The sequence below is a fragment of the Conger conger genome, chromosome 4, assembly GCF_963514075.1.
Source record: "Conger conger chromosome 4, fConCon1.1, whole genome shotgun sequence".
NCBI classification, from domain to species: domain Eukaryota; kingdom Metazoa; phylum Chordata; class Actinopteri; order Anguilliformes; family Congridae; genus Conger; species Conger conger.
In genome coordinates, this window is record NC_083763.1 from 26,667,052 (window position 1) to 26,739,140 (window position 72,089).

General features: G+C 40.9%; 1 protein-coding gene across 1 annotated transcript; it reads right to left on the bottom strand.

Annotated features, from left to right (window-relative positions):
* Window positions 1-14,991: 14,991 nt before the first annotated feature.
* Window positions 14,992-53,311, bottom strand: jcada (junctional cadherin 5 associated a). The gene is made up of 4 exons (XM_061237225.1): window positions 53,256-53,311; window positions 34,327-34,723; window positions 19,581-23,686; window positions 14,992-17,371 (listed from the first exon to the last, which is right to left on the bottom strand). Exons 2-4 carry the CDS (start codon window positions 34,626-34,628, stop codon window positions 17,337-17,339), a joined length of 4,443 nt encoding a protein of 1,480 aa, XP_061093209.1. The 5' UTR covers window positions 34,629-34,723; window positions 53,256-53,311; the 3' UTR covers window positions 14,992-17,336.
* Between the last annotated feature and the right edge of the window lie 18,778 nt (window positions 53,312-72,089).

The window sequence follows — 72,089 nt, forward strand, 5'->3', positions numbered from 1 at the left end:
AGCGCCAGGGGGTTTAAATAGACCGCCCTGATATGTGAATGGACTGTGATAGGCGATCATCACTAGCTGATTCACCTGGAGCAGCTTGACTCTCATAGCCTGCCAGAACTGTGCTATGCTCTATTTGTTTGTAACTTCAATGTCACCTGTCTTGTTTTCTGTCAGGTCCCCTTGCAAAAGAGATCCTGATCTCTATGGGCCTTCCCTTGCCTCTGAATTATTTAAAATCTGTGAATAGAATGAAATGATGAATATCTGCAAACTGAAATGAATGGCAATGACTTAAATTCAGTCACTGCTGAGTTTCTCGGATGCAATGCAACCTTAAGAATTTCAATATTACAGCCATGAACCCCAAGTCATGAACCCAGCTGTGAAATTGAGAAAAATAGTCAGCTGAATTCAATTGGTCTTCAAAACAACACTTTTACATTCAGCAAAAGCAAGAATTGGTTACAAATTGATTTGACATTTTGGACACGCATTTGACGTAATACTGCACACAAGCTTCACATGTACTGTACTACTCAAGAAATATAATCTGCTGTCTCTCTGCTACAGGCTCTGGACAGCCATTAATCACCTTGTTTTGACACGGGTAAGATGCAGAACTAAGGTTCCGTACTATGATTTGGTCCCAGTTGAAAATGTACCATTGAGAAATTTCACATACGTACATATGTCTGTGTTTGGATGATAACTGTTGTCCTTTGGATTCTTTTTTTCTGTGAGTGGGACTACGCTTGTTATGTAAAGAGGGTGAGAGGAAGCAATCGAAAGAGAGAGAAATGCCACCATAAGCAAGCTCAAATATGGTTTTTGAAATCTGTCTGTTATTAAGTATTAGTTGTCTTTGTCTACAACTATTGACTCCAGATGATAGTCCACGGTCATGTCGGGAGTTGCTCATAAAGTCAGTAAATACACCACGCTATATTAAAAGGCACAGCCAGCCCCATGCAGCCTTTCAGCTGTTGATGTCATGCTTCATTTCATGAGTATTTAAAGATGTGAATGAGGTGGGCTTCATGACAGATTAGATGTCTGTAGTCCCAGAGTGTGATGTCATCTGATCACTATGTCTTATTAGAGAGCAGACCTGAATAGCCCCAGGTCTTCACACTCTGCTTCAGAAGATGCATCACAACTGACACATCAGACTACAAATTAAATCTGCCGATGTCCTTGGAGATGCATCTGTTTTCTATGAGTAGCTGTTTCCAGGGATAAATCATCAAAGTATTTGTGCTCATACGTCTAGTCTAGTGACATCTTACTTTATTTTCTATCATTATTTTTGTTAATATTGTTTATGTATTTATTTATACAGATATAAAACTTTGGATCATAAAGAACATGACTGGTGATATGATGATCTGAAAACAATGGGCTTTTAGAACACAAAGGCATTTGCAACTGTAAAAAATGCTCTTGTCGCACAGCAATGGATACTTCTGCCATTTATACAGGCTTTGCATTCACACACGACACAAAAAAGATACAATTCAAGGGGATCATTAGTACTGGGCTGGCATTCTTGGCATGGGTTCTAGTCCAGAACTGTATTGGGGAGAACTCCTCCTCCCTTTTCAGCCTCCACACTGCTATAATGAGGTCAGGCCAGTAGCGCTGGTTTATGCTAACAAGACCTCTTTCATTCAAATGTTTGTGAAAACAATGTCATGCAGGGAGAACTGTGGTGGGTTCTTCGCCTCATGTTGCAGTTTCAGAGTGGATATTCTTTCAGATTAAAAGGACACACCACTGTGATTTATTAGATGCATACAAACTGTAAATACAAAAAGATATGTTATTTCATGTACAGAAGATAATATCATTCTATTCAATTTCAAATGTAATAGTTTTCAGGTGGGTCTTGTACTGTACAATTAAAATGAATCTGTATAGAAAAAACAAAGCTATTTTTTAAGAAAGACTTTTTTTTTTCTTTAGTTTTGCTCCAGGAAATAACAAACCATCGGATTTTAATGAAGCTGGTTATTAGCAGGTGCATGAAACTGTTCTATTGAAATGAAACTGTTAAAATCCACTATTAAAAACATGTTGCCCACTCACTGGTTCATTTTAAATCAGAAATGAACAATGGACAGGGAACAACAGGGAAAATTAACATTAAGCAGGATTTTTTATAATTACATAAGCTTAAAATAGTGAAATTACTAGCTTTACTAGTCAATAAGGTACTGTAATAACTGTAATTTGGAGCAGCATCAGTTTTGATTATAGAGTCATTGAATAAGAACTTTATCCTTTTTGTGGAGAATAATTTTTTATCCTCAAAAAAGCAAAACAACCACCTCATTTTTATTATTTTAATGGCATAAGTTGCAATGTTTGAGATATGAATATTTTATTTTAAAAATGTATGTTAATAAAAAATAACCCTTCTTTTACTCTACAATGGCACTGATTTGATTTTAACTTAACCCAAGCTCTGTGTGGTGTTCTAGCCATGTGAAATTTCCCTTTGCTAAGTTGCTTTAGGCAAAAGCATCGACTATACACCCAGTCACATACACATGCATGCACATGCAGACGCGCACACACACACACACACACACACACACAGGCAAACACACTGAAAAAAGCACAAAAAGGCTACATCAAAGAGACAACACAGGTGAAATGGTCAAATAAAGTTCAAATGCCAGTAGTGTTATCATAGTGACCGGAAAGTGCACAAAGTACCGAAAACAGGATGTGAATAATTTTGACATCTGTCTTTTTGGGAAATAAATATACAGTACAGTAACTTCTGCAAGGAAATGTTTGTCCTTTGTTTCTGATCAATTGCATATACTGCAAGGTGACAGTTACATAGCTCATAGTTTTATTTAATACAGCCTTCTTGCTCATCTTTATCAAAGATGCCACTAACTTTGGAGGGCACAGTACGAAGACTATACACATGTGTTTGTGTACGCTTACCATATAAAACAATCTGCTGCCCCTTAAACCTTTTCTGTGGCCAGGAAAACCACTGAGGCCATTGAAACTGCCAATGACAATGAGTAATTTCCTGGATGCAAGATGTAGGTATGCATGTAAGGCTACTAAGTACGACTAAGTATTTACACCATTGTTTAAGATTCAAGATTAACTTTATTGTCCCAAAGTGGAAAATTTGGCTTGGGCTTTCCCCCCATGCAGCAGCCGTAAAATACAAATATTCCACATACAAAAAACATACAAAGAAGTCAGGGAATAAAAACATACATCAAGCTCCTAAAAGCACCTATATACAAAAAAACCCCCAGAATAATATGAGTAGCTACTGACAAATAGTGTGAGTATGCATCTAGGTGCAGTTAATTTGTCACATTTCCTAGCATTTGATGGAATACCCTGGACAGGGTACATCCACAACAATTCCAACAGTGTAAGAAGGTTGAATTAAAAAGGCGCTAAGTGCAAAGCTAAAGTATCATGCTCACAAGAATGTGTTTTCACAAGAAAACAATTCTACAGTGTATATTAGAGCTGCATTACAATGAAATATAGCCAGAGTTTTAAACTATAACAGCAGCTGTCACCAAGTTGCATGCAGTCCATTATTGTCCAGGGTGAGATAACTACAGCTCAGTTTGATTCCAATCTGTGGTAAGACATTAAAATATCTGCAGCCTCCCCTGTGGAACAGGGACTGGGTAGGTGAGTTTACTGGGACTCCAAAGCCAAGATCAGGAGCCCAGAGACAAGGCCATTTAAGAGCAATCAATGACACATCAGCACATATCTCTTTCTCATATAACCAATAATGGAGCCAGCCTCTTTTTTGCTTTCCCTGGAGGAATCATCTAGAAATACACTCAGTGAGAACTTTATTAGGTAGACCTGTACACCAGCTTATTAATGCACACATTTCATCAGCCAATCATGTGGCAGCAACTAAATGCATACAAGCATGCAGACATGATCAGTGGGCTCAGCTGTTTTTCAGACCAAATGTCAGAAGGGGGTCAAATTGTGATCTAAGTGACCATGGAATAATTGTTGGTGCCAGACAGGATGATTTGAGTATCTCAGAAACTGATAATCTCCTGGGTTTTTCCTGCACAACAGTCTCTAGAGTTTGCAAAGAATGGTGTGAAAAACCAAAAACATCCAGTGAGCAGCATTTCTGCGGGAAAAAATGTGCTAATGACAGAGGTCAGAGGAGGAGAGCCAGACTGGTCAAAGCTGACAGTACCGCAAATAACCACGCATTACAACAGTGGTTTGCAGAAGAGCATCTCTGAACACACAATGTGTCAAACCTCGAGGTGGATAGGCTACAGCAGCAGAACCCCAATAAGTAAAAAAAAGAAAAGTCTAATAAATACCTAATAAAGTGCTCACCGAGTATATGTCTCTATGGCCTTTATAATTGAACAAAGAGCAGAAAATGTGATTCTTTAATCAGCGTGTTAGATCTGTTTAGTATACAGTACATACGGTAAGAAAGACAAAGTTGGAAAGAGGCAGAAGGAACATGTTATGAATGCGGCAGGAGAAAAGGCATCTGCTTTTTGGCATGTCTCTGTGATTCCTGGGTGGACTGCTTTAGCAGAATCCCTGTCACACACACAGACACTTTACAGAAAAACCGGAAATATAAGAAAGGCAGGATTGAGCCTAAACCCCCAAAAATCCAGCAATTGAGGTACAAAGTAAGAGTGATTCCATAAGTATTTTATTATTCATTATTATAATTATTATATGCATGCTGCCACTTACAAATGTGAAAAGGCCCATGTTGATGGTTACACTTTTTTAATGTACAGTATAACAAGTAATAACTTCATGAACCTGTTAATTTGGCTAAGTGATTAAACTGCTGAAGGTGACACATACATGGAAATAATGCACAACAATTATGTGCAAGGCATTCAATGAATTATAAATAATGCATGGGAGTTCTACAATAGTATTGTGTTACTGTCAACAAGATAATCTGGGCCCGGAGCTAAACAAAGTTCAAGTCAGTCTATTAAAGCCTCAGTTTCAATGTTCAGGGATTCACCGCCAAAACTACAGTTAACTATCAGAGTTTATATCAAAAAGTGCTTTTAATTATAATAATATTCCAAGCTCTACCACGGGGAATGTTGAAGTCAGCAATCTGAAACCGGTGCAGGGTGTTTCTTAGCAGTGATTGTGAACCAGGTAATTGGCACAAGAACAATAGCATTGAAAAAGATATTTGCACCCTGCCAATAGGGCATAATTAATTGATATTTAAAAAATCACTCCTGGTCTAAATTGAGTATTTTTAGAATTTAAATTCAAAATGGAATTTAGTCTAAGCTGAACATGTGTCAGTGAAGCTGGGCCAGGAAGTTAATGTTAGGCATGGTGGTGCAGTAGATAGCACTGTCGCCTTACAGCAAGACGTTCCTCAGTTTGAATCACAGTCAGGCCCTTTCTGTGTGGAGTTTGCATGTCCCTGTGTCTGAGTATCTGTGCTCAGTCAACCTACCTGGAATAAACAGTGGTTAATGAATGAATAATATTCACACAGCTTGAATCACAAGCTTATGGATTCGTTTTTCTCTCAGCATGCTTTTCCAACAGGCCACAGAAAGTACAGGATGATTTAGGTTACATTTGTTTCCAGTTACTTATTTTGTGAAAGGTTTATTGCTTTGGAATATGCACTACTGTATGAAGGTGGTCGGTTTTCTATGAATGGAATTTAAAAAATCTGCTTTGTACGTAGTTCAGTCGTCCTCTTATTGTTCAATGCAGAATTTCTGCTGTTAAGAGCTTCATATTTTTCAGGCCATTTTCAGCTTTATTGGACAGTATATAGAGACAGGAAGAATGGGGGCGAGAGAGAGCGAAAGACATGCGACAAATTCTCAGATGGTCGGATTCGAACCGTTGACGTCACGACTCACAATGAGCATGCGGTCAGTGCGAGGCAGGCTGCGCCACCGAGACACCCCAGAGCTTCATATTTTTAAATGAACATCAATATGTTCAATAAAATACATTGAATTAAACCCATGTTATTTTCCTTAAATTAACTTTAAACTGGGTTGGAAAAAGTTTACAGCTAAAAAGTTCCATACAGCAAAAATATCCAGTGATTTTATGTAGAACATATATACTACACTTTCCAACAAATGTCCTAATGACTTTAGTTTTTCTGAACACATTGTTTCAGCTGTTGCCAACAGGGAGAAAGTGAGTGATATTATCCTTGTGTGCTTCACAAAGTTGGCCAAAAAACCCACCTCAAAACTTCAGCCCATTCAACCATTTCCAAAACCTTTCTTTCTGGGCTGATGTCAATATGCATGAAACATTGAAATAAACACGTTCCTTTCTTGGCTCAAATTTAACTGGCTGATATTCTGAACATGGCTGAATATGAATCCAGTTTGAAGGGAATGGGAGAGAAAATGCAGACATTTTAAAAGTTGCCCATAAATTCCAGAACTGCATCCATTCCTTGCACTGAAGTTCAGGGCCATTCAATGATGTGTTGTGTTGCCATTTAGTCTCATTTTCTTTGACATCTGCTGATCATGGTGACGTACTGTACATGTTACAACTTTCAGAATACCACTGTGGTCAGTTGTCACTTATGCCTGATTATGATAAAACTGCAAGCGAGCTGTTGACCATTGTGGCTAGTGGGACCTATAGTGAGGTATTATATACCTCCCTAGTTTTAATTCCACACCATAGATGAGCTAAGCCAAGCATCCAACTCTGATCATGTTGAAACTTTAAAGTGGATCCCTGCTCACATTAAGGTTATATTCTTAAACCACAGTTAAATGTTAGATGTAAAATCAACCACTGTAATACTTTATTTTAAGCCATTTGCAAGTGTGTGATAATGTATACAAATAGTTTAATTAATACCAACAGTATCATCAACTGATATACACTTGCACAGTATGCATTTTTGTATAATTTTGCTCTCATACTGTTTTTACAATTATATGTTTGTGGACTCATGCATGGTACAGTAATAATATACAGTAATAGCCATATGTTGTATTATACATCAAATTGCTCATTTTGTAGGAGTGTGTCAAAACCAGTCCAAGGAGCAGTTCTGAATCCCCATAATCCTGTGTTCAGACCAGCAAGCTGCTAACAAATATCCTAAAGTGTCACAGATCACTGGTGCAGATGTGGCCTGCTCATCACACTGGTATAACTGTTATGTTTTCTTCAAGAGGCTTCAGAGAGTTATTTATTTCCCCTCATCAGCATCATCATTTCATCTTTCCCAACTCCATTTCCTCTCATAGCTCTGTTATAATCTCCCTCCTCTGTACATGGCCGCTTTCATTTCCTGAAGGCTGCCCTAGATACAAAACAAATTCACACCCCTTGTTTCTTGTCTGGCAGATCACTGCTTATTGCATTATTCATGTACCTGCTCATTTTTGCAGTGGTGCTGCATATTCCATCATATCCCCCCCATATATAATTACATGTTGTTAAAGATGCAGTTCACCCATAAAATAAAATATTTCCACTCACCTGGAGTGCTATCCATCTAGATAGTTTCACTGAGATTTGATGAGTTTTCAAGAGGTCTGCTGCAGCTCATCCTGATACAACAGACCTCAATAGTGTCCATGTTTGTGGTGCTCAAAGCATTTTAAAATATTAAAAACTCAACAGCTTTCCGATTACAGTGAAACAATTCATGAATATCCACAGACCTTGTTGTGTACAGTTTCATCAAAAACTACTTTCTACTGAAGTACACCAACTGTATATATCCAACCAAAGCATACCAGTATTCTGTGGCACAATGTCAACATTGTTTTAACACACTTTGAACTACTTAGGTCTGTTGTATCAGGGTGGAAATATTGCTTGATTTTATTTTTTGTCCCTTAATTCTTTTTCATTCTATTCTATCAGTACAGATGGCTGAAAATGGCTGATCATTAACTGATTAATTTGAAGCAATTCTAACTGGAGATTGGCATATACCTTATAGAGAACTAGTTTACAGATTCCAACTCTGTGTGAGGCAACTAGTCAGTTAAAGTAAATAAAAGGCATACTATGCAGGATTTTCACTGAAAATATTATAAAACAAACAAACAATCATTACTATGTATGATACACTGGTTACCTGTGTCTGTGTTCACTGCTCAATACCGTGCTTGTCAACTTGTATTTGTTATTCTAAAAACTCCTTGTGCCACTTGTGTATGGATTCGCTATTACAGTGGTGAGCTGGCTTTGAAAGAGATTAGCTTTGGTGGCTAACCATTAAGCAACATTGCAGTAGGTAGCTGCTGTTATTAGCTAACTAAATTCAGTTTTGTACGTCACCTGGTGGGCCATGATAGCTGGGTCCCACTGCACAGTATTACTGCTTATAATTTTGGGAAATTCTAGCAGCTTATTTTCTCTCCTGGGCAGGGAGCGCATGCCTAGCCTACCAGAGCATCAGAAGTCTTGATATGTCTGATCACACCATAGTCTGCAATGGCCAGCATCATGTTGGGGGTGTCAGTGCTGGGCATGGTTGACAATAGGGGCGTAGATGTTTTTTGTATGTAAACAAAGGGCCACATCAAGGCTTAAAATTCTGCATAGTCTTTACATCACTTTGCAGATTTATAGTTATATAAATAAGGCTATTTATAGTTCCAGCTTCTCGCTATCTGTTCCTCGAACTGCCTCTGTTTGGTAGAGCACAAACAAGCTCATGCTTCCTCCAAAGTGTATCCTGTTAACATCACCATTTTTCACTCGACTGTCCTGAGTCATTGGGTTCGTGTGGAGCTGGTGCAGGTAGGGCAAAGATCCCTGATCAAAAAGAAAAATGCACTTGACTGGTACAAGGACAACTCTGCTGACTGAAACCCTTCTGATCCTGGGCCATGCTACTTCCCTGAGGGACTGGCAGTCATGGTTACAGTAGATCTCTGTATTGGGTCTGGATGAAGTCATTGTTTTTTTGCTTTTTTCCCTCTCTCATACGACCACCTCTGTATACCACAGGGACTTTATTACCGAGCCTATTTCTACCATTTTACACAGCTGCAAACGTTTACTGCTGATATTGTTCCCAAATATGTTACACTATAAAACTTTTCAAGAAGGAAATCAGTTTTGAACTTTTCAACCTCTGATATTCTCTATTCAACAAAAACTCTTATTTTACCAGCTGGTCCAGATTCGTATTCCTACAGCACAAGGCAACTGCGTACACACTGAGTTTGCATGCTCGTATTTCATTTTTCCGGTTTGCCTTCTTCAGAATTTCATCCCAAGACCCCAAACTAAATATCAGTACAAACTGATTAAAATTCACAAGCATAGAGCTTAAGTAGCTTTTTATCAATGAATACAAAAAACAACTAATGAACAGTATTTAAATATTGTTAAATATTGTTGTTCACCATTGGAAAGCACATGCAGTATAAAGCAGTTTTAATATAATACATGAAAGCGATTTATTTAAAAGTTTTATTTAAATGCAGGTCATATTAATCGTAATATAAATGCAACTGATCAAAGCAAAGAAGAATATTTAACTGGTAACAAAGAGAATAACAAGATTGGGTTTCATGCGGGGGGGCCCAAGATGAAGTAAAAAGTAGTTCATATTACATTACATTGCTACAAATTACTTCAATGTCTTTTAGTGTGCCAGGGACCTTTGTGAGGTCTTTCTGAAGAGATTGATTTCAAGTGTTACAAAACAGCATAAATTTATGGCTTATGGAAAAAAACAAAACTGATGTTTTGTTAAATAGAAGATGCATTTTCAGGTGCCCTTCAATGCCAGCAACATGGTGTAATGAAGAAACACTTTAATAAAATCTTAACCCACTCATAAATGTTGTTCCTACGTAAGAAATGAGAGAACATTTGTGAATGCGCCAAGTTCTGTTAAATTGCTGATTTGAAAGAGATATAAGCTATTTGAAACCAAATCTGTTTGTATGCATGGTTCTTGCATGAGACGCAATGTTTGTAGTTACATATGGTGCCTGGTGGAGACGCTTAAACAGCTGCCTGGACTAGAGAGAGGCTAGTGACTCAACCATGGTTTGTGACCTCAGAATGATTCTGGATTTAATTCCATGTTATTATAACAACTACGATTACTAGGAAACAAACACAGTTATGTGTTTTGCTTTTCCCCAGACAGGGTGTGGTTTGCCAGAGGTTATTTAATTGTTCAAAGACACCAGAATTGTCTGCCCTGTACCTGACCTTTCAATGTATAGTTTGATATGAACAGAAGGTGTCTTTCCAAGATTATACATACATATTTCTGAAGGCCAGGCATCCCTGAGCCAAATGGAAATGTGAAGGGCATGTGGGATACCAATGAAAAGCATGTAAGAGAGGGGGCTGTACCATTCTCTATAATTAAATAAAATGAAATCACAGTGCTAGTTTGCTTCACCTTAATATGAACCATCTCATCTGATAATCTCATCTCATCATTTCCACCACGGTTAAATAGGAGGGGTTGGTGATCCTGATTGAAAGCCCCCGGAGAAGCTTCCTGTTTCTTGGCTAATTGCAAGACCACATGGCCTTTCACAGCATTTTTATTGCCTAGTTGGTGGTCAGTTTGAAAATGGCACTGGCGCAAACTGTTAAGGCAACAATCATTTTTCAATATGACCTTTTACCACACAAACCCAGACAAAAAAAACCACCCACCCATGCGGTTAGAATGGCAACAATTAACCACAGATAGTGTTGAAAAGCACCTTTAAACTTGCAGCTTGAAATTTATGCTGTCGACCTTTCTATTCCAAAGTATTCCCTTCAGTATGTGTGTGTGAAACGGGAAGCTCTGAAACCTGACTTTGATGCATGCGCTCTCTCTCTCTTCTCTCTCTCTCTCTCTCTCTCTCTCACTTGCTCTCTCTCATCTACTTTTGAAATGACTGATGAAGTACCGCTCCAAAGAACAATTTTTATTTGTCCAATTCTGATTTTATTGTGATAAATATATCTCAGGGATAGTGCATATGCCTTCACTCCAGTCACACACACACACACACACACACACACATACACACACACACAATGCATGGTGTTACCCCGGTGCTTTGGATTTTCTGCCTTCTAAACACACATAATAGTCTGGAATCAATTTCATTTGTCCTTAACTTTGACTCAGAATTACATGTGTGTTTTACAAACTTAGCTGTCAGCAACTCACTGTGCTGTGTTTGTGATGAAATGCAATACGTGAAAATCAAAGTTTGTGGGATTTTGATTGAACCCAGGCTATGACTTATCATTGCTGCCATACTCATGTGAATCTGAAAATTATGTTGTAGTGAAGAGTGCTATGGTGTTTATGCTGCAGAGCCACTCTTGTCCATGTTATCTGACAGCTGTGAGAGACAGAAAGGCTATTGCTATGACACTCATAGCAGAGTTGGCCTGGGTCCTGTGAACACAACTTCCTTCTGGGAGGAAACAGGAAGAGCTCCTTCCAGCTCTATCCCTACGGAACCTCAAAAACATTATCGAATGTGCTGTATATATTGGCAGTCACTACATCTGAAACATTATCGGTGTTGCTTTTTTCCCTTGACTACCCTTGAACGAAACAGCCCTCCTGTGTCTTTTGTTTCCTTCACTTGGTTTTCATTCCCTTGTTGTTCTTCACTGCCATCATCAAGCAATTTTTCATCATGTTCTGGTCAAATCTGGTACTCATCCAGTTCCCAGAAACACCTCCCACCCTGCACCAGTACCCACGCATAATGGTAATTCATTCCAAATGACCTGCCTAACAAAGGGCTGTTGAGCGTGCAGGGCATGGGGAGGAGGCGGCCCATCGCTGTTGAAGTTTGAACAAAACCCGACAGCCTACAGTGTGCTCTTGCATGCCTCTCGTGATTTCACATGGTTAACTATGTAATTCCTCTGAATCTGCGGAAAGGACATCTGTTTCCTTTCAGGTCCTGAGCTGAGCATATCAGGATAAAGTCAGGCCACGAAATGGGGAGATCCCGATGGTCAATCGGCCGTAAACAAACAGGAGGTGTCATGATCCATTATTAGATTTTCTCCCTGTCCTTAGCACTCTGTTGCTGCTCTCCCAGCATAGCTAAATTAGGCTTTGGGTCCAAGTTTTATCAGTATTCTGCTATCATGTTTAAAGTGGTGGAGAGAGTTTGAAATGTCTAAGACAGTAAAAATAAACAAGCCTTACAACTGGCTTGAATCTGGGATGAAAAATGATACAAGTACAGTTATTTGGTGATGACATGCTTGTGACTGCTAAATGTAAATATTCTGTGATGACTTTTCATGGAAAAGTTAGTCTGTGGTTATGGGGAAATCATTATTAATATTCCCATCCCAGTTTTCAACCCACCCCCTGTCACCACAGGGGGTGCACCACATTTAATTGGAAATCCCACAGGTTTCATTGACATTGTTTGAACATGAATGCAGCTAGTGAACAGAGGTTGCGTTCATCCCAGCCGGTTTGTGAAATGCCTGTAGGGGATGGGGCTGTCCGTGACACAGACTGGCAGAGAAGCGGTCCTGCTCTGAAGGCTGAACGGCCAGTTTCACTGACACCAACAGGACAGAATGAACACTGCAATAAAGTCTGTCTGATCAAGTTATTCTGTGGTGTAATGAGACTTCATTTCTTTTCTCAAGTAGAATATATTAGCTTGTTATAAGTTACCGCTTCCTTGGCAAATTACATTTTCATGCCCCATTGGAAAATCTTGAAGTGAGTCAAAACTATCTCACCTCATTGGCAATATTTTTGGCTTAGCAAAAAAGTAATAGAAAAAGATTTTTAGTCTAAATATATGACTAACATACTTGGGAATGGTGTCTTTTTTGGTTTTTGCAGTGAAGGCCTCTCCAAACAGCTGGCCTGCAGGGAAAGGCAGACGTCCACTCGCACGTATTCATTTAGAAGTTTACAGACCACAAAACATTCCACTGGAGATACGCTTTCCCTCGAGACCCGAGAAACAAGATATACCCTCGCTCCATATGATAGCTGTTATATCCATCTTACCTCATCAATTTTTTGTATTTATTTTTGGCCAGGTTCTCTCTGCAGATTTCTGGAGAAAACTTTCTTTCAAATCTCCTTTTGGCTCCCTCCTCACTTCAGGTTCTTGTAAGCAGATGACAACCAGATGGCTCAGATGATCTGAGAGAGAAAAATACACCAGCTAACGATTAAAATGAAACGGAAAGTGAACTGAAGAAGATCCACACAAATCTGTACGTGGCACACTTCTTTCAGTCATCAATAGTTTACAAATCCTTTTCAGTACCCCCCAACAACCAGATCCAAAATCAGTTTATGCAGCCCTAATCCTAACCCCATAAGTACAACTACAACCGTTTGGTTTAGAACAGTACAAAGGATAGGTGTCAGAAAGCTTTACATAGGGGAACAACAAAGATCACTTACAGATGTGTGGGCCTGTGGTTATACTGCCTCACCCAGGAAAATGAGAACAGACTTCTTACATGAGGCAGGCACGTTATTCAACAAGGAATGTTCACCATAATGAATGAATACGTTCAGCACTGTACAAGGGTCCAGAAACAATGTTGTAGGCATTCTATCCCACTGCAAGTCATTGCCCCAACCAAATATCATATATAAAACCTGCACCCATGAGGGGAGAATTTGTACCTCAATCATAAATGTATGTAAAACTGCTTGTACCATCCAAATTAACCCCGAAAGTACAATAATGTTCTCCAGGTAGTAATAAGTACCTTTTACAATCAAAACATTACAAATGAACCCAGGGCTAGGAATACGATTTTATGTGACTATCGGGGACTACCCAGTGTTGTACCATTTTAGATATTTTTGTACCTTTTACTGTGATGCGCTTCCAGGTTAGTTACAATATGTATAAATGTATGCTAATTTGTACATACATTCAGTAACACCTACATTCTGACATTTCAGGAAAAGGCCCATCTCAAATGGCACCGAGATCCAAAAACTGAGAAGCTTTCACCTACTTGTAATCTTATTTGCAAACAGACTTTAAAAGATGAGCAATTTTGTGACAAAAAGATTTGATTTTTGCAAATAACTTCTCAATTTGAACACGCCAATTCTACATATTTTTTGCTGAAGCTTAAGGACCTTCTGCTAATGACTGAAGCTCAGGAGGCACCAACCAAAAGAAAAATTAGATTTACTTAATTAGAAATAATTCTGTCTGACAGAAAAATCTAATCAGGGATCTTTGCTCATGAGTAACCATGGAGAGTCCCGACTTGAAAGAATTCAGCATTGATTAAGGGGGTAACATTGACAGTGTTATGACTGAACTTTTATCACATTAAAGCATCCTGCAATTAGAAAGAGGAAGAAATGGTTCCCTCTCCACAATATCCTGTCTTCTGGAAATAGTCACTGGCATAGGTTTCTTATAGCAATGTGAGGACTCCACTCTGTGTTTCTGGATCAAACCAGAATAAAATACTGGAGAAATCCCACTGGGTTCAGGGTGATAAACTCAGACAGCTGTTCCCTTCTTCCAGAACAGCCCGCCCTGTGTGTGAGACACCTGGCTGAGTGGTGAGAGTACATCACAGTGGAAGGGGTGGGTGATGCCACCCCAAAACCTGTGAGACTGTGAGGTAATGTTCTGCCTCTCTCTGCATGTTGGGCAAGCCCTTTGATCTGACAAACAGTGGTCTATCAAAATCAGCAACAGGAAAACACAGAAACGCAGACACAGGCACACACACTCGAACATGAATACTCATACCCAGACACTCTCATGAACACACACACTCGTACAAGCATATTCATAAACAAATCATACAGACGACATACCCACACACGAACAAATATACAGCTTTATAGGCAATCCACGCAACTATACTGGAGAATTAATGACATCAATTTTTACACACGTGGTGTAGACCGAAGGTTTAAATGAGAACTACAGACACGTGAACTCATATTACAAGGTGGTTTTCATTTTGAGGAACAAATAACACAAATGAAACTTTCATGCAATTGGTTTATTTATGAACTGTCAGAAGAATTATACAACAGCAGCACACTGATATGAATGTATTTTATGGTCAATTTCATATCCATAAATACAAAGATATTGATGTGCTTCCCTTTAAAATACTCTAAAAATAGCTTGTTTTCATTTAAATACTTGGCATAGTTTTGAAAATAAAAATATGCTACATGAAATATAATGGTTGAATATTGTGTAGAGTACCAAATGCAGTTATATGCAAAAACCTTTATTTTTCCTCCACCCATCTCTCATATCATGCAAGGAGGAAACAAATGCCTGTTTACAAAAAACATTTAAAGTCCATATGAAAATAGAAAATATTACATCAGCATTGTGCAGAATTATTCATGTTGCACATAAAACCACATAAAACCAATACAAAAGAGTCGGATGCCTAGTTACAATCCTCTAGGCATATGCTAAGCCGAGAGAGGCAATGTGCGTCAATGTGTCATCCTCTATAACACTTGGAAAACATGTCAGCAAAGTAATCTCAGCCACACGTAAGGACCGTCAATACCCTTCACCACCTTTTTCTGACAAATCGCTTTAGTGCCTTAAATTGATCGTGACTTGCTGGACACAACTCCAGAACATTCTATTGATTGATCGCACTACTGTACGGAGCTGGTAAATGTGACAATATATATATTTTTTATCACTACAGGATAGAAAAGTTTGTAGAAACAGTACGAGCAAGAGCAAAGAAATATCACTTTCATTAGACAACCTTCAGATATAGGTATAAAAAAAAAGAAAAGAATCCATGAACCAATATTTGACATTGTAATCACACGCTTGCATATAGTATAATGTAATGAATGCAATTAGTTTTACCCCAAATATAAGTATGAATCTATACCGAGATGGCAATAGCAATGTGCAGAGCAGTCAAGTAAATTCAAAATAGAAAAATCAATTATACTGCTTTTGTTCCAGCTTATATATGTATATATAAAACTTATAGTAAATTATAGTAAATTGAATAACAACAAAACACAAACCAGAGCAGCCCCTTCATTGCTAATGTGTCTTGTCTAATTATTGTCTTTGAAACATACTATTATTGCCAAGTCTGCTTTCATACACAAAATATTATTTATATTCTTATTTTATAAAAATGTATTATTTAATGACTAATCTAAACTTTCAGATACAACAAACCTTGTCCTTCATAGACAAAATAGTGTGTTCTAAGCACACCACATTCATTCACTTCATACACTGAAGTCGAACTTCAATATATTCATTCTTTGACACCATTTTTTAAAAATAAAAAATATTCTTGTGGCAATATACAGATATAATGCACAAAGCGGGAAAATAAAATAGAATGGTTAAATACAAAATATCTCTTAAAATAGTTAAAATATACTTTTGTACATGATGTAGATTGATTAGCATGTCAATAAAAATAACAAAAATAAATATTTTGTGAAATCTATTCTTTGCAATGCAAATTATGCATGCTTTGACAGAAACAAATCAGGCTTATTTGTCATATGTTTGTCATGATGGACCTCTATTAAAGCCAGGATCTGTTAAAGACTGATTCCTGTTCACCACCATCAACCGCCTTTGAAGAATCGCAAACAAAGAGCCTACAAATATATTTCTCTACTAGAATGACCAAAAGGTCCTTTGCGTGGCCCCACGTGATCAACTGAAGCTGACCCCCATTGTACATCTAAGAGCTTTATATACTGGTAATAACGCAAAACATAACTGTTAGTGAGATCAATGGCTAAAGATTTGTGTAAAAAAAAAATCCTTGTCGCTAGACAACAAAGTCTTCTCCAGTAAGACCCAAACAATACTGAATGGTGAAAATTTAGTGCTAGTAACAAACAGAACAGATCTATGTCACTATTAGACTCTGTCTGTCCATTTTGTAACATACAAACACTTACATTCAAACATTCAACAGCTGTACCCTTAAGATAACCCTAGGCAGTTGTGTGATCAATTATAGCCTGGTTTGGTTACAGATTAGGCTTAGTCTGAAAGGCGGTAACGCAATGCAGAATTGCATAACATCCATACGATGAAAGCCAAAGCCAGGGCAAGAGGAAGATGAGGGGGTGATGAAGACCAGAGGGAGGAGAGCTGAACCCTAGAGGAGGGAGGAGAGCAGAACCCCAGAGGAGGGAAGAGAGCGGAACAGCGCTTTCAGCACGACTGCGGTCATCCACGTAAACAATGCTTGCGATGAAGTAGAAGGCCGTTTCAGTGTGGCTTGGGATGAGATGAAGGTCTGTAGTGGGAGGCCAGGGTCACAGTGCAGCAACCTGATTCTCAGATGGAGATGAAGTTCGTGCTCTACACTCTTTCGACTCGACTGGGGTCGTAGGAATCTGGGAGGGAGGGAAAAGAGAAAAATGAAAAACTTTGTATATGTGGCAGTAAGGAATACATTTTAAGCTCTCTCTTTCTTTCTATCTCTCTCTCATTGCTGGAAGTGACGCCTTCACACACACACACACACACACATACACATTCACAGAAATTAAGGGCCAATCAACTATCTAAAGAACAAGTGCGTGGTGTTCACTCCAAGTTCCAGCTGTTTTTCTCCTTGAGGGGTGTGGATTACTGGTTGCAGCCAAGGTTGTAGCACCTAGGGGCCAGACTGACAGGGAATGGTTTCAGGCAAATCACAAAAAGCTTTCATGAAAACAGTCTCTAGACAGAGCACTTGAGTACTCATCCTGAACATCCTGAGCAAATTTTTTATTATCGATCAGATATAGTATTCTCGCTGAGCACTTTATTAGCAACACCTTTTTATTAATGCGATCATCTAATCAGCCAATTGTGTGGCAGCAGTGCAATGCGCAAAATTCTGCAGATACGGGTCAGGAGCTTCAGTTAATGTTCGCATCAACCATCAGAATGGGGAAAATGTGCTTTCAATGACTTTGAACGGGGCATGATTCTCAGTGCCAGACGGGCTGGTTTGAGTATTTCTGTAACTGCAGATCTCATAGGATTTTCACTCACAACAGCCTCTAGAGTTTATTCAGAATGGTGTGGAAAACAAAAAAACATCCAGTGAGCGGCAGTTCTGTAAACGGAAACGCCTGATAATGCATGATAATTCACCATGTTACAGAGCAAAAGTTGTCTCGAACTAGTTTCATGAACATGACAATGAGTTCAATGTTCTTCAGTAGCCTTCCCAGTTGGATGCATTCCCGGATCTGAATCCAATAAAACACCATTGGGATGTGGTAGAACGAATGTGCAGCTGACAAATCTGCAGAAATTGCGTGATGCAATCATGTCAAAATGGAACAGAATCTCAATGGAATGTTTTCAACATTTTGTTGAATCCATGCCACAAAGAATTGAGGCTGCTTTGAGAGCAAAGGGAGGCCCTATCCAGTATTTAATGTAGTGGTCCTAATAAAGCACTGAATGAGTGTAAATGTAATCCTTGCCACAACCCTGGATCATTTTCACATTTCTGAAGCAAGAGCTCCCCCTTGTGGTAAACAAGTTTCCTTACAGCAAAGAAATGCTTAGGAAAACTCTTCTGATGGTATACTGGGACTGTTCCTCAAATATTATAAATGTAATGAGTGTTTTATTGTAAAATGTTAATTGTATTTGGCCTCCTATAGTTACAAGATTCCGTTGAAGGAGTTTATTATAACACACATACACATAAACTGGCTGATCTTACCTAAGTATATACTGTATAGATGCCATGTCAAACTGTAGATGGAATGTCATCGCAATATATAAAGGCTTCAGAAAGCCTTCACTTGTATTGATCATTTTGCCAATCAATCTACACTCAATAACCCCTAATTAGAAATAAATGTTTTCAGAAAATTAAATTCTAAAAAATATAAAACTGAAATCTCTCACTTGCATAAGTATTCAGACCAAATTGTGGTCAGGTACATCTTGTTTGTATTAATTATCCATGAACTTCACATGGGAAAGGGAGACTGGTCAGATTTGAGTGAATGCAGCCAAATATTGGAGAGGTCCTTGAAGAAAACCTGCTCCAGGGTGCATGCGACCTCAGACTGGGGCGACGGTTCACCTTTCAGCACAACAATAACAAAAAGCATACAGCGAACACAACACTGGAGTGGCTTCGGGGCAAGTCTCTGACAGTGATTGAGTGGCTCAGCGAAGCCCAGACTTAAACCCCATAGAACATCTGTGGAGAAACCTGAATATGGCAGTTCACAGACGCTTCCCATCCAATTTGACAGAGCTTGAGAGGATCTGCCAGGAAGAATGGGATAAGCTGCCCAAATTCAAAGCTTGTAGAGACTTACCCAAGCAGACAGGAAGCTGTAATTGCTGCTAGAGGAACTTCAACAAAGTACTGAATTAAGGCTCTGAATCCTAATATAAATAAGAGGTTTCTGTTCTAGATGGCATTTTAAAATGAAATCTACAACACAATAAAGTGTGCAGAAAGTGAAGGGTCAGAATACTTTCTGAAGCCAATGTACATTTACACACACCACTTACACAAAACATATAAAATATAACTATTTGTACTACATCCGTCCATAATTCTTGGTTCCCTTATTCACTGACCTGAGAAATGTAGCATCTCCTCCTCCACTTCTTCATCCAGGTACTCTACATCATGAGAGTACTCACTGAGGTCCAGGGGCAGTGTGATCTCCCTCTTAGCCACAGTGGCATTGCGAGGCTGTGTGGGCACCGTGGAATGAAGGCTGTCATTTGGACCAAACTGTGGTGTGGAGTTCCCCTTGCTCTGCATATTCCACTCCTCCTCATCATTGCTCTCCCCTGATTCTAGGCTCCTGGTGGTAAGGTCCTCCATGTGGGATAAGGAGCTCCACTCCTTTGGCTGGACAATAAGGTTCTCCATTGCCTCTTGACAAAGCAAATTAGCCATCCCATCCCGTCGGACCCCGGCCTGCAGGGCCCCAAGCTCCCAGGCCTCAGGCTCTAGGACCTCTATCTCCAAGGTCTCCCCCTCAGGGACTTCAGGCTCCAGAGCTTCTAACTCCAAGGCTACTGCCTCCAAGGACTCCTCATCTGGGATTTCAGGCTCCAGAGCCTCAAGCTCCAGGACCTCTGCCTCCAGTTCCTTAATTTCTACAGCTATAGCCTCCAGGGCTGCAGCTTCCATGACCTCAGCATCCAGGGTTACGGCCTCTGGGGCCTCAGGCTCTGGGGAACCGCCACATCCCTGCAAGTCACCACTCACGCTCAGAGACAACCTGCCATCGCTGCTGCTGATAGCCACTGGCATGAGCAGACTTTCCAATATCCCGCTCAGATGGGCACCCTCTCCAGGTCCTGCCACCTCTTCCTCCTCCTGCCCAAGTCCGTTTGGATCCATGGGCTCTTCACTTACTTCTTCATACTGACTTTGCACTTGCAATAGCTTTCCATTAGCATTACTTTCCCAAGGTTCCTGTGTCATCACAGGCTCTGGTTCTATTGTGACTACGGGCTCTGTAGTGCCTGTTCCAGGCTTGTGGTCCCCCACAGCAAGCGACTCTGCAGGGACTTTTATTCCCAGTATTCTAGCTGCCCGTTCCTCAATTGACTCCTTCTCAGGAATCCCCTCTGCACACTGCACTTCATATAGATTGCTCAGGTCCTCCTTTGGCAGGCTGTTAGCCTTTTCATTAATAAGCAGCTCCTCTAGGTGCTTCTCCGCTAATGAGAGCTCCTTCGGCCAATCAAAATTATCTGAAGCCTCCTCGTCTGACACTGATGCCACTTCTTCATTAGTTCTTCTGTGTGCAGCAGGCTTGGACCTGGCAAAATCAGGCTGTTCCCATTGGCAATAAATCTTGTCAGCTTGACCTTTATCCTCAGGGATCTTCTCCCCACTAAATCCAGACACCAAGTTCTTTTTCTTTACCTTTCTCTCTGTCTCAGCTCTGGAGACAGAGACTTCCTGTTGTACCGATTCCATCCCGAGTCCGAAGGTCCTGAAGGAACTCTGGGGTGTCACGTCCATGTTCCTTGCATTGCACTCTGTTGCTGCTGCACTCTCGCGGGACAGCAGTAAAGTTTGATATACATCCTCATAGTCAGGGGGGCTGGTGAGTATGGAGACATCCTGTGTGAGCTCCCTGGGCCCCTCCGGCACTTCAGTGTATACCGTCAAGCCCACATCTCTAAGCAGGGAGTCCTTCAGGACAGGGATGTCAGACCTTGGGACCCTGCAGTCGTCTGCCACATTCAGTGGGATGTGCGAGAGCAGACCACAGTCTCCGAAGCTGGATTCCTTTGGTAGTTTTTGGAAGCTTACAGTCTTTGCCGGTGGTCTGGAAAAAGCACTCCTCACCTTCCCATGCTTGGGGTCGCCAGTGGTGCCCCGATTTTCAAAGCCATGCTGGATCTTGTTAGGCTGTCTTTGGGGCTCTTCTTTCATAGGGTTGCAATCTGAGTTTTGTGCTTTACCATTTTCATAGTTGTCACTGGTCGTGCTCAGCTCTAGAATGTCCCTGTAGGCCTGATCCAGGTCGTCAATGCACTGGTCCATGCTGGGCCTCTTGCACATTTGCAACTCCAGCTCCTTGTTGAAGGACTCCAGCTCCTCGATGGCATCCCAGGGACGTCTGCTGACAGGCTTCAGTAGGAACTGGCCAAAGGCCTCCTGACCGTTGCCAGACAATGATTTTTCCACAATCCTCTGAGCCAGCGGGCTGCCCGGTGCTGGTGGCTGCTCTTTGGGCTTACAAAGCTTACTGGGGAAGTTAGCAGTCCTGGAGAAAGCACTGTTGCTGGATGGGTTCAGGCTCTTCTGCCCCTTAATGGGGTATCCAAATGCACTGCAGTCACCACCCACACCGTTATCTGCTATAGGGTCAGTGGCAGAAGGGCCCTGTACTTGTCCTTGCTTGTGCAGAAGGGCCTGAGGATCCCCCTTTGGGGCTGCGGGGCAGCTGGTCTGAGTCTCCTGATCTCGATACTGGTCCCCAGGCCAGGATCCAGAGTACAACTCCTTGTGGTTATTTGAATATAGGGGTTGTGGGTCTTTCCCAGACGGGGGCCTTTTCGGATCCTGGTCTCTCATCCTGTTTTCAGTGAGTGTCTGCAGCTCAAGTTCGGCTAAGGATGTGCTCAGCTGGCTCTGGCTATGCAGCTCATCTCTGCTCTGAGTGGAGCTCCCGTGATCGGGATTCAACTGATCCGGTTTCTGATTGTTATTCTGATCGCAGCTTTCTCTGTTTGGCTGCAGGTGTAAGGGAACTGACACCAGGCAGAATATAGTCTCATTGAGCCTTCTCTTTGAGTTCTGCTTTTTCTCCCCTTCCATTCCAGGTTCAATTTTTTTCACCTGCGTAACAGTTTCGAGGAGCGCCTTGTCTAGATTTGCGCACTGCCCTGACGATCTAGTCAGAACTGCCTGGTCTTTTTGATACTCGTTACAGCTTTGGTTGGAAGCTATGGAGTTGCCACTCTCTTTGTGCAAACCACTGTACAATCTATGGCCATTGTTATGCTCATTAAGAGACTTTTCATCAGTTTCAGTACTGACATATTGTCCCTGTGTAGCGGGAAAGGCACTGTGGTGTGTCGATTGTTCTAACACTTTAGCACTTGGAAGGTCTTTTTTGCTGTGTCTGACTTTGTCAGCATCGGCCAGAGCACTCTCACAGGGCCCTCCTGAGATGTGTCTCACTCGCGGGTCATCAAACGGTAGGTACTGGACCCACCCCACATTGTTTGGCGAGAGACCTGGGTGGACCTGTTTCCTGCAGGGTGCACTCCTCTCCCTTGGCTGTTCCAACCAAGAGCCTCCCGCTGGTCTAGAAACCCACCTCCCCGACTCCATGCTATGAGGTGCCTGCTGAAACGGTGCCCCTTTTAGCCTGAAGTCTGACATATCACTGTAGTTCTGTTGCGTTCCCCTGTGCAGCAGAGGCCTCTCATATGATGGTGGAGGTATGTACACGGGAGGCTCCATGCCAGGCCCGACAGGCTCAGATGCAAAAGAGTCCTGCCTGGGGACAAAGGACCCTTTTGGGTGGGGCCCCTGGTCTCCAGCGAGCATCTCTGAACTGCCCCGTGTCTGTTGGTGAGCCTCGTAGGATGGAGGCCTGAGGGGCCTGCTGAACCTGGGCTTTGGTAATGCTGCTCCATGGCTGCCAGGCCAGTGCCCATTCTCAGCAAACCAATCCCTGCCATGGTGGTTGTGTGGAGGCCTGTGAGAAAGACTGCCATTGAGCCGCTGAGGACCATAGGTGCTTTGGCTATAGGCAGACATGTCCACATACTGCAAGCTCTCTGGAAATAGCACACGTGGAAGGGACAGGGACTTCCCCTTGGTTCTAGCGTCAACACCTACATCCGATGTTGCGATTCGCAACTGACCCTGGGTCCACTGCTCACCCTGGCTCAGCTGCCGTCCCGCTGCTGGCCTCCAATCCTCCATTCCCAGGCTCTGGCATTTCCTGTCTCCTGTTGCCCTCCATTGGTCCCTCCCTGCCTCCCGCTCTACCTCTTCCCAGCGCTGCCTCTCGTGCCCACGTTCATCCCCCAAGGATATCCACGCTCCCTCTGTAGGCCTGGTGAACCCACTGCCCCTGAGCTCTCTGTAGTCTGCATAATCCAGCAAGACACTGAAGTCCTGGCCCCGCCTCCTCCAGTAGGACACGTCCCTGTCACCTCTGGGCTGGGGCTGTATTCCCCTGGTTCTGTCATATAATCTGCAACACAAAAATGCAGCAATAAAGACACAAATACATAAGAAATGAAAGCAATAATTGCTTTAATGACCCTTCCTTCTCCAATTTTGCTGAAGTGTAGTAGCGGTTGTATTAGCATAAAATCAGTACTATGGTGGTGGTGAGGCCATTTCTCCCCACCCCTTCACTATAACGCATCTTCAGTTCTGGATGCGAAAAGCAATATGAATACAGGCGAACAATTGTCAATGGCCGCGTTTCCCGATAGCGAACGTTCTTAAGGACGTTTGGCTAAGAAGGATCCTTAAGTTACAAGTGTTTCCCGAACACCTTCTTAGTGGCGTTCTTAAGACTGCGCCTAAGAAGGGTTGAAAGAACGTTCTTAATGGGAGCTGTCCACCCCCTCAGTGCAGGATTCAAAACAATCGATGTCAGGCTAATCGATTGTTCCACATAATTACATGCTCCCAGATGAAGTTCTGATGTAACAAGTGGCGTCCTACAATAAAACAACACTGAGAATAACGCGCGGGGAAATGAGGCGCCAGAACACGATTATAATACTAATTGCGGGCTGAATCCACACTTTTCTTTTCTAATTTGCCATGCGTAGGCTATGTAACAGGGTAGGAATTTCCTCATTTTCGGGGCAAAAAGGCCTTTGAGTGAAATAAGAGGATGTGGAGAATAAATTACTTGACTTTAAAGTTTTGATTTTAGTATGAATCAGGGGTGAAAGTGGATTGAAATTCTTGCCGGTACTACTACCCCAACCATGGGGCACTTTGGCAAAGACAGACCCTATGAGACAGACAGCAGAAAATTGGCTTGAAACCGGCTACGGTTTGCAAGCCTACGGCCTGGTCGCAAGAGTGCAAGAACCGGGAGAACAGCTGACATCCCGCAGGAGCCTGCGAGTGAGGCTGAGGGAGGGAGGCGGAGCCTGGAACGGGACTCTTAGCTCGCTGGATTTGACATGGACTCTTTTAACACTGAGACATTTTAATCTGTTCTTACACTCCACACCCGTAACATTTCTAAATTCGTACGTTTATTTTGTGTGCGAATCATGGCCAATTACACAAATATAACAATAATAATAAATGTTTAAACCGGAAATAAGGTGTTAAATAACTGTGGAAAGGGTGGAGGTCTGATTTGAACCTGAGGCTTCCACACGAAAAACGGCAACATTAACCACTACACCATCTACTGCCTGCCGACTCACGGAGGATTTACGCCATAAATACACTAATCATTTGGGTGTGCCAGCTACAATTTTGGGTGGCACCGGCACACCCGGGCAGTGCTGGCTTCACAAGCCAAGCCAGCACTGCCCGGGTGTGCCGGGCAGTGGGCAATAAGGCCACACATGTGTAGCCTTATTTTATATTTAATTGGTGGTTAAACTCCTGGATGTTTAGTTTAGGATTAGGTTTACACCTTATTTTTTAGAGGCTAGTTGCCTACAGCCATAGCCTACTTTGGCCATTATAATTTAGCATGGCTGTGATTATTGTTTCCTAATAGGCTATATACATATTTTCCTAATTACGAACGTTAAGAACGTAACGTTACTGCGCACGAGTATCTAACTTTAGCCCTCACAATAAATAAAATACGTTTGCTTGATAACGGATCTCAGTTTTGTTTATTTGACTCTTATTTGCACTGCAGATGCTGGTTGAGAAACGGTGTCTCATTCTCAGGCAAATGCACAGTGATAATGGAATCTTTACTCTTTAATCTTTAATCTGCCGTGCTCAATTTCATGTGTCAGTTGCCTGATGCGGCTGGATCTGCAAGCGTTTGGTCGGTACGAAGCCTGTTAAGTTGGCCGGGTTTCCCGATAAAGAACGTTCTTAAGAGATAAGAAGGCTCTTAAGAACGCTCCGGACCCTTCTTACAAAGCCTTCTGATGAAAGATCATCTTAGGCTAAGAAGGTGTTTCGGGAAACGCGTTTGCTTCTTTCGGGAGGCCTAAGAAGGTCCTTAAGAACTTTCTTAGCTTAAGAACGTTCTTAACGCGTTCGGGAAACGCGGCCAATATCAGTCACACTGTATAGGTGCATGCAATTTCACATAAAAGTTTTACATACACTTTTCCCTTCTAAGTCAGTGCCACTACTATGGTTTTAATAGGTTCAAATGAGATATCCATATGTTTGTCTATGTCACAGTGTGACAGCTGGTAAAATAGCTGAGAGAATGATAGCTTGTGATGTTTGAGCCATGAGCTGGCAAATCCAAATAATTATGGAAATTGTTTAGTGACATCACAGATCCTATCCTTGTAAGAGGCCTCAAAAGCCACTCCATCATTCCCTTAAGGGTCTTCCAAATCAAAGACTTCCAAATCAAAATAATAGACAGCCCATGAGAGAAATGAATTCCAATTCCTTCAAAGTAATGTATGTGGCATTTGGACGTTTGAACAGTATGTGAAAAACAATTTTTCATCCATTATTTAGAATGAAAAGAAAAAAAGCTAACGGCTAAGTGGTTAGCCCACCTGTGATGACCCCTTTCACTGGACACAGAGCTGCCTTTCCCATGTGTAAACTGTCAGGGTACTATGTCACAGATTTCCCATTTCCCTAATACAAACTGGATCTTTGGAAGAATGTGTGCGTTTTCTCTTCATGCCAAGTGCCAAGACAGTTCTGTGAAGCACACACCCCCACCATCCCTCTCCCATAGAGAGGCTCCCCACATCTATAGCTCTGTCCAAGACAAACTGGCAGCTACTTACACAGGCTGACTGTCAAGTTCAAGAGCAAATAAACTACTTAATTTCCTGAAGGGGAATGATACATCAAGACGTATGTTATTTTAGAAAAGCAAGCAAAAAACTGATTGGAAAAAAAATATGGCTAAAAAAACAACATATGGTCAAGAATGAACACCATAATGTGTCTTTAGTACTATGTCATCTTACAGTTGTTTTTGTACACGCCAACACGAATAGTGAAGAATTAGTGATGTAATAGTTCTGGCTGAGTATTATAAGAGGAGAGAAAAGGCCTTTGGCTTATTCATGCATGTAATTCAATTTTAAAGTGAGTCCAGCCTTGCTCAGAATATAGTCTTGCCTTTAAAAACCCTCCAACTCACAGTTATTTCCTTTAATTTTATTTCCTGTTATTAAATGAATAAAATCACTTGATTTGGTTCAATTTCAACAAATGAAACATGTAGGGTATTGCCAAAATGAAACAAAACAAAATTATAAAGCTATGTTGCAGAGTATTTGATCAATTTCTAAGAAGCCAGTCCAATTCATATGGTTCAAAAAGGTGTAAAACTAGGCTAGAATTTCTGTAATTGTTGTAATTGTAATTGACTGTTTATGCAGTTAAAGCAAATTGATGAAGATACATATTTGCATGTCTAGTCGTTGAGAATACCTGGCAATACAACAAATTAACTAACACTGTGTGAAATTGATACAAACTTAATTCAAAATTTTCTATTTTGTTCTCCTGGTCTGGCATCTACTTGAGGCAACATTACTTGACCCATCTTCAATGAAAACGTACAAAAACAGTATGTTTTACGTGAAATGTTTGCATTTGCTGAAAGCCTCAAAAGACAGGAAATGAAACTGATCAGCCATAACGCTAATATCAGCCAGCTCTCCATCTCTGACAACTGCTACAGCCATGTATAATGCCTACTGTATGTCAAATAACTCACCAATGGGCAGATTGTGGATTCCTTGAGAGGTTTTAATCTTAAACAATCTAAGACTAGTGCACTCTAAAGTGTACTGGCAATTTTGCATATTAAAGTTTGAGGCAATATACAGTCAGGTCCATAAATATTGGGACATCAACACAATTCCCTGATCACTCCCTACTCCCCAGCTAGACCACTCCGGTCTGCCACCTCTGGTCGCCTTACGGTTCCCTCTCTACGGGCACCTGGCGGTCGAGCTGCACGTTCACGCCTGTTTTCCGTTCTGGTTCCTCAGTGGTGGAATGACCTGCCTACCACTGTCAGAACAACAGAATCCCTCCCCCTATTTCGACGCAGACTCAAAACCCACCTTTTCAAACTCTACCTTAGTCCTCCCTCCTGACTTCCCCCCCCCAAAAAAAATAAAAATAAAAAAAACTTCTGATGACAACTATGTTTAGAACAGCATTTCCTGTGTATTTTGCTAGTTTCTGGATGTGATGCTCTGACTTATGGTAGAACCTATGCACTTGTAAATCGCTTTGGAATAAAAAAGCAATTCTCATCTTTTTGCTTTTTGGCTCTATACACCACCACAATGGATTTGAAATGAAACGAACAAGATATGCTTTAACTGCAGACTTTCAGATTTAATTTGAGGGTATTTACATCAGGTGAACGGTGTAGGAATTACAACAGTTTGTATATGTGCCTCCCACTTTTTAAGGGACCAAAAGTAATGGGACAAACTAACAATCATAAATCAAACTTTCACTTTTTAATACTTGGTTGCAAATCCTTTGCAGTCAATTACAGACTGAAGTCTGGAATGCATAGACATCACCAGACGCTGGGTTTCATCCCTGGTGATGCTCTGCCAGGCCTCTACTGTAACTGTCTTCAGTTCCGGCTTGTTCTTGGGGCATTTTCCCTTCAGTTTTATCTTCAGCAAGTGAAATGCATGTTCAATCGGATTCAGGTCAGATGATTGACTTGGCCATTGCATAACATTCCACTTCTTTGCCTTAAAAAACTCTTTGGTTGCTTTCGCAGTATGCTTCGGGTCATTGTCCATCTGCACTGAAGCGCCGTCCAAAGAGTTCTGAAGCATTTGGCTGAATATGAGCACATAATATTGCCCGAAACACTTCAGAATTCATCCTGCTGCTTCTGTCAGCAGTCACATCATCAATTAATACAAGGGAACCAGTTCCATTGGCAGCCATACATGCCCACGCCATGACACTACCACCACCATACTTCACTGATGAGGTGGTATGTTTTGGATCATGAGCAGTTCCTTTCCTTCTCCATACTCTTCTCTTCCCATCATTCTGGTACAAGTTGATCTTTGTCTTATCTGTCCATAGGATGTTGTTCTAGAACTGTAAAGGCTTTTTTAGATGTTGTTTGGCAAACTCTAATCTGGTCTTCCTGTTTTTGAGGCTCACCAATGGTTTACATCTTGTGGTGAACCCTCTGTATTCACTCTGGTGAAGTCTTCCCTTGATTGTTGACTTGTTCACATACACCTACCTCCTGGAGAGTGTTCTTGATCTGGCCAACTGTTGTGAAGGGGTTTTTCTTCACCAGGGAAAGAATTCTTCTGTCATCCACCACAGTTGTTTTCCGGGGTCTTCCGGGTCTTTTGGTGTTGCTGAGCTCACCGGTGCGTTCTTTCTTTTTAAGAATGTTCCAAACAGTTGATTTGGCCACACCTAATGTATTTGCTATCTCTCTGATGGGTTTGTTTTGATTTTTCAGCCTAATGATGGCTTGCTTCACTGATAGTGACAGCTCTTTGGATCTCATATTGAGAGTTGACAGCAACAGATTCCAAATGCAAATAGCACACCTGAAATTATCTCTAGACCTTTTATCTGCTCCTTGTAAATGAGATAATGAGGGAATAACACACACCTGGCCATGGAACAGCTGAGCAGCCAATTGTCCCATTACTTTTGGTCCCTTAAAAAGTGGGAGGCACATATAGAAACTGTTGTAATTCCTACACCGTTCACCTGATTTGGATGTAAATATCCTCAAATTAAAGCTGAAAGTCTGCAGTTAAAGTATATCTTGTTTAATTTCAAATCCATTGTGGTGGTGTATAGAGCCAAAAAGAGGAGAATTGTGTCGATGTCCCAATATTTATGGACCTGACTGTATTTATTTAGCACCTTCCTAAAGCATGCTTTATTTCCAACATGTCTATGTGTCCTATTTGAGACCACATATTTTGTATTTCAACATAGCTTGCCCACAAAATGCATTGGTACATAGCATACCATTTCTAAACTAGTGTGATTAATGGATACATCCTGCATTAAAGTGTATATTGTAGAGTATAGAGAGTATATTGCTATGATCTCATTCATATATGCCTACTGTATGTCATTCTGGATAAAAGTGTAGAAGCAGATATAGAGCCTACAGTATATCTGTATATGGGCCTATAAATAATGATTAATATTAGACTGAAAGTAATTGAGCAATTAAACAGTCATGTGCATGTTGTATATAATATATACAATTTATTTTATATCTGTTTAATTTGTCAAAATAATAAGATGTTACCATGTTAATTCTATGCATATAATTGGGTATAAATGAGAGTCTTGTTTTGCACAAACTGAATATAAGCGACAGAGCTAGAGCATGTTGTCAAAGATCTGTACTGATACCTTGATGGAGAGCAGGCTAATGTTAATGTTAGTTTTAATTTAATTTCCTTGTCCTTTGCTTTCAGCAAATGAAAACATTTCACTTAAAACGTATGCATAATGATGCATGATTTAACCGTGCTCGCATTTGGCTAGAGTGTTAGGCTAAGTTAGATCTAAGTTAAACACCATACATTTAGGTAACTTAGCTTGCTAGCTTAGCTAATATAGGTAGAATGGCTGTTGTTAGATCTAATAGTTACTTACGAGGTACACTGCTGTTACTCACATTGATATTAGCTAGTTTGGCAAGTTGAACAAAACAGACCAATTTATAATAGTACTAGCTACCAGGCTAACACAATTTGGATAACACAAACTAATTATGAAAGGGAACATTAGACTATGTTGAGCTTCATTGTACTGGCCATATCACATTATAGCTAGTTATCTAATCTAGCTAGACTTGAGTTAGCCACAAAGGTCCTGCTGAAAAGATAACTGTAGTCAGCCAAGATCAGACCCAATATAACAGTTAGCTAACGTTAGAGCTAGTGGTTACTACCACACTCAATATGATAAAAAATTTAAATGGTAAATACAGTACTGTCCTTAAGTGTTTGGACAGTGGTACAATTGCTGCTCTTTTGGCTCTGTACTCCAGCACATGGAGTGGATTGAAAGGAAACAATAAATATGAGGTTAAAGTACAGACAGTTACCTTTAATTTGAGGGTATACATCTATATTTGGTGATCCTTGTGGGATCCTTTTTATACATAGTCCCATATTTTAGTACCTGGACAGTTGGCTTCTCAGCTGTTTCTAATTAGTCGGTATCTAGTCTCTATATAGGCAGTTTTCTCTATACTGTATACTGTAGGCTGCAGCTCATAAAATGGTAAAATGGACTTCAATGGATCCCTAGATTTTGTTGTGTCAAAGGGCCAGAAATGTACAACTTTACAGCAAAACTATCTAGATGGATAGACACTAATTTGCCGCTTTAAACTTGCATTGTGAGTGTCTGCATGTGTTGTAATAAAGAAAAAAGCATATTTGTATGAAAACGCAACATTACAATGTTATTGTGCCAAAAGGCTTTACCCATTATTCATACAAAAACTGCACAGCTGTAATCAATTGTGTTACCAATTCAATTTTGTGTTCCTTTTATATTTCCATTCCCGTGTTAAATGTGGATAACCAAAATGTCCCACTTTTAAGACCACTAGAAGTTTAACTCCATTAATGCATTGCTCAGAATCATTCTCTAAAAATAAATAAAATAAAAATATAACTGTAAGCAGTAATTATAGGGTTCTAAGCACACTTTGCAAAAGCTGACCTAGAAAACATTCTGGAACATAGACAAGAAAGACAGACAGACAAGTAAGCAAACATTAAGGTTTCATGCGAACAGGCAATTGGTAAGTTAATTTTATATAAGGCCATGAACTTTCAGCATGTTTATGAATCAAGAACATTAAAAATCAACTTTATTGACAGCAACTTTTCCATGGGATGGTAGTTAATGTGACTAAAGTGAATTTCAATTTGTCATAAATCTTCCAGATTGCACTGACTGCTTCTTGTTAGCTGACTGCTCATGTTTTTTAACCGACAACCCTGATCCTCATCCACTTGGCCACTCCCAGTAAGGGGAGTGTCACAACAGACCAAGCTATATTGACAGAGTCAGAAAGCATATTCTAATTGTATTAAGGACTTCAATCATCCATCCATCCATCCATCCATTATCTGAACCCGCTTATCCTGATCAGGGTCGCAGGGGGGCTGGAGCCTATCCCAGCATACATTGGGCGAAAGGCAGGAATACACCCTGGACAGGTCGCCAGTCCATCGCAGGGCACACGCACCATTCACTCACACACTCATGCCTACGGGCAATTTAGACTCTCCAATCGGCCTAACCTGCATGTCTTTGGACTGTGGGAGGAAACCGGAGTACCCGGAGGAAACCCACGCAGACACGGGGAGAACATGCAAACTCCGCACAGAGAGGCCCCGGCCGACGGGGATTCGAACCCAGGACCTCCTTGCTGTGAGGCGGCAGTGCTACCCACTGCACCATCCGTGCCGCCGGACTTCAATCAGTCAATTTAAAAAAGAGTCCAGACGTAGTTAGTTAGTATGTAGTTTGAAGAAAATTGATCAAATTACATTTAAAGTTTGACTAATTGCATTTTGATCTAATGTATGCCCAGTTTTCCATATATCATTATACTTTGTTGTATAGTATGAGCTAATCAACATATGACCTGACCTGTTCCGAATATTGTAACTCTCTAGGCCAAAGTTGTCATAGCAGATTTCAGAATTTATATCTTTTTTTCCATTTTGAGTTTGGAAGGTGATTATAACGCCATCCTTTGGCCAATCATGATTGCATGAAATTATCTGGTCTTGAGACATTCCTTTAAATGGTACCCCTACCCAAAAAAAGTATACGCCTACATCTGTTCAATATATCATAATAAATAAGTCACGCATAACATATTTTAATTATTTTATCGGACTACGTTGGTCCCGTACCACTTCAGTGGGCAGACATATTGCCGAATACTTGACGGAGGCGTGACATCAACTCGTTGTGAGCCAGGAGCCAATGCGTTTATGCGATCCTTGCGAGCTAGCGATTATGCTGGACGACCCATAATGTCATCATCTGAATCGTCGCTTTCTCCACCTGTGCATACTAAATGGGGATAATCCCTCTTCAGTGGTTCATACAGATAACCAGTAGAAGTTTTGGAATAGTTTTCCCCACTCATAATGATGCCTAGATAAAAAAAACAAATGATTTTGCGTAGATACCCTACTGTGTTTACATTTGATGTAGCACTTTCCGGTTTGAGCTGTCAACGACTGCATTTGTGTGTGCGTGTGTGTGTGTATGTCTGTGAGCATTTAGAACGGTGAAAGATGAATGGGTCTCTAATATAATGGTTGTGCCATGGGCCTGTGTGGTAGGGTACTCTATGGTGTGCACATTCTGATGCCTCGGTCTGCAGGTCAGTCCTGGTTCCAGCTCTCCTTCCCCCTGTCTATGATACGGCCGGGCAGGCACCATTCTCTCAAGAGCCTCACTGTTTGTTTATCTTCCACCGGCCTGTGTGAGATGACGTGGTCATATGAATGTATGCTCATTATGACTGCCTCACTGCTGGTTCTCTGAGCAAACCAGAATTCATTAAGCATGGACTGTCAAAGATTAACAGAATAAAATGTTAAGCCATTATTAATGTCACAGCAATATTAGTTTGCATGTAATCTTTATGATGGTCTAAAATATAGGTAAAGTACCATATGTAGCAAGTAGCACCACCTAGTGGATAAGGTTTGCACAAACCTAAACATGACAAGTTTACTAAATAATATAAGGTTACTGAAATCAGAAAAATACTCTAAGCATTGGTGCAGCTAACTAACCCACTCCCTACCACACTGTTGTGTACATATCCTCTGTATCTTCCACTGTAACACTTCAGTGATACTATAGATTTCCATTATTACCGAAACGAAGAAATGCCTCTACAGACAATTACTAAAATACAAGAGCATGCACATATTGTTTGCAGTACTGGTTGATGTAGAAAACCTAAACTGAAAACAGTAAGTAAGTCTTAGATTCACAGCATTACTAAAGGCAGTGCATACAACGCAATGTAAGGACCGCTGTTACAGGACAGTCATCATTACATAATCCTGCCAGGCTATACGTTGAGAGGTGTGCTGCTGCATTGAAATGGGAAGGCTCCTTCAGCGACAAAGTACAGGCGCGTAATTATATATTGAAATGAATTTTGCAAGGTTGATAGGTTGCATGAGGCTATGATTTTAACAGAGAGGTAGAGGCACCGCGAGTGGAGTCTTGAGCGTACAGTTTGGACGCCCTGCTCCGCTGTTCACAACGTGCGGCACGCGTCTAAATCCTCCGGCTCGTGCCTTTTCTTGGTGGGGATGTGGGGCACAGAGGGGGTCCAAGAGAACCCGAGCTCCACCGTCGCGTCACGGCGCAGCTGCTTGCTAACTGCTGCGTGGCTCAAGAGCTTTACTGTCAGCTCCCTGTTCCAGGCAGAGTCAGGGCCAGCACCCTGCAGCTGGAAAGGGTACCCCTCTCTCCCAGCTGGAGAGAGAGGGGGGGTCATGTCTGAATGGCGTGCTAGGTATGTGTGTGTGTGTGGGAGGGGAGGAGGGTTAGATAAAAGCATATGGAAAACAAAAAACTAAATAAAATCCAACAAAAAAAAGATCCAACAAAAATCCAAAAAAGAAAAAATACACGAAGCAAACTCACCCGCTATCCCTGGTAAGAAAATCACCCGGGGGCTGCGTGTCACCTTGGTTACCATTGCCAGCTTTTCTCCTTTGGTTTCTGTCCTTGCGCTCATTCTCGTCGGAGTAGCCTTTCACCGCCGGCTGCCTGCTGCAGACGTAGGCCCCCGCATCGGTCTCGTGCCCGTTCGCCGTTCCGTGACCGGACCCCTTCTCGGCCGATTCGCGCCGGCAATCGCCGTAGCGTGCCGCCTCGCAGGGCGAGAGGGCATTTTTGGGCGGCTTGTATCCGTGAGAAATCAGGAGGTCCTCCACGCTGTACATGTCGCGCTTTCTTCCGGAGTGAGGGGGGGCGAGGCGGCGTTTTCCCACGCGCTAGGAGCCGGAGCGAATCTGAGAGGCGGCGGCGGAGGCCATCACTGGGAAAACACAAGTGGACGGAAGAAGGTGGCATTAAACACCATTATCCCCTCCTGCCCCTTTCTCCAGAGGAACCAGAGCGGGGCTGGGGCGAAAAAATAAGAGAACAAAAAAAAAGGGGGAAAATAAAGCCCCCCATTTTTAAGCCCGGCGCCGGCTCAAGCGCTCAGCCTGCCTGCCGCTGTCTCCCCTCTTTTCAGACCCATGACGGCACGCTTCTGTTTCCGCCGATGGACCGGCGATGCCCAACGCCTCCCAAATGCTGGCTAAAAGAAGACTAAACAAAATAATAAATGTAATTATTTTTTTTAAAAAGAGTTCTCTCAGAGGCGAACTCCCGCGCCTCTTCCAGCCCACAGGCAGCTGAGAGGAGCTGGCTGGCTGACTGGCGGGGTTTTGGCACCACTGGTTGGGATTTTGGGAGGACGGTTAGCTTCTAGATGTTTAACACGCGGTTCTTAGCGCTGCCCTGTGTCTGTGAGCGAGCTTGTTTCCTGCCACGCCCCCCTCCCCACCCCTCCCTCTCTCCATCCACATCGCAAGCCTAATCTCCTGCTTATAGAAAAATTTATACGAGATCAGAGAACAAGGTGGAGTAAATGCCTGAGCTTGGTGTGTGGATTACACCCCGTCCATACTGTAATGAGTCTGGTAAAGGGGTGTTTACAGCAGCAGGCTCCCATACACACACACACACACACACACACACACGCGCGCACACACACACACAACCTTTATTAACAAACTACTCTGCTGCCTGTCTCATTATAGAAGAGGCTGAACGATGCAGCAGCGGTCAGAATGGAGAATGCCTCTTAAGTGTATGGGTACAAAACAAAGGGATGAGTTTTTACTTTCACACACAAGTTCAGTGATCTGTAGCTCCTACAAAAACATAGAAGGTCCTAACAGCTGTGCTCTGCTGGATGCCAAAAAAATGGTTGTTCAAGATTACTATGACAAAGGATGACTTTGACAATCTTGCATTATTATGGCATAGGAAGTGAAGGGAAGCAGAGACATGAGCACTCTGTGTGAAGTAAGGAGAAAATGTCTTCTGACTGAAGAATGTGCAGCCTTGATATTAAAAAAATATATGCTTTCTTACCATGAGACGCATTTAAAAATGTTTCAAAGCCTCTGATAGCCTAAAGCCTGAGTGGCTGAAGCCTGCGATACAGAGGCGATTAAGCAGCTCTGAGGTGGAATTCTCCCCTCTGTCAGATGAGGCCTCTAATGAGATTATCTTTTTCATTTAAGACTTCTAAACCTGTTAGTTTTGGAGGATTTTCTCTTGGCTTTGATTCACGCACTTTTTCATGTTTTGTTGTTTTAGCCTTACACCTGAATTTGTTCCAAAAACAAATAGACCTATTTTATATTAGTAGTATTTTTATAGACTTTAAATAGACTTTTATGTTTCATGCATTTTAGGTATTAAATGTGTTATGTGGTGTCCACACACCCAGATGCTCTGTGCAAATGGATTTGAAAAATATAACTTTAGAATTCAGACCTGCATCTGGGGCAGTGAAGGGTCAGCTTTCCAGACTTAGCCTGAAAACATTTAAATTGTGTAAGCTTTTTCCCAAAGAACAAAGTGAAATGTTTACAAACTCAGAACAAATCAACGTGCAACTGATTAGTTTACTTGCCTGTGGGAAGCACCACTACGAAACAACAAGTCCTTCACTTTTGTCCCCGGTAAGGCTGTATTTTCCATAACACAACAATCTCCTTATTTTCCTCCTTTGATATTTATCAAAAATGACTTGGGTCAACACAGAAGCATTTGCCTCAAAGTGGTTGTCACACCCTTTCCTTCCTCAGACATTTTTTTATCCGTGCTTCAGCTGTCTGGCGACATATTTAGCCGCTTATCGGTTTATCCCTGGTGTTTTAACATGGCCAAAGCAGTGTTTAAGCTCAAACTCCTCACCCATATGCTGATGCGGCCTTGTTGCTTTCACTGCGATCACCACCGCTCAACCGCTGACTGCAAAGTCACATAATTTCCACTGGTCATGACCCCCGTAGCTAATATAGACCAAAACATGCCCCATTTAAATATCCTTATAAACCCCTTATGCAACAAATTACCTTTGGAAAAAAAAAAAAACACTCTGAGAAAATGTCTGCAACAATGCTTGACTTGTGATCCACATCCACAATGCTTGACTTGTGAGCCACAAATAGGACCCCTGTTTATATTTTCCTGTGTGTTAAGCCTAAATCTGAAAATGCAGCCATTTTAATTAGAGCAATGAACTGAAATATTCAGGAAAGCACAGCTCTGATACTGCTACATGTGGCAAATGAAAGAAGTATTTTTTCATGATTTGACATATTTTTTCGGATATGAATGACCCTGGATTTGGGTTCACATATGCAGCTTCGTATGCTAATCATAAGTAAAAACACATGCAGGCCAGAAATGTACATATGGTACAGATACCGTGAAATATACAAGATATCTCCATCTATTGTTTGCAGAGAATGGTGCAAAAAACGAAAACCATCCAAGGAGCAGCAGTTTTGTGGGCAGAAATGTGTTGTTATTGAGAGAAGTCAGAGGAGAAGGCCAGACTGGTCGAAGCTGACAGGAAGGTGACAGTAACGCAAATAACCACACATTACAACAGCATCTCTGTGTATATCTTAAACATCTTAGAGAAAATTCATCAAATGGGCATGTAACCTAGAACCTAGAATTTTAAAAAATTTAGTGGAAATTTACTTCTAGATTTTGGTGGGATGTTTTTATTGCTCAAGTGCAGAGTGTTTTCAAGTGCAGAGTCGTATGTTCAACTTCTTCAACTTCTGATTCTTTGATTATTGAGAACATCACCTTTTATGGGACCTCATGTGAGACACAAATAGCAATCTTAAAAAAACATACCCTTATATTCATTGTAATCCAGAGACAACTTAATCCTATTTAGACTACAAAAGATTCCAGAATTGTAACAAATAAAAATATAGACCTCACACCAAGTTAACACAAAATGACAAATGAATAAAAAAAAAAATCTAATGTAATCTAAAAAAGACATCAAACTAAACAGCAAAATATAAATAGGGTGATTCTGTTCCATGTACAGTCTGTGCCCTTTTGTGTTCCATCTTTATTACTCACAATAAACACTATACAGGCGTGTGAAATGGAGAAAGTCTAAGCAAGCCATATTGAATGAATTGTTTAAAATTGTGTAAAACTGTTTTCATTTTCTCCTGACTCATTTAGTCTAGCAATGTGGTTTCCTGCAATTTTGTTCAAAAGCCCTGCTGAGCCGCTAAAAACAACACAAAATAAATAAATATAGCCTATCTATGGGCCCTAACACCAGCAGTAAGTTGCAGGGTATCCAGCGGGGTTTTGCCCTGATTAGAATAGACACCTTGTTTATAAATAGATAATGGGGGAAAAATACACTTTATATAGCCACATAAGGTATCAGGCCCTATGAGTGGCCACACCACCAGAAGGTCGGGAGATGTCGTCAGATTCAAGGTCGACAGTTTGGTGTCATCAACTAGTTCACGGCCTGCATGAGGCCTAAAATAATCTCTCAGGCTTGGGACGAGTGGCATGTGAATCTGTGCGTAGGCAGAGTAAAAAATATGCCAAATATTTTTATACAAAACCATTTTGAACAATATTATCCAGTCATGCAGCAAACCGCTATTTTTCGCTGTGCCACGATGTCCTATATTCCCACACTGACGATTAAAATCGACACTTTAAATACATTAAAATAACTATGGACCCACTGACCCTTCAGTTAATGCATATACCTGCTGATTAAACAGACTGCAATGCCATATGCATGTGTTAAGATTGCTAAGCAGTGAGAGGATGACTTCTCTGAGACGTTGTGCTAAGCATTGCCCTTTCCCAGAACCTTTTAAACATTTTTAAACGGGGCCATATTATCTTCGTGAAGGTGCAAACCATCATAAAAAGATCCTGTTAATGGTTATTCTGTACAGCTGTTACACAGACAAAAGAAAAATAGTATATCTACACAAAGGTGTAGACTTTTCTAAGGCTACTTCAGAAACTGCTTTTTTACAGTATTCATAGCTAGGTATTGATGTCTCATGCCTTCTTAAGTGCTTTGGCTACTATGAAGCCCTCCTTTTCATTACAGAGAGTAGCTCGTGCTGTAGCAGCACTAGGTAATAAATATTGTTTTCATTTTGGTTTCTTCAACTCCATCCATTTCTCCTGAAGGAACCTTCTATGGTTTTATAGTTGACTCTGCCCACTCCAGTCCACATCGAGCACTTTAAGACAAACAAAGCCTTCTATGGTGATTTTTGTTTGTTATCTCTGTCCAGTCTGCAGTAGCTACACCTATCCTTTAAGACAAATCAACCAAGAACACAATATAATTGTGTTCTTGTATACCTGCATGTATTTCACTTCTAAGAGTGAGAATATTTTTATTATTAACTGTTTTATTTCCACACTATAACTTGTGGAGCAACTCTTATTACAGGCAACACATGACTCAACACTGCAAACAGGGCATTGTATCGTGGAAGCTTCTTCCATTAGCCAGTCCACATACATTCTGCACTGTCTTGCACAGCCTTTAAGCTGCCAGGCTGGTCATTCGGAGACGGTTTTGTTTTGTCAGTGATGTCACGCATGTCGACTCTGCTTCCTGAGGATGTGCGCCACTCAAGGGGCTAAATCACAAGAGTTTCCAATCAATGCACCATTGGCCACCCTCTTTTTGTAAGCAAGGAAATCGCCCAGTAGAAAACATGCCACTAAAAAGCCATATTTCAACCAGAGTAAATCAGTGTGACAGGTTCCCAGTGGCCCTTTGCTCTGTGGCCTCCTTAAAGCTCCTCTGCTTCAGAAACACTACTTCTGCTTCATGAATTCAACTGCTTTGCTTCTGCTCTAAGGTGCGGTTGTTGTGATACGGGCCCAAAAACAAAAGGTTGGAAGGTTAGTTGCACATGTGTGACACCAGCAATGTTCTACAGTATTGCCATTGTAGGAGCATCTGCTCCAGAAGATGGATGTGGACTAACTGGAAAAATAATTTAGGATCTACTAACTGGGATGCATTAGTGCACTCCTTCGTTTTTCAACTTGCTCCTCGGAGAAACATGTTAGCTCTGAGTCCTGACTTCCTGTTGCTCTCTTGAGCAAGGTCCTTGCAAGGACTTGATTCATTAAAACCATTCAACTGTAAAAATGGGTATACTGTAAATCGGTAACATTCCAATGCAATGTTTATGTAAGCCACACCAGATAAAAAATAATCTACCAGACATCCACACTAGCATACCATACGTGTTTTAATACAGCTTTTTCAAATTTCATATTTTCAGATCTTTATGAGCTGAACCAGAGCTGTTTTGACATAATCACCAGTCCTACCCATGACCCCACAATGACACAACAGTTTCACTTCAGAAAGTACTCTGAATGTGTACTGATGCAACATGTTTCAAAACAAGTTTGCCTGCAACAGTAAAATGAGGCTATAAAATCTGGAAGTGGTGTACTGTTTTTGTTTTGACCAATCTTTCATTTTTAAAGTACATACTTTTGGGATATGGTTGTGGGTCGGTGTGAGGCTAACCGATTTGATGACTTGTGAAGTGGAAATCCCCATGTGACAACAGAATTCACTCCAAGCAGGGCAATTTCACATCTTTGAATATAAATAAATGTGGAGTTCACTTATTAAAAAAATAAACAAATAAAATCAGCCACTGGCATGTAAGGGACGCAAGGCAAACGGCTGTATGTATAAATGTCACAATTGATAACCTTCCTTTATCAACTGAAAACTGTTTGTAAAAAATACCCTACCTTCCATTGTTTGAAGCAAGCACAGAGTCCGCGACCACACATCCACCGGGTTGGAACACAGTAGTGGTACGGTATCCTGTGGGCTCCAGTGTGCTGACCAGCTGTTTACTGCAACAATTTGGGATTGTGCAATCCACCTCTTATATGGAACAGTTTAACCACCCACTTGTTTCTGGTTAACAATTTTCATGTCAACATACTTTATTTTTATGCACAAAAATAAGCTATGTAAATTACAGATATTTTCTCTTTCTTTGAAATGGGATCCTGGAGTTGGTCCAATATTATGACTTTCAAGCACAACCTATCAAAGCCACAGGACTATCTGCAGGCCTGAAAATGCTCTTATTGTGCTTGGATCTATTTCAGCCTTGCGATGCTCTGCTGGTGTTAAATAGTTAAGACCTGTTATTTTTGTTGAGAAGAGATTTATTTTCGTAAGTTTCCAGAACACAAAGAATAAAAACAATAAGAATAAGAATAAGAATAGCAGCATTTCCATCGGCATTATCCCTGACATGTTCCATGTGTCCCTGTCTATATAGATAATAGGAAAATAGTGTCACCGGAATCCACCCATTGCTGCAGTTACTTCCACTGCTTTCATTCTTGGCCAATATATCGCTACATAAAGATCCCACCAGTGAAGCAACACTGGGAAGCAGAAACTAAAAACAGTTTCAGAAGTTAAGTGACCTGAGTTGGGGCAATAACGAGTTAGCATTATCATGCTTGGGAGCATACAGGCCTTGGCAGCACAACTGGAATGGTTGCACATTGTGTCCTCCTGTGTGCTATTCAGAAGACAACAGCTCCTTATTGTTCAGCAATGCTAGGGATTATACGGACAATTAACCATAAAAGGGATGACTGGGTACCCACATTGAGAAAGCCACATGGGAAATCTGGCTGGGACACTGGGGTCAACATCCCTACTCTTTGATAAGTGTTTTGGGATCTTTAATGAAGACAGTTGGCCTGACCAGGGTCAATGTCTTATCCGAAAGGCTGCGCCCTCTACAGACTTGCCCACACCACTTTCACCAGAGACCTATAGTATAGTCTTTATGTAGAGATCTTCCATACAGTTACTAACCAGCTGCTCCAAGCAGGCTACAATATGCTGGCGCATGGCAAATAACACCATTGATTAAAAGGTTTTTGCCTTTTAATCAATGGTGCCTAGAAAACTTGGGAATTCAGAAGAGCGCCAGTAGAAATGTACAAATGTTACAAAGCTTGGTTTAATGTTTAAATGGCCACAATATCCTCATGTTCCCATCACAGGAGAGTAGAGTACTGCACACACACACTGTCCTCATCTAAGCTCTGTTGTTTCCCACATGTGTGTTCCAACATATCTAACATGCAAGTAATAGTTTGCTTGCCAGTAATAGTTTGCGGATGGATTTGGACATTTTCAGAAAAATATCACATTATATCGTTAGCTTGTTAGTAAACAACATTACCGATTCCAAAGCTAACGACCAAAGTGGAATCACAATAAATGCAGTTAGGGGAAGAGAACTAGCTAAGAGAATGGCCATTGCTTGATTCAATTATAGCTATTTAACTTATTTAAACTGAAGATATCCCTTAATCCCCATACATCAGCTAGGCTGATGACAATGGTAATACTGTGCACAGCCACGAGATACCACATTGAACACACAGTCAACAGAGTCTGATTATGGCTGCATCTTTCATTGGTCACAGAGGGTCGTGGTACATGACTTGTTACTGGAGATACTGTTACCCTGCATATGTATGAACCCCATATAGTCGTTGAGAGAAGAAATATGGCATCTAGTTTTGTTCACAGGAAAGAAGTTAGGATTCACTGTCAATGAGTTATGTCAACAAGGATGTTTGAACAGTCGCATAGACAAATAAGAATGTATCGAGAGATTGAGGAATCTGAAAATTAAGTAAATTCTGAAGCAGACATACAGTAGCTCATGCTTGAATACTTTGATTTCTGAGTAAGCTTAACATGAAATTACAAGGAAGGGACATTCGCCCTAAGAAGGTCCTTTGAAGTTAAGAAGGTCCTTTGTTCCATGGGCCATTCAGTTATACAATATCACACAAAACGGGAGGAGATAATTTGACTTTTCAACATGAGTCTCTTTCTGCTCCTTCCACCACATCACCTTGTCTACCATCTGTCTACCATCTGCCAATATCTGTCTGACTGTCCTTACAGGCTATATTAGCCCACTACTGTCTGGACTGTACAATCTGGACTGTAATCCTCACTTTTACCCCTGTTGAGTTTACTGTTTACTGTTTACTTTGTACTTTTGCACTACCACCATTGCACACAATTTATTTATTTAACATAGCACCTTACTTTTACCATAGCACCTTATTTTTGATCTTTATGTGTGTGAGATATGTGTGTATATGTGTGTATGTATAAGCTACTGGATGCCTAAGATTTCCCTCGGGATGAATAAAGCATCTATCTATCTATCTATCTATCTATCATTCATTCACTGTAATCTCCAGTATTGCATTGATAATGAGTACTCAAGTAATATTCAAGTAAAAACAATCATATCTATCCAGATCTGAGGAAGGAAACCAAACAAGGGGCCAAAAATGTCATCATGTGTACTAGGCGTATAGTGCCCTAGTCTAGGAAAACACACAACTTTAAAAAAAAGTAACATCCTACCAAGTATGTTTCTAGTATCAAAAAACTTTTGTAATAATTATCTGGCAAAATTGTACCATTTGTTAGAATTCATTATCTTTTAAAATGTTGCCAAAACACAGGCAATGATATGTCTCAGACTTCAAGGAATTCCTTTACAACAGGCTCATCCAGCACCGCACGATTGCCTCATTTATAAAGGAAACATGCAAAGGGCTTGGCAACGTAGAGTTGAATACAGAGCCAAGAAGCACATGATAACATTTACAGTGAAAAACATCCAAGTCCTGAGTAGGTTAAATCACTTGATATACGGCTCTGAAGCACATAAAACGGACAGCGTTGCGTATGACTGCTTCCCTGTAGAGGCCTAGTGTGGTGTTTTTTCGTCAGCCCGGCTTGTCTCATATTAATTACTGCCCATCACAGGCTTGTGCAGCCTTAAGATGACAGTGACATGATGCATAAAACCAAAATGATCTGATCAAAGGGATTATGCACATTAGCATCGTACTAATCAGGTCTGGACTCTGCTGGCCGTCCGGTCTTCTTTGTAAGGGGGAAAAACAAAACAGAATGAGATATAAGCTATTTAAACAAATTGGTCCAATAATGGTCCAACAAATGGTCCAAATCATCACGCATGATTGCAGCTGGCAGTATGCAGCACATACATTTTTCAGATGTTTAAAGATTATATAAATTAGTTTTGTAGCCGACATTCTATTTTGTTGAACCTTTCGGAAATGTTGCAAAAAGGCATTGTTACTACTGTAATTCAATTACAAATATTCAAAATTCTGATACTAATTCAAATAAGAATACTGTATGCAGTAGTCAAATAATACAGTATATTGTGTATTTCTGTTTTCCTAAAAGTTCTATTTGCATTGTGATTTTCTTCACTGTTTCAACTGCCAATCCATGTGTATTATGGTATCTAACATGCTACTTTAGGCTTGTGGCAAGACCACTCTCAACAAAATGTAGGTTTGGTATTTATCCATCTTCTATCCGTAGATTGCATCATCATACAATTTTTAAACTATTTATTTTGAAATATAAGAATAAACGTTGCAGCTCTGCTTCAGAGATCATGCTATATTTTCTTTGGAAAATGGTTTTACTCTTAATGAGGGCTAATTAGTGAACTTAACCACCGAGTGCGGTCCAATGGGTCAGTTGCTGCATTAAAATAAATGTGACGTGCAGATTTGCACAAGAGATCTTCCATCTGCACCACACATGGCCTTATACATATCTGCATGATTGCTGTTGTGAGTTTAATAAAATACTTCTCAGTACATTATCGTCAGACCTACATTCCTCCGCTTTGCCATGTAAATCCAGATGTTTGTTTTTCCGCCTTTGTTTTCCCTTGTTCCCTGCCAGCACTGATGAAAGGCAGCCATACTGTGGCACCTAAACGGCAGGACAGTCAAGCAAACCTGTACCGCAGCTACACCACCCACTCTTCATCGGAAGAAAACGGATCTATAAAAGCGAGCAATTGTTAAAATGGAGTTGCACCTCATCGGTGAAGTCTATATTCAGGCATGCAAAAAAAAGTAGCTAATTCTACAGGATATCCAAAAACAACATGAGAAGAGAATTACTATAAACCATGACCATAGATCATACTTTTTTTGAAAATCAGAATTTCAACGGAGTCATGGTCCAAAGCTATTATATTCTTAAAAAACGAACAATTACGCCATTATTTTCAAGATTAGAAGGCGCTGTCAGCTTCCCCAGCGGCTTTCAAATAAATACATCACGAAGGTTTTATAATGTGGACTACTTTGCATTTTTCTCTGAGGGTAACCCACAAGTACATCAATTATTAATCAGTTGTAGAGCTTGTTCCAGATGTACTTTCTGATTAAGTGATATTTTGACCACAAACAATTTCACACAGTCGACATTTATTGTCATCACAGAAAAATCCTCATTTGACATCATTACCGGTGTAACAGACTGTACATCTGACATAACGGTGAGCATGAAACAGCAGTGCACCATTTAAAAACTGTGCTACCATACAGTGCAGTCCATAAGTATTTAGACAATGGTACAATTTTGGAACTACAGAGACTACACTGCAAGATGCAAACCACTATTTAGCAGCAAATACTGGAGTTCAGGAAAAAGGTCTTGTGGAAAGATGAGACCAAGATTGACTTGTATCAGAGTGATGGTAAGTGCAAAGTGTGGAGGCTAAAAGGAACTGCCCAAGAACCAAACCACCCCGCAAAGCAATGTGGTGGTGGGGGTGTTATAGTTCAGGCATAGCTGCCAAAGGTGCTCTTTCCCTCATTGATAATACTGATAGCAACAGCAGAATACTTACAGACTGCACTGGAAGTCCTAATGTACTTAATATCAACTTCTGAAATTCTAAAATATAAAGTAACACATTTCAGTTCAGAATATGGACGTGGTGAAACTGTGTAAAATGGCTGTGGAGCGACCAAAAGAATACTACTCACAACCACTGAGAGTACTGCCATGATATCAATGTCTGCAATACAGGAACTTTTCAGCAGGAAGTTTGAGCCTTATCGCTGGCTTCTTCGAAGGCTGCTGGAAGCCGTGAACGTGTGACTCACTCCATGTCTGTCCAACGATCCTGTAACACGGCCCAACCCTTTCCTCTGCCGCTGGAACAAATGAGATACTTTTCCTCAAGCATCTAATGGGATCCACACCAGTCCTCCATGTGCAAGGCATCAAGAAAACACACCCCTCCCTCAGAACTGCACTTCAGGGGGAACAGCTCAATGTGTCTCGGGTCAGCGCTTGACTTTCAGCATGGACAGACCACTCCCACGCACCAAAAGTATCCTTAGGAGCTTAGCTTAATTTTTTTTTTAGTTGTTGATGTGTTTTTTGGGGGGAAACACTGCACAGGAAAACAGTAGTTTCCTCTGGACTCCCTGGGCAGAGTTAAAATCAGTTGCAGACCAAGGCTCTTGTCAATAGATTGCCCTCCAGTTTTAGTGGCGGAGGCCACCAAAACAAACACGGTGGCATATAAGTCAGCCTATCTTGTGGATGACAGAAGTCAGTAACACAGGCTACGTTGCTGAGGAATTTACAAATGCGAAAATGTAGCTGATTAAGCTAAATATTTAACCCCTTTTGTTCCCATTTAACTTTGGAGACTATACCAAATGTCTTCCATGTCATGTTTGTTTGGCACTTTTGAGGATCAATCCTGTCTAGACAATCAGTCTGGAGTATCCTGAAAACCGGAGGTGAACTTCAGCCCTTCAGGCTATATACCATAAGCACTACATTTCGTAAAATAATAAACAAATAACAGAGAAGATTTAATGTTTTAAATGTAAGACAGATCTTTCGCAGCTCTTGCAGGTTACAGCAACCTGAAAGCCAATAAAATGGAGCTCAGACAGTGAAATTAGTTGGACTGTGGTCAAGCCTGTGAGCAACACACCATACTGTTTCCAATGAAAAAGGAAATAACTGATGGGCTAACCCGATAAAACTTGCACATATACAACCTCATATGCAAATCGAAGGAAAATCTGCTCTCCCTTCATTTAGGGTGTGCTTTATGCTTTGAGGGTAAATTACAATGTTGTTCAGTATCCTCCAGTTATTGATATCCATTTGTTTTGAAACAACAAATGTCAGAGGACATGCAATTGCCTAAAAGCATTTTGACTCCTTACTTAAAATCCAGGTCAAATGCCATGTGTAACAGTAACACTTTATGGTGCATGTTAGTCTCAGGGCCAGATTTAGGCCAACTAAAGACGTCGCTACGAGGTTGCAATATCTATTCAAGGATTTACTAAGCGGTCGTAATGGGTCAAAACCGCTATTAGGATGTAATTTGCGAGGATTAGGTCACACTGCTACTTTTGTTTGAATTTTAATCATAGGTACATTTTAACATTGAGAGACAGAATATCACAAAATAATCCACAATAACAACATCATATAAATTTTATAAATGTATTATCGTATTTTTGCATGAAATAAGTATTTGATCCCCTACCAATCAGCAATAATTCTGGCTCTCACAGACCAGTTAGTTTTCCATTAAGAAGCACTCCTAATCTCAACTCATTACCCAAAACACCTGTGTCAACTCGTTACATCGTTATGTAGCTGTATAAAAGACACCTGTCCACACAATCAATCAGATTCCAACGTTTCCACCATGGCCAAGACAAAGGAGCTGTCTAAGGACATCAGGGACAAAATTGTAGACTTGCACAAGGCTGGGATGGGCTACAAGAAAATAAGCAAGCAGCTTGGTGAGAAGTTAACAACTGTTGGAGCAATTATTAGAAAATGGAAGAAACACAAAGTCACCGCCAATCTCCCTTGGTCTGGGGCTCCACGCAAGATCTCGCCTCGTGGGATATCAATGATCATGAGAAAGGTCAGGGATCAGCCCAGTACTACACAGGAGGAGCTTGTTAATGACCTGAAGGCAGTTGGGACCACAGTCACGAAGAGAACCATCAGTAACACACTACACCGTGAAGGATTAAAATCCTGCTGCACGCGCAAGGTTCCTCTGCTGAAGAAGGCACATGTACAGGCCCGTCTGAAGTTTGCCAAAGAACACCTGGATGATCCAGAGGAGGCTTGGGAGAAGGTGATGAGACCAAAATAGAGCTATTTGGCATCAACTCGACTCGCCGTGTTTGGAGGAAGAGAAATGCTGAGTACAACCCCAAGAACACCATCCCCACTGTGAAGCATGGAGGTGGAAACCTTATGCTTTGGGAGTGTTTCTCAGCTAAGGGGACAGGACGACTTCACTGTATCGAGGGGAGGATGAATGGGGCCATGTACCAGGAAATTTTGGGCGACAACCTCCTTCCCTCAGTGAGAGCACTGAAAATGGGTCGTGGATGGGTCTTCCAACATGACAATGACCCAAAACATATGGCCAAGGCAACAAAGGAGTGGCTCAAAAAGAAGCATATTAAGGTCCTGGAGTGGTCTAGCCAGTCTCCAGACCTAAATCCCATCGAAAATCTGTGGAGGGAGCTGAAGCTTCGAGTTGCCAAGTGACAGCCTCAGAACCTTAAGGATTTGGAGAGGATCTGCAAAGAGGAGTGGACCAAAATCCCTCCCAATATCTGTGCAAACCTGGTGAAAAACTACAACAAATGTCTGACCTCTGTGCTTGCCAACAAAGGTTTCTCCACCAAGTATTAAGTCCTATTGTTCAAATACTTATTTCATGTGAAAATATGATATTAAATGTATAAAATTTATATGATGTTGTTATCGTGGATTTTGTGATATTCTGTCTCTCAATGTTAAAATGTACCTATGATTAAAATTCTACACAGTTCCATTCTTTGTAAGTGGGCAAACCTACAAAATCAGCAAGGGATCAAATAATTATTGCTCCCACTGTAGCTGGATATAACACCAGGGTATTCAATTCTGATTGGCCCAGCCATGAACCAGCGCCATCAAAAACTTAATGACGGTCCTAAGCACATCAACGTCAAACGTGGATAATGATTTTGTTTGTCGAAAATTGTTAGCAAGCCAACTGTTACAAGATCATACTCGCAACAGTCTTAAGGGATTTTGGAGTCAACTGCCAATTTGAGCACTGTAATCTTGTTGTCCATGAATGACAGTAGAGAGTAGCAAATCTAGTTTGATTTATTGTTACTAGCCATCCAGTAAAATGCAGTATCATTCTCTCATTTGGAAGTAAGACCCCTTCTGTTCTGTACAGCTGATTTAACTCACACGGACACAGTTGGTTTCATAGCTCATCCCTGAGAATGATTACTTTGGCAAAGATTATTTTGGAGTTTAAAAACTTTTCTGTGAAAATGCCAATAGGCACTTGCAACTTGTTATTAAAAGTTAAGGTGGACCGGGAATTACGAATAAGAAGTTGTGAAAAAGAAACCAATTTCAGCCTCATTTAAAACCTTGAATTTAACCAAGATAAAAAAGAAACTCAAAACCGGACATAGATGGCTAGCTTCTCTATTTTGAGCTGAATGTATCCAACAGAGGCAACCATAGCAACAAGCTGACACAGTAGCCACCTTAATGGCTTGAAGTAGTTACTGCCAGAAAAAAAAGTTTTATTTTGAGGGCAAAAAAATATTAACAACATAAATATTCATATTTAGAAAACACCATGGTATAAGCGGGAATAATCCACTCCAAAGTGGTCGTTAAAGAGTTTTAACAACTGACTCCACATTGGATGGTTCTTTGCCTCTGCAACATGCGTTAAAACCCTTTAACAACCACCTCATTGTGGATTATTCCTTAAGTATTTCATCCCGCTAATCTTGCTATTTCATCCCGCTTCTGTTACAAGTGTCATAATAAAATGTGTTAATATTGTGTTATTTTTGTGAGTTGGCATGTTATGGCAAAAATCATTATTTTTATTGCAAGTTAATTAGTGTGAAGGAAGCAAAATTGGAAATGTCCTGCGTTCCAAGTAAAGTCATTGTTAAAAAAACAACTAAAAAAAGCATGACTCAATCAACATAAATCAAACCACTACTGCATATTGCTGACATGCACTCAAATGGAGCTTCATTGCAATCTAGAGACTTGGGTGCTGATGCTAATATAAATAATCAAAATATATAGCCTATTTTCAATTCTCAAAATAGAGAAATAAAACTTGTATTTTCCGATAAGAAAGCTCAGAAAAACAATCACACGGATTTGTCATGACGTATGCCTGAGATACCTAAGACATAAATATTTCCTAAATATCAGAGAATGTCACAACTTTGTTTTTGTTTGTTTTGTTAACAGTATGATGCCTGCCAATTGTGTGAGCTATAACTTTGCCAAAGCCTTTAATTATATAGCTCCAATACAAAACCAACTGCAATCGTCTGTGTGCATTATCAGCCGCTCTCAGGAAACAGACCTTGCTTTTCTGCACGTAATACAAGATAAGTAGGCCTAACCCTTTTTCTGGGAAGACATTCTTCCATGATTTCCCCTAAAAAGCTCAGAGTTCTCTTTAGAGGTGACAAAAACAGATCAAAGAAATCTACTCAATGTGTGAATTTTGTGTAAAACTGAAAAGCATTTTTCATGCTGACAGTACATGCAATGCTTTTGACCTCAACTTGACCTTAGCACTTCTACCATTGAAACAGTTTGTATGTTCAGGGGGTTTCCTCCAATTTCTCCTTTGTCCAGGTCCCAACATATTTCACTCAGTAGGCTAATCCTCAGGAACTGTGGACACTCTTCTCAAACAGGTCAACAGATGACAGAAACTTGTCAAGGGTTCAAGGGTAGCCACGTATACCAAATGATATGAGCTCACATGTTTTAGCACATGAAGTAACATTTAGGACTAACTAGCACTAACTACAGTAACTAGCACTAACTACAGTATACCTCCAAATAATGTCCCACATGATACAGCATGGCTGTAATTCCATTGTTTATAAAGCAAGACAAGTTTCCTACATTCCTCATTAGCATTTATTTTAAATGGTTGTTCGTATCCCTGGCACTGTCTGTTGATTGTTTTGACGGTGTGCGGAAGGTCATTAATGGAGCTACTTTAACCGCAACTATTGCGAACAAACTTCCTGTAAGGAAACAATAAACATCTGTACCATAACAATAGCCTGCTCCAAACGACCATCTGTTACTTGATGTGAAATGCAACTGATGTGAAAGCCCAACCGAAGCATTGAACATTTTTTGACTTGCGTGGAATGCAAATAACTCTGATGCTATGGTGAAAGAAAGGCAGCATGCTACAAACAGACAGTAAGTTAGGCAACGTAGCCTACTAAAAGTAAAATAATCAGGCAATCAGTGCCAAGGCCAATAAAAAAAAATTGGTGTTCTCTCTCTTATAGCAAAGTTACAGTAGTTGTAACAGGTTTTGTTCCAACATGTAAAACTCAATGAGTGTTAGAGCTCCCAAACTTATCATATTTGTCTGCTACTAGTCATTTAGACATAATTTCAATATCACAGAATGTGTGCATTAATGTCAAATACAAGGAGTGCCACTGTTACCTACCCACTATTGGGGTGATTTGTAACACTAGCTGGGGATGGATGTAACAGGAACTGCTTAAATCAGACTCACACTATTACATTTACACAAGAACTTGTGTATAGACCAAAAGTACAATATTTTCAAAGTAAAGACTTTTATTCTTAAACAGGAAATATAAAATTGCCTCTTACTAACATAATTTGAAAACAAAATGAGTCACAAATTTTCAAAATTATATTTTTCAAATAATATAAATTATGCTTGTTTGTCTTTAAGTAAAACAGCTTTATTCCTAATAATATACTTCCAAAAGAATAGACTGTAACAATGTGTGTGTGTGGGTGTATGTATGTGTGCATGTGAGTGAATACGTCAGCTGACTACCCATGTAGTGCTTTATTGTGTCTTCCTGGGACATCTCTGTCTGTTTACCTCTTCCATTGCCTTGGCAAATAAATGCCAAAAACAATAAGCTTAAATCAGAATCTCCTGTGAGCTCAAAGGAGGAATATGAGTCTGGACAAAAGTGATCACATTAACACAACCCATCCCTTGTTGGTGAAATTGATGGTGTTACAACTAACCCATTGTTTCAGCCATCCCCGGTCTCTCCTACAGCAAGAGGAATTGGTGCTCAGGCTCTCATCCTTCCAGGACCGCGTCCCCCTTAGAATTGAAATTACCAGTGCAGTAGCTAACCAACCAACAACCCAAGTTGCAGAAACCCCAGGTAACTGATTCTGAGCTGTCAGCTCTTCTCTCCAAGGTCTCCTCGTCACCCGCGCCCCATTCCCGTCTGAAACTACATTGGACCAAAAGATTACTAAAAATACAAATTGGTAATCGTAATGGAAGTTCGCTACAGTCATTAACTAAAGTAACATAACGGTAAACTGGCTACTGTGTCACAGTTGTTCGAGCAACTCTCATCACCTAAATCAGCAACGCTAGATAACGACTAACATTACGTTAACGCACGTCCTACATTCTCTCTCCTGCCTTGGTTCGTAAAGTTTTAATAACTAACTTGAATACAACATGTCTTAGTCTGCACCGTATCTGACTAACGAAAGCTTCAACATTTTGAAGTAACGTTAACTAATGTTAAGCAAGTTGAATCCGGCATCACTGTTAATATTAGATAAATTATTCCCTGACTGTATTTATTAACTTATTCCTAGCTAACTAGATATATCCAAAACAAAAATATATCGTGTGTTATCAAATCAATGTATTGTTTGGTTTAACGTTTTAGCTGAGTTGAGTAAAGTAAGGCTAGTGAACTTACAGTAGTTTGATAGTCGTCAGGTAGAAACTTAACCAACTATAAAACGCTAGCTGTCTAGCTTAACTGGCTACCTGTACTAGTCTCGTTACCACTAAGAAGACCTTTCAGAAAGTCAGAAAGTCTCCCAAATAGCTATAATTATTTTAAAACGGCATATGCTATATTACAGACTGACACCACTCAGAACACCCATGCACTTTTAGACTGGAACATGAATATAATTCATGATGAATAAATGTCGTTTTGTCAACCATAGCTGGGCAGCTAGCACTAACTAGGTACAGTATTGTACGTTAGCAAGCTACTTTAGCTACGCTGCCAAATTAATATCACAGTCCCAAAACGTACATATACCCTTTGCTAGCCTTATTTTGCAAGATGCATTAAAGTAGCAGGTATCTAGCAAAAAACGAATGCAGTTAACTTCTTGTATACATGCCACATAATGGTGTCTTGTAAAATAGAAAATGCGAAGTCCATTGCCAGAACTGGACCACAACTTTAAAAACCGTTAGCTATGTTAAGCATTTTCAGATGCAGCTGAAGCTAACGCTGCCGAGCTAGCATTACAGTACATCGCTTTTCGCATAAGCTTGCAGCCGTGAGATGTGGACATGTACAGCAAGCAAACATAGCATGATCCAATCCTAACAACCACAACCACCAACACAAATATACTATATATTTTACTACAGTTATACGCAATTAGTGAATTAGAGGGAGCGACATACCTGGGGAGATGCTGAATGCTGCCGTCCTGCAGTTGCTTGCGCTCAGCTGAAGTCGCTGAAAGCACTGTACACGGATTCCGACGAGCATGCCTATTTGCTGAGAGGCAGCGGTTAAAGGAACTGGGAGGAATGAGTTTTCCACTATGCTCATCAGTACTACTAGGCGACTTACTTAAAGGATAACTAACGGTTCATTTTAAAGGGTGAGAGTTTTTTTTTCACGCATGTGCTAGAAAAAACAATAATAACTTCATATGATTACAATTAAAAGCTGTGGTTAACCTAGTACACCTTATCGATGCAATTGTCTAAATGACTGTGCCTACACCCAAATACACAGAGGAATATCTTTCTGAAGTTTTCCTAATATTTGTGTGATGTATTTATTATATTTGAGCACTAATTAACAGATACTTTTTCACTTACAGAGTTGGTTCCCTCAAACCCAAAAAATGATTTTAAAACAAGCTTGTGGGAATGGCTGAAAAATACATAACACCGAATTATGAAGACTGCTTCCAAACAAATATGAAGTTATAAATGAAACACATGAAAAGACATTGAACTTTTAGAAACCATCCCCACCCCCAACGTGCATGCACACACACACACACACACACACACACACACACACACACACACACACACACATACACAATACCTGAATGTTTTCAGTACTAAATGTTCACAGATGTAACATTGTTCTTTTTTCCACTAGGCTACTTAAAGAACAGAGGGAACAAGGGGTGCCATAATATTGACACAGATGTTGCATATAGTGAAATCTAAAGGGAAAGTTGTCAGAAAAACACAGTTTACTGTCTTAACCTCGATTTTCCCTCAAAAGGGAAAACAGCTTTGCAATATATAGATTTTTCATGTATGCATTTATTTATTTTTTTCAACTAAATGTGTGCATTCCTCATTTTTGACAACAGTTTAGCATTTGGCCAGGTTCTCATATATCCCCCACTGGTAATAATCGACATTAGGTGTGTTTACACTATGTCCAGTTAATCTTAAATTACCGACCAGATTTCTATCACCTTGGAAATCAATCCATTGTTTGTGCCTGTGGCCCCTAATATAATTAAGATTAAAGACAACAGCACTGAAGAGAGTTATAGGATGTGCAATGAGAGGTCATGTCAGTACTCTTGAGGATGCAATTGACCCCTTGTGAATAATTAGTTCATTACACTGCCATAAGGTCCTGACTGGCAGCATTAACACAGTATCCCAGCACCCAAGCAATGGAATGGGTCTCCTGAAACTGGGCCATACTTTAACCAAAATGAGAAGACAGTTTGTATGGCAATGAGTGATGAGTTTTCAGAAATTCTATGGCATGAGTGAGGCAGTGTAAGGGTATTTCTATTTATAAATATATTTGCTATATCTGTTTATATTCGTAGCACTTGTAGTGACAACCCATTTGTCAATTAATGATTACTCTTAGTTGGATATAAAACCAGTCCCTGTAAGAGAGCTGAACTTTCTCCGGGGGACAGAATGGACTTCATAGACATAAATGTTGTGGGAGGGTTATATCAGGGTGTGGACGAAATAACAAAACAAGAGAGACTTTGTGGCCCAGAATAGAACATAGAGTAACGTGCTCTGAAAGCCAATAAGAAGCCATTGTTTGCTAGAACCAGCAGTTTAACACAGGGAAGATTATCAGTACCCACAAAGATTTAATTTTATCTAGCAGCATTCACAGTAAAAAAGAAATACATTATTTCAGAGAAGAGGTACTGTTTACAACCACCAGTGGATTTCTGTGTTAGTTTATTTTCTAAATATGGCTGCTGCAAATTATGTCGGTGGAGCTGCTTTGTCACAGTCCAAAAGTGCATTATGTTTTAAACTCAAACCAAATTCTGGTCTAAAATATAACATATGAACACATGGAGCATTAAATGTTATAAAAATATGAATCGGAAAGGAAAAGAGCATATCATTTGCGATACTTAGGGTTCAATTACATATAGGTATGGCAGCCAATAGAAATAGCAGGTTATTCTGTCTAAACAGAAATATCATGTCAACGGATAACATTATTAAATGAATTAGACATGGAGGGCGTGGATGCCGCAGATCTACAACTTCTGACAAAGAAAACCATAGAACACACGCAACCTGAAAAACATTCAAAGAGGACAACCAGGCTCTTTTTGGTGCAGTGCAGTATTTTGAATATGATAGCCTCATCTTTCTTTACATGGTCTTGATTTTGTATGTAACTATCATAACACTGTCCCACAACCTTCATTAAGAGCAAGATAAGCAGCATAAAACTGTCACCAATATGACCTGACTGATTTGACAGAAGTCAAAAGCACTTCTCAGCAAACATTTTAACCAAATCCTGGTTTAAGGCTTTATAGTGGCAATGTAGCTTAACCAAATCCTGGACTGTCACTGGGTTTTTTTTTTTTTTTTTTAACACCAAATCCCTGATTTCACATCATGATGGTGGGCTTATATGCTAAATGAGAGATTCCAAAATAATCGCCCTTTCTTAGTCAGGAGGGTTTAAGTAGTCTCGGTGTGTGTATTTTTATTTTGATAAACCGCTGGGATTGGTTAATGAAGATGATAAAACCTAGGAAGAAAATATGTCCTAGGTTAGATGTTTTTTTATGTTCATAAAAGAGTGCTTTATGCAGAATGACTTACATTGCTGTTATTATTGTACATTTCTATCTCATTTATTTATTTGGCTGAAAATGCATGGTAGGATTTTTAATGTTAAGGGCCTTTCTCAGGTGTACACTGGTGAACAACTGCCCCCAGGAAAAGCTTGTAACCTTTTTGCTCCAACCACTACATACCAATATGCTGTGTCTTTCACGTCCAAATAATCACTTCCCCTATGATTTATATTCAGATACTCCAGTTATATAAACACAAGGAATACAAATAGTATAAATGTAAAGAACAAATCTGCTCTTAATAAGATGGTACCGCTGAATAGTAAATGCTGTCTGTGTGTGTGTCTGAGATGTGTGTGTGAGTGTGTGTGTGTGTGTGTTTGAGTGTGTGTGTGTGTGAGATGTGTGTGTGAGTGTGTGTGCGTGTGTGTGTATGTGTATGTGTGAGCATGTGTGTATGTGTGTGTGTGTGTGTGTGTGTACACACGTGTGTGTGTGTGTGTGTGTGTGTGAGAGAGAGAGATGTGTTAGGGGTATGTGGGGTGTCAAAGTGCATACTTTTGATTCCTCCTACGAAAAGAATAGGACATAGTTGCCTCTGCTTGGCTTTGCTATAATAACAAACCTAGTATGAAGTCTCTCCTACACCCTGTAACCCTCCATTTCACATCTGTAGTCTGCAATGAACCTCTAATTTTCTTGGACTATTTTGGGATTTTAAGGCCGTCCTGTGGCCTCTTAATCCACGCAGTCTATCATAGCGTACCACAGGATGTCCTGACCGGAATGACTATGTTTGAGCACAGTCCCAGCAGAAAATGTCTGGTGCTCTGGTGTCTTAACTGGTGGCACAAGCGCATCGAACATTAGCCCCCTGGAACCATGACACACAGAGCACTTGTAAGGTCTACTTTTCACATGGAATACTGAGTAGCAACTAAAAGATACTCAAATACACACATACACACACACGGACACAGACATGGGCAAGGGTTCAAGATGATTTTTTATTTACTTTTTATTTATCCGTTATTTAACCAGGTAAGTCGCTTTGAGATTAACATCTCTTTTTCAAGTGAGCCCTGACCAAGATGGGCTAGAGAATGTCTAAAGTATATTTAGAACTCCCACTTTTTCCGAGAAAAGTAGGATGGACACATGACGTGCAATAAATGTAGGCTCTCCCTGTCTATTTAAATAGACCCTTGTTTGTGGTGCCAGAAAGGTATTATGAAGAGAAAAAAGGTTTTATGTCTTCTTTTAAATACATTAATAATTAATTAAACGGAAACATACAAACAAGTCAGCATATCTAGACTCCTCATACCTACATTTTATTTTTATAGATATGATGTTGACATGTATGTTAACAACTGGTGCATTCCTTAGTGAGTTATATAAGTTATATACCACTGAACAGTAAATTATATCCTATACTATTAGATAGACAATTACATGTATATAGCACTTTTACTAGACAGTGATGAGGCGGAAACTTGTCTCAACCACCACCAATGTGTAGCACAGCTGCCATTTTGCGCCAGACCGATCACCACACACCAGCTGAAGTGGAGTGGGAGAGAACAATGTTTTTTGCCAATTGAATCAGGATGACTAGGTGGCAGGTTGAAAGAGCCCAGGTTGGGAATTTAGCCGTGTCTTGGGGTCTTCAATGACCACAGTGAGTCTGGACCTTGGTTTGACATCTCATCCGAAAGACAGGGACTCCAGTGTCCCCATTACTGCACTGGGGAATTGGGGCTAATTTCATCAGGGGGAAGATCACCGCCTACCAGCCCAACAACACCACTTCCAAAATATTGGAGAAAGATGTTCCAGTTCTTATTTACATTACCAGTGCTGTCCACAACAGGTGGAAAAATATAAAGTGATTTATATGTTTCCAAGAATGTCAAATAATTTCTCATTCCAAACTATCTACTCTGACCTGTCACTGTGGGAGAGTCTTTATCGCAGTGCAACTTCTCTGTGTGTCCAGAGGCAGGAATTTGCTGTGAAAAGGTTTCTAAATTAAACAAAATACTTCTGCCAGGTGAAGTTTATTGTTCTTTCTTATACTCATTTTGAAACAAAAATTATGAACCAAATTTAAATTCAAATAATATAGCTGCATAATAATAATTCAACAAACATGGAATTGTGTAACCACTTTATCCTCTGATCTGGAATCAGCAGATTGAAAGGGGCGCCTCTTCATAGAAATACAACAGATTGCAACTCCCATGCAGTATCAATGCTCTCACATATATACAAAAATAAACAGGATTTGTCTTATACAGTGTATACACTCACTGAGCACTTTATTAGGTATTTATTAGACTTATTTTTACTTCTTATACTTACTTATACTTCTGCTGCTGTAGCCTATCCACTTAGAGTGTGTTCAGAGATGCTCTTCTGCATACTACTGTTGTAATGTGTGGTTATTTGCATTACTGTCAGCTTTGACCAGTCTGGCCCTTCTCCTCTGGCCTCTCTCATTAACAAAGTGTTTTTGCCCACAGAACTGCTGCTCACTGGATGTTTTTTATTTTTTCACACCATTCACTGGAGACTGTTGTGTGTGAAAATCACAGGAGATCAGCAATTTCTAACACACTCAAACCACCTTCTCTGGCACCAATGATCATTCCAAGGACAAAGTCACTAGGATCACATTTCTGCCCCATTCTGACATTTGGTCCGAAAAACATCTGAACCTCTTGACCATGTCTGCATGTTTTTATGCATTTAGTTGCTGCCGCATGATTGGCTGATTAAATATTTGCATTAACAAGCTGGTGTACAGGTCTACTTAATAAAGTGCTAAGTGAGTGTAGCTAGCACATCATATATTTTAGCACTCCTGATACACTGAGACCCATTGTGAAAAAATAACATTCATCACGTAGAAGACCTGAAGCATAATTAAAGTGTATATAATTATACTTAATACATGGTGAACTATAATATTTTTCCACATTGACCAAAGCAATTTTACAAAGACGAGTATAACTGTGGAAGCATATCTGTATAAATTTTTACCCTGCATAAGAATCCCTGCTTTGTTTTCTAAATCAGAGTCTCATGCAAATCTCTTGGGTCTGCATCCCACACCGAGGCAGGATTTAGGAGGGGCCATCGCCTCTCTGAACGCAAACAGACATTCACGGTACCTCTGTGGGTCTGTGGAAGTTCAACAGCAGATGACTATCTACTCTGCTGCCTCCGCACCTCCGTAGTCGAAAAAACCTGAAAACGCCCCCCACACCGACCAACAAAATAAATTCTAAATGACTGGGTTCGACAGAGTAAGCACTTTCCGTAACAGGTTGCAGATGTTGGGAGCCGTATGTGGCTGGCCTGGTGTTGTAATAGTTTTCTGGAAAACGTTGTCCGAAGAGATCACAGAGCCCGAGGGCTTTTGTTATCATCAGCCGCGGAATTTGGTTATTGTTGGAAGGTAAGCGTGGTATGCGGTCTCCTAAAGACCCCACTCTTTTTTTTTGGAACTTATAAGGACCAGCAAGCTTGTAACCGGAGGGTTGGAGGTCTGGGTGCAACAGGACTTACTCATGAACAAGGTACCTCGTTTGAATTGTTTGAGTGAAATATACATCCATATGAAAGGTAATTCCCTTGGATCAGGGTGTCTGCTAAGCAAATAAATAATGTAACGCCCCATATCCATCCCTTTACCCCCAGCCAAATGGCCCACGAAGCTGATCCTGAGATATGCTTTGATGTGCTTTGCTTTTAAAAAAAGTTGCTGTTTTTAGGAGACTTTGGTGAGGGACCCAATGGTAATAAACAGTGAACGGTAAGGGAGGATGAGTTGTAGAAGTGTGCAGAGAAATTGGGAAAGTGACAAGAACCAAAGCAAACTAAAAACAAAGCTCTTCATTAATCTGTTGTGCTTCTTTCATCAAGATGGGTGCGCCATTCGGATAGAAATCAAAAGAAAATGTCATGCAATCAGTGGAGAGTAAAGAGTGAGTGAATGTAGTTTTATGTAGAGAGGGATATGCATGTATTAAGGATAAACTCCCAGGTGTGGTTGCCACAATCATACTAGGTTTAGATTTGAAGGGCCAAGCACTGTTTGCTTGCTATGGCCAAAGGTGCCTGTCAAATGCCCAGGAGAACATACATGTCAATAATTGCATGATGTCCTGCTGTTAGTTTTTCTAAGAAAAAGGCCTGAGTACTCTTTCACTGGATATTTAACAAGATGAAATACTAAAATATCTGAAATATCAGAAAATCTGAATGGAAGTAATGCAACTGAGCGATACCAGTATTCAGCATGTATTAGCTACCAAATGGGTGACAGGGAATGTGACTATAACACTGGGTGTTTTCCACCTAGACAGAACGGATGTTTAAGTATGTAATATTCAGGTTACCAAGTGCCAACTATGACATCACTGCCCTTCCAGAGAAAGCTATCCAGGTGCCAGTGGTGTTGCTTACGTACATAGAGAGAGAGATGTGGTGGGTAACAATGACTGTAGAATCCGACATGGTTACAGCAAAGGAAATAAAACTTAAAGACATGAGCGCTTTCTATACACCCATGGAAAGACATTGTAAAGACATATTAACGTTTAGGAACACACAACATGCACACATATAGTTATATGAATGATTATTTTGCATAACTTAAGTCTCATGATTCAGAGGTGAGACCTAAAAAATGAAGGCCCAACCTCACACCAGGGTCTAAAATCCTTTTCTGAAAGTTGGAAAACATGCTATTTTTCTGAACAAACTGTGCCTCTGCCCCCACCTCCTCAGCCACCACTCGACACTTAGCCTCTACGGCCGATCTCTCATCTCTCACTGCTCACCCCCCAGCAACCCCCCCAGCAACTCCCCCAGCCCATCCACAACTTGCTGTGACTCCAAACCAGTCCAGATCCTAGGCACTGGCATTTTCCGAACTTGAGAGCTACTTGTACCAGTTAGCAAAGATTTTTATTAAACAGCTGTTGGTTTCTTTCTCTATGGGAAGCAAACACCCCAGCTATTCAGATCATAACTGTGTAAAACGGCACCCTATATGAGTATTCACATATACACACCCATTCACATGTGCGCATGCTATTGAAAAAAGAAAAAAAAACATTATGCCGCTGTTAACTACAAGCCAACTCTTTGGCCCACCCAGTCCCCACCTCAAATCTACAGGAGCTAAGAGAAATTCCCAGAAGGATCATGCAGCAGGCTGACCGAACAGTCCAGACTGGCTTCTGACGCAGAGGCCAGGGGAGGGAGGAATAGAGAGGAGGGCAGGAGTGAAGAGGAGAGTGCATGTGAGCCTGTTTTTCAGTGTCAAGTGATTCCCGGGCTGGTTGAGAGTGAAGTCACCACCGACGCCTGGTACCAGGCACAGCCCCCTACCGAACACTCCCCCCCCTACACACACACACTCACACTCACACACACACACACACACACACTCACTCAAAGACACACACACACACTCACACACACACGCACACACACACACACTCACAGACGCACACACACACTCACGTACACACACACAAACACACACACACACACACACTCACAAACACACACAGGCACACACACACACGCACCACCCCACTGTGAGGGGAGCAGCAATCCCTGCTCTCACTCTGGTGAGGCATTTAAATGGGATGAGATAACACACATCTGGAGCCTACATGCCTCCTGCCCTGGGCCAAGGAGCAGCACGGTCTGTCTTTATTGCAGCCGGTAAAGAGGAGTTTTCTCTGGGGTGCAACAGATACGGTGCATGGTGAAAAGTGGGAAGTGGGGGGGTGGGTTGTGTCCCCCCCTGGCCCCAGCCAGTCCACTGACATCCACACTCCCACAGATCCCTGCCACAAACACTCTGGGGGACACAAGTATGGGGTCACCATGTGCTTCCACCCAAATAAAATAAAAATAAAAAATACTACATTTTTATTACAGTTCCAAAATGGGTTCCCCTGTACAGTAGATAGTGTTAAAGTCTGATCAGAAAACCAACAACTTGTACATAAGAGCATGTACATTTTTTCTGTAAGAGCAATTCATCAAGGGTATACACATTTTATGATGTGAGGCCCCTTCAACATTCTACGAGCTAAAGAAACACCATTAAAAAGGTGGCTGAAGTAATAGCACAAGGGTCAAAAGCTTTTGCTGAAACTTAAAGTCTGTTCTCACTCCCATTTTGTCTTGTGGTCCATCAATAGCCTGACTAATGCTACTGCTGTTCTTGGTTGCTGTAATGGCCTTGAGAGTAGAATAGTTACATTTAGAAAGTCTGTTCCCGTCCTGTTACCAACCGTAATCTTGTTGCAACCACTGTGAAGTTGCTGCCAAAGGCATGCCTCCTTTTCTGCTTTGAAATAAGAAGACTGAGAGTACCTTACAGTAGGTAACCAAAAGTGGGCGTGAGGTCACTTTTAAAGCCTTTTCAATGGCTGATTCTAGTGCGTTGGACATGGGCATAGTGATATTATGCAATGAGACACCCATACTGTAAGTACAAGGAACCCATCCCCTAACCAGAATGCTGAGGAAGAAGGGCTTACATTCTGGAGTGCATTGAAGGAGCGTCTTCATCAGCTATGGCATGTTGAGTGGCACTGTAGTATGGGTGAGGAACTGGGCTTGTAAGTTGAATTCTCTGGGAGGGCACTGTTGCTGTACCCTTGGGCAAGGTACCAGCTGTATAAATGTGATAAATGATGCAAAAATGAAAGCCACGTACATTGCTCTGTATCAGAGTGTCTGCTAAATGCAATGCTCATTGAGAACAGTCACTGTATGTGACTAGCAGATTTCTGGACACTGGAGTCTTGTGGGAATGGAATAAACACTCACTTTAAGGTCAGGACTTTTACATAGGGCGGCCTGTAGCGTAGTGGTTAAGGTAAATGACTGGGACACGCAAGGTCGGTGGTTCTAATCCCGGTGTAGCCACAATAAGATCCGCACAGACGTTGGGCCCTTGAGCAAGGCCCTTAACCCTGCATTGCTCCAGGGAAGGATTGTCTCCTGCTTAGTCTAATCAACTGTACGTCACTCTGGATAAGAGCATCTGCCAAATGCCAATAATGTAATGTAATGTACTTTAAGCCATGACTATACTCTCAACTCCAGCCTCAAGCTGAGTGTGCAATCAGATTTCGTCTGTCAGTCCTGAATGCTCATTCTGTCAGTCTGTCAGTCGTGAACAGTTCATTCTGAATTCACTCCATTGGCACTATACGAAGAGACATTGAGTAGGAAACAGAACTGGCTGCAGTATAGCAACATTCGCAGCCCAACGTTCAACAATCCAAATCTTATTCATGTTTCAATGACTCAATCATCTAAAACTTTTACATGCTACAGAGATGATAAAAAAAGATTCATGATTCCATTCAAAAACAATATGCATGCGGGTGATTGCCCCCCAACTCACTGTACGGTAACAAATCTTTTTATTTTTCATAAATGGTCCATTACAATGGCCTATTTCAGTGTTTGTGGACTGAACCCAAAATCTCTGTCTTTTCTCCCCAAAGGACATTAGAGCCATTGTCTGACCAGTGAGAGCTGAAAGCTGGGGGTGGGGGTGGGGGTGGGGTGGGTGGGAAGTAGGAAATAAACACATTCTAGATAGACACTGGATGGGCACATGATACTCTTTGGCTGAAACGCTCAGGGTTTTATCACACAGACCAGGGAGCTGTAGGCGTCCCCCAGTTTGCTCCTAATCCTCAATGTGGCGATTCCTCTGCCTTTCAGTTCATAACAGACCTTTTCACGTTTGGCTCATGACCCCTCCTCTCTTACCAGATGTTGTAATGTGCTTCACGAGTATTTCTCCACGCTGCTATAAAAGCATGTAATTCGACATGAGGGCAGTCGTTTGGCATAGAAAGCTCACTTCCAGTCTGTCTGCCACCCACGGGTGGTCTCCTCCCAGCTGTGTGAGAGTTGTCCATCAGGGGAGGGGTGAGAAAAGATCTGCCGCAGGCATGGGAGCCATTTCACGAAACATAACAAGGAATCACGATTAACGCTTTGCCAAGTGTCAGACCATGGGGAGAAGCAGAGGGGGAAAGTGAAACCACAAGAGCCCTTCTGGTTTAAGCAAAAGCCACATCAGTTTTTTGGAAAAAAATCATGCCGTGACATTATATGGAGTGAACCAACTAGTGTTTGGACCAGGAAGGCTACGCCGATCTGTCGAAGTGGCGCCGTGCTCTGGGAGCGATGTGTTTTCTGCATTACTGATCGCTAGAAGAATCCGTTGAATCAAGACAGACCGTAGTCATACTCTTTAAGTACGCTGTTCCAACGTTGCGGTGGGGTTATTACGGGAAGGAGACTTGCTACAGTAAACTTGAGCAGTTGCTTGAGGGAACAATAAGAAGAGTAGAAGGAAAAAAAGAGAACATAGTTGTCTCAAAGAATACGACACATTGTGCTTGTTCCTTAAACTGCTCACATCTGCTTTGAGATCAAAAAGACGAGCTGACAGTGCGATGAGGGATGAGGTTCACTTATGTGCTCAGGCTCTCAAGTCTGGATCCTCTTCATTTCTGGAGTCTCAGAGTGATGAATCATCACCCAACTGGGGCATGTTTCTGAAAGTGTCTTCATCTGTCAACCTTGATGTGCTGCTATGGCTTCTTTTTTTACGTGCATGTCATTTGTCATTTCCATATAATTGTCTATTGCCTGTGTCGATTTTATGCGGCACTCTAAAAACATAGCTTATTGGGACAATTAATACTAATCCTACTCTATTATACTCTACTACTACTACGGTGTTTGGGATAGCGTGTCTTGTGAGCAGAAGGATGCTGATCTGACTCCCAGGCGGAATATTGCCAATATTCTCTTGAGCAATGCATTGCTTCGGCAAATACATGTTTGTGTACATGGATAAGCCATGCCTATATGAAAATGTGAGCTGTGTAGTTGCTCTACTAGGGGCATCTGCTAAGAAAATAAATAATATACTATAATGTCTTGCATAATCCTAACGGCATTATGTCTAAACGCAGATTATGTAAATGACCACCTACACTACCAAGAGCCTTTGCTGGACTTCTTCACTGCCCTGCAGCAGAATTCTGTTCATCAGGAGCCAGGTATGTGATAGCTGTGACTCTCTGACAACTGCACCTTATGGTACTCAAAGTCCATTCTGCATCACTTGACACGCAATGCTCTGTCCAAGATGTTTTACAGAGTGACAGGAGGGAAACTGTCAAACTGTCTTTTGCAATGACGGTGGCCAGGCCAGGTACTAATTCCTCCAAACTGAAACCCTCCCTTACTCAAAGACTGCCAGGTTCGCACCAAATGAATTCAGTTGAGTGTGTAAAATGCTTCCACCCCTGGTAGTGCCATTATGCAGAATGACCACTGTGCTTTGGACCTGTTTTCCTCGATAAAGTAGCAGAATCCAAAAGGACCCCCGCAGGTCATGGACGATGATCACGCTGTAGGTTTGGCCCTTCCTCTCTTTTTCTCTCTCTCTCTTTAAAGAACTGGATTAAAATAACCTGTGATCAAAAGTCAGCCCTTCCGGGCTCCCCTTTCCCTTTGTAAACAAGACTAATCTGCAGCCCAGCTGTGCCTTGTAAAAGCCTGAGACATTACACTGCGTCACTGAGTGTCTACGTGCGTATTGTCTACGGAAAAATAAATGGCACCCTTTGCCATCTCTTTTTTTAGTACCTTTTTATTTGTTCCTTTTTCTTTTTTCCTTAGAGCACAGCGGAGGGTATCTCCATTTAAGAATGATGTGCTTGACAGTTAGGATTTAAATCAGGGCCTTTACTGGTCAGACTCATGTTTTTTTTTGTTGCAGGGTGCAGTTAGCATTCTCTTTTTCCTATATTGTCAACACTACACACCTGCAGAAAAACTCAGTTCATGGTGACTGAGTGCAACGCTTTCTTGTTTTTACAGTTAGGATACAAACAATGGATTATGTATGGAAGGTAATGCATAGACAAAGGATTATATATTGTACTTCACAAAGCAGTTCAGATTAAACACTAGGTTCAATGTTATATCACCAGTGCCTGATTCAATCATTGAATTCCTTCAATCACTTGGACCTTCAATCTGAGTGGCTGATTGAAATTATATTAAAATATATTATATATAATATATATAAAAAATATTAAATCAGCTCTGATTGTTGACCTAGTAGACATTGGGGGCGACATTTGCTCAGGTGGTGAGAACAGTTGTCTGGTAGTCCCTGAGCAAGACACCTCACTCGCTTAGAGTGATGCACACCCCACAGTTTGAGTGAACTTAATATACGTGTTGAGAAAAGGACTGTACAACTTGCTAGCTGTGCATTATGCCAGAGTTACTGTACAATACCCAGTCTGGAGAAAACACAGCAAAACTTCATTGTGCTAAACGAGAGATCAAACAAAGTGGGCATTGTTGGATCTGGTTGATGGTAAGCTCAGTTTCTTTTTGTTTTTTTGATAATTTATTGTGCTGCTTTTTCTATTTCCCATTAACTCTTTAATAACCTTGCTACTGAAAACAGCAAAAAAGGGCCTAAACAATAAAACATCTCATAAAAGCTGAATGTAAAAACAGAAAGCAATTGTCTAGGTTCAACTCTTACATTACGTTTAGGCATTTAGCAGACTCTCTTATTCTGAGCAACTTACAAAATGCATTGTTCTGTTGAGCTCATAATGATGCCATCAAGAAGAATAGACATGATCTGACATGTTAGCCCATTAAGTTGCTCTGGCCCAAATAGGCCAGAGTGGGTTTATTTGCATTCATTTTTTATGAATTTTTGAACAGGATATACAGTACTGTTTGAAAATAACATGTTAAAGGTACAATAGGTAAGATTTTTGTGTTAAAACATTGTTACAAGATCATTGCAAATCCCTTCCTATCATTGAAAAAGGCTGACTGACATGTTGACTCACCCTCTGCCTGAGTTTATAGTCCTTAAATTCAGGTTTCAAAATATTCAGTTGACGGCCGGACACTCTGCACCAAAACATTGTATAACTGTACAATAATTCAAGCTCATTGGTTAAAAATGTGTTCTAATTGCCACAGCCAACGGTGTTTCAACGTCAGTGCGTTTACAGAGATGGGGGAGGGATAAACAGTGTTGTGGTTTGAAGGTGCTTGTTGCTGCAATTCCTCTCTTTACCGTTAGAAGCCCGAAATTACCTCACGGTTAAAACTCATGGTTCTATTTGTATGAACTATTGCATGTTTTAGCAATAATGGTTCCTTATTTTGCAACAGCTGGGGAGGCCGGTCAAGCTTGGGGGATCCTCATCTTTCATACAGCCTGTAGCGTAGTTGTAAAGGTACATGACAGGGACCTACAAGGTCAGTGGTTCGATCCCCAGTGTAGCCACGATAAGATTCGCACAGCTGTCGGGCCCTTGAGCAAGGCCCTTACCCCCACATTGCTCCAGTCGCTCAGGATAAAAGTGTCAGCTAAATAACAGTAATGTAATACATTTTGGAAATCCACAGACAACATGAATTACGATAAAGTCAGCATCCGTATCATGGCAAGGGTCCAGTGAACCAATCCCACAGTAGGTTTTAAAGGTTCCATATTGTACACATTTCCAGTGTTTTATGTGAGGTCCTGATACCCAGAAGAAGATGTTTGTGTGATTTTAAGTACCAAAAACAATCTTTATCCAGTTTTACATGTCGATTCTCCAGCACCTCTTTACCAAGAACAGACTGTGTTCTGATTGGCTGGCTAGCTCCAACGAGCTGAATGCCATCTGTTCCAATACAAGACGGGCCGTGTTGAAGCAAATGAGCATATCCTTGTGATGTCATAACTTCACAGAATTCCAAATGGCTCATTTTCTTCATTTTCTTCATATGGATTGTTTGGATTTATTTGGCACCATACCAAAGCAAGGGAAATGTCATTTTCCACAATATAGGACCTTTAACTACAAAAATGGTAAATGGTTGGCATTTATATAGTGCCTTTATCTAAAGCGCTGTACAATTGATGCTTCACATTCACCCATTCATACTCACACTCTCACAACAATGGTGATTGGCTGCCATGCAAGGCACCTACCAGCTCATCAGGAGCATTTAGGGGTTACGTGTCTTGCTCAGAGACACTTCGACACACCCAGGGCAGGATCTAACCAACAACCCTCTCACTGCTCTTACCACCAGAGCCTTTTTTAAAACCTGCCCAGATATAGCTATAACAATGCAGAACACACATTTTTGGTGGTATTGTCATCAAATTTGAAAAAAGAATTTTTCCAACACTGTGGATGTGGCTCTATTGTGTTCATAAGCCCACCAGGCACAGCCACAAGCACTGTATTTGAGCTTCTGTTACTTTTTTATATAAAAAGGAAATGTGTACTATTATTGAGGGAAATTTGAAAGCACAATTTTGAAAGACCAATTTTACTTGAAATCCAGGTACATCAGTGCAATCTTTTTCCCTATTTTTTAAAAAAGCCTCTGATGCCAACAGAGCTGTGCAGTCACTTTGCCAGACCAGGAGTTTCTTGTCTGGCCAGACAGACTGCAGATTCCAGACCAACCGGATGGAAGTCCACCATCTTTGGGAGCTGCTTTGTGCTACTGTAGGCCTGCTGGCACAGTCAAGGCAGCATATCACGTCACTATGGAGAGCATTACCACAGAAACAAATACATGCCTTAGCTGGACAAGCCTCCCAGCAGCCTCATAACTTTTATTCTTTATAGCAGGTAGCCAAGAAGACCTGTGGTATCTGTTGTGTTAAGCACACCCCAGGGTTAGAACATAGCATCAATCAGCAATTTTACCTCCAATAGCTGAAGCAAAACAAAAGATTTCTTATTTTTAGAATGATATCTGAGGAAAAATAGCATCCACCCACGCAGACACACACAGACACACAATACAGACAGCATGGGGACTCCTTATTTGGCTTGACAGATTGCTCACACATGCTACCCCTTGGCTGTTACAAGACACCACCAGCACAGATCTGGTCAGCAGGCTCCCTTCTCCCTCCCTATAAGAAAAGCACTGGGACCAACAGGCAGAGTATAAGGTAAGCAATCTGCAGGGCGGTTCCACCACTGTCCTCCAGCACTACAGAGCAAGCAGGTGTCCGGGTTCACTGAGGGTAAACTACCACTGAAAGAATGCAGATGTGGCCTTTTCACCACAGACACTCTAAGTATACAGGTCCTGTTGGTTGGCACTTTTCAGTTAACTATTACATTTTCATGCATCAATGCAGTACTGTCTGTGTAATGGCTTGTTTGTCAGGAATTACCACTGTAGCAGGATAAGAGGAAACAGAAGATGCAGATCTACAGCATACCACCACTGAATTGAAGTACTGGTGTACAGCATCTACACAAGGGGTTTCCAACCACAGGGCGACAGCATGCATATAATCAAAATAATATGAATATGAATCAAGATTTTCAGTTCTGGAACTTATGGGTCACCTGCAGTCTACAGTCTTCAGTTCTGCTGGTCCAGGCAAAAAAGTTTCCCGTAATTAGGCATCTTTTATTCACAACAGTCAAAGCATCTCCACTTATAAAAGTCAGTCACCTCTATTACATTCATCTGCGATCTAAGGGCCAGTCTGCTGTCCATAAAAAAACATAATGCAATCCCTCAACAGAACAGAACCAAAAGAAACTCATAAAATAATTAAACTTCTTCTGAGACTGTTAGTCCTCAACAACCCAGCCCAAATTGTCTGGCCCAAGCCTGACCCTCACTCATACCTGGTTCATATCAATTGTTATAAACTAGCATTAAGCTGCTGTTTCAGGATGAGAATGTCCTATATAAGATATTTATGGAGCTGTATGTCTGATACCATATGTGCGAATGAATAAATTTATGCTTGAAGTTATTCAATCCTCCATTAATATGATTCCACATTACATTCCAAGAAATATCTCCAATAAATAATGCCACATTCTCCCAGCGGCAGGAATTTTCACAACATTCTTTTTTGGTTTTTAAGGATTCCTCTATTGCATTTTTTTATGCCATTGTTTCCCAACCCTGTTTCTGGAGATCTAACATCCTGTAGGTTTTCACTCCAACACGAAGAAAGCACATCTCATTCAACAGCTAAATATGTTGTTGAGCTGCTAATTAGTTGAAGCAGGTGTGCCAGATTAGGGTTAAAATGAAAACCTACATGAAGGTCCCAGTTGGGACTCACTTATATACACTATAATACCATTTCATGAATGCAGGTACTGTACATTACTGTATTCTGCTCGATAATCATTTTTTTATTTCTATGACTGACCTAACATAAGGAAGGTTGTGGACAGCAGACATTTATTTAATGAAAAATATTTTACAAAGTTTCATGCTATTTTGTGACCTAAACAATGTGTACAACAGTAGTAAACCAAATTGTTTCTTGAAACATGTCTGTGTGTGCTATTTTCTAAAGTTTATGGGTAATGCATATAAAATTTACTACGTCAAAAACCTTCGTTTCAAAAACAACAGGAACACTAAAGGCACAAATATTAATATACTGTATCTGTAAACCAATCTTTGACCCTTGTGCTACAAAATTAAGCTACTTCAAATGCATTAAAACAATGGTTCTCAATTTCAGTCCTTGGGCCCCCTTGTGTATGTAGGTTTTTGTTCCAGCCGGAGTTGCAACCCCGAAAAAGTAGATCTTATACACATGTGTTCAACAATCTTAATTTGTCAAGTAATTGGCAGAAACAAAAACCAGCATACACAGGGGGGGCCTGAGGACCAAACTTGAGAAGCACTGCAATAAAAGAATAATATTAAACAAAAACTACTGCCAGAAACTAAATTCAGATGGAAATAGATTTTTTTTTAGGTTTCATTAGTAGGAATGTAGGATTCTCTTTCAATCTGTGAGTCTAAGAGGCTTGACAGTATGCTTTCAGTATCCAAAAATATCAAAGAAGCTCTTGTAATTGATTCACAGGGACCCTCTATATCTTCAGTCATCTCAAGAACTTCTTACCGTGACTTCAAAGGACGAAGCAAGCCAGAGGCTGCAGCTCTACTGCAGCTCTCAGGTCTCAACAAAATTAAGCACAATATACAGTATATTAATAATATGTTAACCTGTATATGAATATGCTGTAACTGTGAAATATGTTGAAGGGTCAGAGTTTGGTAAATCAGCGGTTTAGCATGGCTAAATAATTAGTTCAACAGCGACTATCCGAGTGGTTCTCAGGGAGCCAGCCAAAGTCTGTTTATCCACAATACCACTGGGATTCCTTTTCTGAGACACTGCGGTGTGAAGTGCCTCTTTATTAAAGGCACCAGTCGCATAAAGCAAGCATGAAACATTCGCCTGGCTTAATCCCAAAGCTAAGTGGTGGTCTGCTTTCTCAGTACTCTTAGGGGTGCTTCACAATACTGTCCTTCAACCCAGCTCCCATCTCCATCAGCCCATAGCGATTTACCTGGCTTCACCACAGTTCCTTTGAAGTTACCCGTTGGGGGATTCACAACACATGGCAAAGGGAGCAACAGCAGCTACAAGTGGTTAGCCTTTGCTTAAGTATGAGGACTAACAAGTTAATACCTGACAGAAGGGGAAGCGCCTACCACTCACCCTCCTATCCAACCCTGCAGGCCTGTTTCCCACACCCAATACGAGGCTTGGAAATTGAAGCTGCTGGAAAAATCTCGTCAACCTGGTCTGGTGCTCACTGCTTATCCCAGTCCCAGGACCGCATCTGCTATCAATGGCTTACCCCCCATCTGCACAGAGGCTCTGTGTGTTTTTCTTTTACCAAAGAAGGAGAATATCTGAAAGAGATCATCTCATTCCCTCATTCCCTTTGAGTATTATGTACCTCTCCTTCACTTTGCCACTATAGCAATTTGGGTCCCCTCTCCCCTACTCTCATCACACCTCCATATAAGTAAACACGGAGAACAGTGGCCAAACACAGGAGTTCTCTCAGCCCTCGTTCGGTTTTCACACAGTCTTTACCCACCCCCCACCGGGCCCTCTTTCTCTTAATTATATTGGGTCTAACATTAGAAGTAAGCGTGGAAAATTCCTAAGCTGTAAGATAACTCACTCCTGGACGCCCTCTCCAAATTGAAGGCATGTGTGGAATTTCAGGCCAGATACAGAAGGGGGTGGGAGGGGAGA

Excerpts from the sequence above, each read along its gene's own strand:
- jcada (XM_061237225.1), bottom strand. The coding sequence starts at position 34,628 with ATGTACAGCGTGGAGGACCTCCTGATTTCTCACGGATACAAGCCGCCC. Across the intron at positions 23,687-34,326 it reads TTTCTTACCAGGGATAGCGG|ATTATATGACAGAACCAGGG; the intron begins GTGAGTTTGCTT and ends TTTGTGTTGCAG. Across the intron at positions 17,372-19,580 it reads GGAGATGCTACATTTCTCAG|ATTCCTACGACCCCAGTCGA; the intron begins GTCAGTGAATAA and ends CCTCCCTCCCAG.